Raw genomic sequence first — 70,498 nt, 5'->3', positions numbered from 1 at the left:
TCAGCACAGCCCTGAAGATCTGCACATAGGAGAAAACCATGAACACAAAACAGCCAAACCATAAACAGGCACTAACAGCAATGATCCCAATTTCCCTGAGATAGGATTTGGAGCAGGAGAGCTTGAGGATTGAGGGGATTTCACAGAAGAACTGGCCCAGGGCATTGCCATGGCACAGGGGCAGGGAAAATGTATTGACTGTGTGCAGCAGTGAATAGAGAAAGGCACTGGCCCAGGCAGCTGCTGCCATGTGGGCACAAGCTCTGCTGCCCAGGAGGGTCCCGTAGTGCAGGGGTTTGCAGATGGACACGTAGCGGTCGTAGCACATGATGGTCAGGAGGAAATACTCTGCTGAAATAAAAAAAGCGAAAGAAAATAGTTGTGCAGCACATCCTGTGTAGGAGATGTGTCTGGTGTCCCAGAGGGAATTGTGCATGGCTTTGGGGACAGTGGTGCAGATGCAGCCCAGGTCGCTGAGGGCCAGGTTGAGCAGGAAGAAGAACATGGGGGTGTGCAGGTGGTGGCCGCAGGCTACGGCGCTGATGATGAGGCCGTTGGCCAGGAGGGCAGCCAGGGAGATGGCCAGGAAGAGGCAGAAGTGCAGGAGCTGCAGCTGCCGCGTGTCTGCCAATGGCAGCAGGAGGAAGTGGCTGATGGAGCTGCTGTTGGACATTTCCTGTGTCTTGCCATGGGAATCTGTAAAATAAATAATCATAGAATAATTCAGTTTGGAGAAGACTTGAAATATCCCAGCCCAGCTTGGTGGCACTTTCCCCCCCACTGCCTGCCCAGGGCTCTGCTGCCTGGAGCTGTCCCTGCCAGCAGCTGCTTCCCTGTGCCCAGGGCTGGGCCCTGCCAGTGCTGCCAGAGCCCAGCCCAGCCCTGGGGGCTCAGCTCTGCCCTGCAGACCCCTCCCAGCACAGGGCACTGCCCAGGGCCAGCTCTGCCTCTGCAGGATCTGATGGCAACATCACAGCAACCCTGAGGAGGCTGGAAAAATGACACTGGTGTTGCCTGTGAGGAACCCTGTGCTGATTTCTGTCACTGACTGCTTTATTAAGATCCGAGATCAACATTTTTTTTTCCCAGCCTGAACTGAGAGATGAAAATCTATATGCAATTTTATCACCTACAAAACACAGAGCAGTAGATTATAAAATCACGATTTTCCTTTTTATGCAGCCCCTGCCTCACTGTGCTCCCTGTATAATCTGTTTGGAAATGTTCTAGATTTAAATGTCATGCTGGGAGCAGCAGTCCTGAACAATGCAGCATCCTCACCACACAAGGAGAACACTTCCAAGCCTTACCAGCTGTCTCCTTCCACCCAGACCTTGTCCCCCAGTGCTGGGAGCAGCTCCCAGGGCTGGCTGAGAGCTGTCCCTGGCAGGCAGCACAGTCCCTGCCCCAGCACAGCGCCCTGGGCTACAGGACCCTGCTCTGCACGACAGCCCTGGGCACCCCTGGCTGCTCTACACAAGAGATCATCAGAGAATGTACTCACACAGTCTGCAGGCATTGGGATGTTGCAGCTTTAGGAGATCAGTGCAGGAGCTGCAGCTGCATTGTCCTGCAGCCAGAGGCTTCCTGTGTCAAGGGCTGGGAGTGATTCTGCCCCAGTCACTTGTGACCATCTTCCCAGCCCTGACTGATTGAAGCTCTCTGTGCCTCTGTGCTGTGCCCGGGGTGGCTGCAGGCAGTGCCCCATCCCTGCTGAGCTGGGAGAAGAGCTGCTCATGAAGAGAAATGTGTTTTTGAAGCTCTTCTGGGTTGCCAGGTTGCCTTCTGTGCCAGGAGCCCGGCCCAGCTCATCAGCACAGACACAGCACAAGGACTTTAATGACCCTCTCGAGGCTTGTGCTGAGGCCCTGAACATCAGTCCCTGAGAGAGAGCTGAAGAAACCTCTCAAGAACTCCAAGTCAGAATGAAACTCCAAAATTTCCTGAAGTTTTAATGGGTCCCACTGAGGGACACAACTGAGAAAGTGTCCCCAGGTTCCAGTTAGAGCAGGAAATTGGAGGCAGTGATGACAAGTGGGGACAAAGAGAAGCCAATTCCTGGTGTTCTGGGGCACAGCAGTGTCTCTGCCACCAAGGGCTGGGAGGAGACACCTTGTCCTGAGCCACTGGGGCCTCCTGGCACAGCCCCAGCAAGGCTGGCCACTGGCACCCCTTGTCCTGCCCTCAGCATCCCCCCACATCCCAGTGGCCTCAGGGATCTGCTGGGACGAATCCCTGGGGAGCCTTGGTCAGGAATGGCCCTGGGGGGCTCCTTCATGCTCCCAGGGACTGCAGGTTTTTCCAAGGACTTTGGGTTTTGCTTTTGCCTTGGAGTCTCTGAGAGCTTTGTGTAATCATGGCCTCCAATTATCTGCTTTAATTAGTCTCTTGAGAGGCTTTGTCAGTTCAAACACTGAGTGGGGATCATTAATGCTTCAGGGTAGTTCAGTTTTTTTTAAGTATTTTCCTTTTTCCTTTCTTCTCTGACCCTCTGAAAGGTTTTTGGCAATCATGGCCTCCCATTCTCTCCTCTAAGCAGTCCATGAGGAGCCTGTGTTGGGGATGGGCCCATTAATACCTCAAGACACTTTGGGCTTCCCTTTTGACTTTGATTCTTGGAAGGGTTTGTGCAATCTCCTCTCAGGCCCTGAGGTTCAAGGGCTCAGCTTCAAATGCACCATGGGCATGACTGGGATCAATCAAGCCCTGACAAACCATGGCTCTGCCTTGATTTCCCTCTGGTCTGGTGCAGTTCAGGAGAAGGTTTTCAACTCCAGTCATGGAGATTTATGTCAAAGAGCTTCTTAGAAATATCCGTTCCTATTTCAATGGATGTATTTTATTACTGTTCTCTTTAGAGCAGAGGTGATTGCAGCATTCTGTGGTTGATACTGATGCAGGGTCTCTCCTCAGGAGATCTGGCCTGCTCACAGAAGCTGTGCCTTGAGGTCTGACCCCGTGTGGACAGCCTTGCTCCACATTGCCCAACCCCATCCTGTCTCTCCTCACTCACCTGGGACCTGCTTAGCTTGGAGAACTGGCTGCACTCAGGAAAATAGATGTTTTTCCTTTTTTTTTCAATATAAAACTCCTGAATTTCCTCATTGAAAACAGACACCTTTGATTACTGTGTGCCAGCCCAAGCTTCCACCATTGAAGTTCCCCTTCCCCGAGGCAGAACCATGCAAGAACTGCTTTAGACCTTTGGATTCATTGGTTCTACGAGGCCTTGCTGTGCCACCATGCAGTCTTGGTTCTGTGAGGTTCTGTACTGTCGCATGGACTTCTGATTCCTCGAGGTTTCATAGTCTCAACAATGGTCTCTGTAGTTCCAAAGTTTCACAATGGACCCTTGGTCCCATGAGTTTCCTCAGTGTGCCAATGGTTCCTTGGCTCCACGTGGCCCAGGTGTCTCACAATGGACTCTTGGTTCCATGGGGCCCCACAGTGTCACAGGGGTCTCCTTTTTCCTGTAGCACCCAGCAGCAAACCCCACTGGCAGGACCAAATGCCCGGGAAGAAGGAGGAGAAGGGGACATTTGGAGTGATGGTTTTTGTCTTCCCAGGGCACAGTGACGTGGGCTGGGGCCCTGCTGTCCTGGAGATGGCTGAACACCGGCCTGCCCATGGAAGGGCTGAGAGACAACAACCTCTGTGCATGGAACTGCAACAGCAGAGAGCTCAGGCTGAAGGCTGGGTTTAAAAGACTGTCACCAGCACAGGAACCATCAATGTGAGAGGAAAGATGTGTGCTCGTGTCTTTCCAAATCATTTGGTGGGTGCAGGGATGGGTGTTAAGGTCTTTGAAATGGGTTGTAACATTTCTACTGACTTTGGGCAGCAGGTTTGTTACTGGGCCCAGCCAGCTTGGCTCCTGACACAGACAAGGCTCTGCACAAGGCTGAACTCCTGAACTTTGGGGGGAAATTCCAGGTTCAAGGGGGGATATGGGGCAGGATGTTCAGCAAGGCTTTACCTTCCTAGTGCCTCGACCAGTGGGGAAAGGAAGAGGGCAACGTGCAGCCGGGGAGTTCAGGATAAAAGGAGGCTGCACCCTCTGAAACCTGGAGAGACAAAACCCCAGGGGATTGTGCCCTGGTGAACTCTCTCCCTTTATTCAAATAAAGTTGAAGGACTGCTCTGTCTCCTTTTTGGACATAAACCTCTGGTGTTTGTGGATTCTCCTGGCAGTGACAACAGGGAATCTCATGGAACCAAGTGTCCATGGTTTCAGGGCTCAGCCTCACAGAGCGCTGGAGACCATTGTGTCACAATGGGAACACATGGAACAAAGGCTCCCCAGTGACACTGCAGGGCCTCATGGAATGCAGGAGATCATCCTGATGGAATGGAAACTCATGGAACCAGCCCTGCACCGGCAGCGGGAGGAGAAACTGAGGCAGTACTGGGAGGCCACGGACGCCTTACTGGGGGTACTGGTTTGTACTGGAAGGGGACTGGGGGGGATTGGGAGGAACTGGGATGGGATTCAAGGGTTAAGAAGAGGGAGAACTCTGGCTTGAAGGGTGATTTTTGTAGTGGCTTATACTGGTTTGTACTGGTTTATACTGGTTTTTTAGCTGTTTTGGGACTAGTGTGTACTGGGAGAGATTGAGATGGACTGGGACAAACTGGGAGGGGATTGGGGGGACTGGGAGGTCACTGATTTATACAGGTTTATACTGGGAGGACCCTGGGAGGTCACTGGGCTTTACTGGTTTATACTGGAGAGTCACTGGTTTGAACTTGGGGGTTAATGGGAGGGAACTGGTTTGAACTGGGAGTTACTGGTTTGAACTGGGAGGGTGACTGGGCCATACTGGGAGGTCAGTGGGAGTTACTGGGATGAACTGAGAAGTCCATGGGAGGGTTATTGGGATATACTGGGATGGATTGGGAAGGGGTTGGGAGGGCACTGGGATTTACTGGGTCTATACTGGTTCATATTGGTTTATACTGGTTTGAATTGGGAGTTACCTGACCAGCAGGGAGCACCTCACGCCCAGGTGTTATCTCTTATTGGAACTGGAAGTTACTGGGAAGAAACTGGGATTTACTGATTTATACTGGTTCATACTGGTCTATACTGGTTCATACTGGTTTATACTGGGATTCACTTGGCTAGCAGGGGGTGCTGCCCTCCCAGGTGCTGTCCCTCACAGGGTCAGTCCTGGCGGCCAATCCCGACGTGGTCACCTGCTTGAGCCTGCAGAGACGAGCACTGGGAGCACTGGGAGGGGACTGGTGTGTACTGGTTTATACTGGTTTGTACTGGTTTATACTGGTTTTGACTGGGAGGGGCCGGAAGGGCACTGGTTGGGACTGGAGGGCACTGGGAGAGGTCTAGAGGGGGTAAAAAAGGTTAAAAGGGAGTCTGTGGTTACTGGTTTATACTGGTTTATAACTGTTTCTACTGGTTTATACTGGGAGGGCACTGGGAAGGGTTAAAGAGGGACTGGGAGGGAGTGGGAGAGCCCTGACTGGTCTGTTCTGGTCCATACTGGTCTGTACTGGTTTTTACTGCTTTATGCGGGGCTATCCTGGTCTATACTGGTTTGCCTTATACTGATTTTTATTGATTTATACTGGTTTTTACTGGTTGTTCCTGGTTTTAATGGTTTTGCTGGTTTGTACTGGTTCATACTGGTTTATGTTGGCTACACTGGCCTATACTGGTTTGCCTTATTTTTCACTGTTTTATGCTGGTTTTCACTGCTTTGTACTGGTTTTTACCACTTATACTGGTTTGCAGTGGTCCATACTGCTTTTTACTGGTCCATACTGCTTTTTACTGGTCTCTACCGGTTTGCCTTACACTGGATTTTACTGTTTATTACTGGTTTTTATAACTTATACTGGTCCATACTGGTTTATACTGGTTGATGCAGGTTTCAGGGTGCCATTGGGGCTTTTGTTCATGGAGCAGTGCCTGGCGGTGAATCCCAAATCCTATGGGGAGTGGCACCACCAGGGCTGGGTGCTGGGCTGCACCATGGCGCCCCCTGCTGGCCGGGAGGACTTGGTGGCCAACTGTTACTTATACTGGGTTATACTGGTTTATATTGTGATGGGGTGCGGGGGGTGCTGGGAGTTACTGGGGTTACTGGGCTGAACTGTTTTATACTGGGATGGGGTGCTCGAGGTCACTGGTTTATACTGGGTTATACTAGTTTATACTGGGATGTGGTCCTGGGGGTGACTGGGTTATACTGGTTTGTACTGAGTTATACTGGGGTATTTTGGATTTTACTGGGTTATACTGGGAGGGGTCTTGGGGACACTTAGTAACCACTGGTAGCAACTTCTGAGGGTGCTGGCCTTACTGGTTTATAATGGGAGTGGTATTTAGGGATGCTGGCCTTAGTGGTTTATACTGGAATGGAGCTTGGGACCTACTGGGAGTGACTAAAGGTTGTGCTGGCCTTACTGGTTTATACTGGGAACTGCCACCATGGACCTCAGGGGCTCGGGGGTGACTTCAAGTGCTTATTGGTTTCCACTGGTGCTCCCCCAGTATAAACCTGGGAACCCTGAGACTGCACTGGGGGCCTCTAGTCTGCACTGGAAGTGGGTTTGTATGCATGAGGCATTACAGGTTTATACTGGTGCCCTCCCAGTATAAACCTGGGAGCCCCCAGACCACACTGAGAGCCTCTAGATCACACTGAGAGCAGGTGCATTTACCCTTACTGGTTTATTCTGGGAGCTGCTGCCACAGGCCTCAGGAGCTCGAGGGTGGCTCCCAGTGCTTACTGGTTTATACTGGCGCCCTCCCAGTCCAGGCCTGGGAACACCAGTGGGAGCTGGCAGTCAGGCAGGACCCCGAGGCCAAGCTGACCTTTGCCAGAGCCCTGCTGAGCTGTGCCATCTCCAACTTCTCCATCTGGCACCACCGTCTGCTGGTGCCCACCAGGAGCTCTGGGAAGGGCGAGGCTGGGATGCTGCCCCCTGAAAGGCTGAAGGAAGGTGAGGGATTCACAGGAAAAATTCCCACAATTTCACGGCATTCCCAAAATTTTCCAGTCCCTCCTTGCCTAAAGTGGAAGGTGCTGGGCTCTGCTGGGTTGAATGGGTAGACCTGGTGGCCCTAAATCCACATTGATTTCAGTGTGTAAACCCGATGTCTCAAAATTCTTGGTGCTAAAAATCCCACTTTTAGACTCAGAATTCCCACACTTTGGGCTGAAAACTGAGATTTTTCGGCTTATCTGGAGGCAAGAGCTCCCCCCCAGGCCACAGATATTGGATCAAGGATTCCGGATTGGTTTCCAGGAATTCATCCAAGACTTCCAGAGCGTCAGCACTGCAATCCTTAAGCAGAAATTCCCAGAATTCAGCCCAATATTTCCCTCAAATTTACCCAAATTTCCCCATTTTAGCCCCAAATTTCTGCAAAATGCCCATTGACTTGGTGTTCCAAAACCCTTTTTCACTTCAATAGGGTAGACCTGGTGTCCCTAAATCCCTGTTGCATTTATTTGGCTAGACCTGGTCTTCCTAAAAATCTCCATTGATTTTAAAGACTTCCAAGAAAACCTCAATTCATTGTAATGTGTAGACCTGATGTCCAAAACGTTTAGGGTTAAAAGTGCCAATGTCAGGGCTGAAAATTCCCAATTTTTGGTGGGAAAAAGCCCAAAATTTTGTTTCATTTCCCCCTGTCCTGGTTTAGGACAAATCTGGGAGGAAACCTCTGAATGAGGTCCCTCTAGGAAAAACGAAAAAAATTGGAGAGAAGTGGAAAAAAAGAAAACTGTTTATTCAACAGGCAACACACCTCCCAGCACAACAATGAACAATATCAAACAGCAAAACCTCTCGCCGTTCCGAGGAGATGGCAGATTTAGAAGAGTTCTTTCCGTGGCTGCCCGGCTCACTCAGTCTGTTCTCAGTCCCTCCTGTGCTGGGGAATGCCCAGGCCAGGCCTGGTGGGCCACAGGTGTGAGCTCCCAGTGCTCTTCTGGGTTTTCAGTCCAGAGCCAGTTCAAACAGTTCCAGGAAAAAATAAAAAGGAAAAAAAAACCCAAAACCCAAAAAACCAATCCAGGGAGTTTCTCTGCCTCAGCTAGCCAAAAAACTAACCAAGAGCAAAGGAGAGCTCTCTCTCTCTCTGTCCACTGCAGACAACACAGTCTGTGAGCAGGAATGTGGGGGAGCCAGTGCAGTCTCTGATAACAAACTCTGCACTTCTTCTTTCCCCCCCTTCACTCCTGGAACCAGGCTTAAAGTTCCAGAATTTAATATTCAACACCAACAGAACAGACGATTTGGGGATACAGGCATCATACAGTCACCCCAAGACAGATGGATGATGATGATGGGTGGTGGAAGATGGATGAACAATGGATGATGGATGGACAATGGAATGGCAGTGGATGGAGAGTGGATGGAGGAAGGATGGATGGATGGATGGATGGATGGATGGATGGATGGATGGATGGATGGATGGATGGATGGATGATGGATGGATGATGGATGGATGATGGATGGATGGATGGATGGATGATGGATGGACAGATGAATGAATGATGGATGAATGCATGATGGAGGAATGCATGAAGGGATGATGGATGATGGATGGATGATGGATGGATGGATGGATGGATGATGGAAGGATGGATGGATGGATGGATGGATGGATGGATGATGGATGATGGATGGATGGATGATGGATGGATGGATGGATGGATGGATGGATGGATGATAGATGGACAGATGAATGAATGATGGATGAATGCATGGGTGGATGATGGATGATGGTGGATATTGGAGAAATCAGGATGATGGATAATGTTGATTATGATGATGATGAAGGTGGTGGATGATGGCAGATGCTGGTCAGTAAGTCCATGGAAGAGTCAGTGGTTGATTGGATGGGCTGGGGTCATTGGGTGCTCAGTGATGGGTGAGGAGGGAATGGTGAGAAGGGACTGGGAGGAGATGGTGCATGATGGATAATGGATAGTTGGGTGGATGATGGATGGACAAATGGATGGACATACCAATGCCCACACCCGTCAGTGTCCCCTCTCTGTTGTTGCTGCAGCTGACCCCGAGGATCTGCCCTCACCCTCAATGGACACCTCCACTGAGGCCCCCAGAGCTGACGTTCTCCAAACTGCACATCCCCAAACTGAGGCCCCTCCATCTGAGGCCCCCTTGACACAGGCAGTGCTGGGAGAGCTGAAGGTCTCCAGTGCCAGCCCCAACTCTGTGCAGCTGCAGTGGAACATCCCTGAGGGCTCCTTTGACTCCTTTGTGCTGCAGTACCGGGATGCCCAGGGCCAGCCCCAGGCCCTGCCCATCGATGGCGAGTCCCGCTCGGTGACGGTGCCGGGGCTGTCCCCGTCCCGCCGGTACCGCTTCCACCTCTATGGGCTGAGGGGAGGCAAAAGGAGCGACCACGTCTCCAGTGAGGCCACCACTGGTGAGGGGCTGCGGGGATTCCCCCAGGACCCCTCTGGGAATGGAGCTGGAGTGGGGACAGGGCTGGGAGTGGGGCCCAGGGGCAGCTCGGAGGGCACTGAGGACTTGGGGATTCAGGGGAAAGTGAGAGCAGGGATTGGAGGGGAGTGGAGATTTGGGGGAGTGTAACTCCTGGAGGGACTCTGATCACCTGGGGACTGGGAGGAACTGGGAAAAGCTAAGGGGGACAGGTTGGAAATGGGGTCTGGGGTCATGTGGGGCCTGGCTGAAACTGCGTGGAACCGGGGCAAACTGGGCAAACTGGGGTGGAGCTGAGGACTGGCAAAGACTGGGGGAAACTGGGCACTGGGGAGGATTTGGGGGGTACTGGGGGTGAACTGAGAGGGACTTGTGGAAACTGGAGGAATATGAGGGAGTCGTTATTGGGGTGACTGGGAACAGTTTTGGGGGGATTGGGACAGCTCAGGGACCAGGGAGAACAGTGGGATTAGAGGGGGACTGGGAGCAACTGGGGCTGAGGGTACTTGGGAGAACTGGGCAAAAGTGGGAGCTGGGGGTAGCCAGAGGACTGGGGGGAACTGGAGATTAGGGGCAATGTAGCACTGGGAGCAACTGGCAGGAGAACTGGGGGAACTGGAGGAATTGGGGACAACTGGGGGGTTTGGGAAACTGGGGGAACTGGGCCTGTGAGGAACTGGAGGGAACTGGGGACTGGGGGAACTGGAGGAACTGGGGATAACTGGGAGGTTTGGAGAACTGGGAGAAACAGGAGACTGGGGTGAACCGATGGCAACTGAGGGCTCTGAGACCTGGGGGTAACTGGGAGGAACTGGAGGGAACTGGGGACTGAAGGGACTGGTGGAGATCGAGGCGAACTGGGAATGGGGAGGGGGAAATTGGAGAATGAGGGGAAACTGAGTCAGGGGGGAATTGGGGTGGAGTTGGGGACTGGAGAGGACTGGGGGAAACTGGGAAGAACTCAGGGGACTGGGAGGTCCTGGGGGAAACAGGTCTGGCAGGCATTGGGGGAAACTGGGGGCTGAGGGTGACTGGGGGGGGTCTTTGGGGGAAAATTTGGGGGAGTTGGGCCATGTCCATCGGGCACGGTGTGAGGGCAGGGCTGGGGGGCCCATGGGAGGGTTTGGGGTGTGGGGGTGGGGGGTTTGGGGTGACCACAGTGATTTTTGGGGTATCAGAAGGGGATTTGGGGCTGCTGTAGATGTCAGCAGTGTGTCCTTCCCCAGGTGGCCCAGGGACCCTGTGGGTGGGCTCACTGTGACCCCACAGTGCCCGGCTGCACTGGGACCCCCCCCGCGCCCCCCCGATGGCTACGAGCTGGAGTACGGCCCCCCCGGGGGGTCCCAGCAGGTAACGACCCCCCAAAAGGAACCTAAAAACCCCCGGGTGTCCCCCAATATCTGCTTGGGACCCCAGTAACACCTCGGGGTATCCCATTACCCTCCTTTGGTAATGGCACCCCAATATCTCCTTGAGGAACCCCAGTGACCCTCTGAGAACCCCAATACAGCTCTGGGGGACCCCAATACCCCCCTGGGAACCCCAATAACACCTCGGGGTATCCCATTACCCTCCTTTGGTAATGGCACCCCAATATCTCCTTGAGGGACCCCAGTGACCCTCTGGGAACCCCAATACAGCTCTGGGGGACCCCAATACCCCCCTGGGAACCCCAATAACACCTCGGGGTATCCCATTACCCTCCTTTGGTAATGGCACCCCAATATCTCCTTGAGGGACCCCAGTGACCCTCTGGGAACCCCAATACAGCTCTGGGGGACCCCAATACCCCCCTGGGAACCCCAATAACACCTCGGGGTATCCCATTACCCTCCTTTGGTAATGGCACCCCAATACAGCTTTGGGGGACCCCAATTATTCCTTTGAGACCCCAATACCATTCCTGGGGACCCCGCTGTCCCCATTGGGGTACCCCAAAACCCCCCGTGCCCCCCCAGACCCTGTGGCTGCCCCCCGAGGCGACATCGCAGCAGCTCTGGGGGCTGGAGCCCGCGGGGCGCTATGGGGTGCGGCTGTGGGGCCGAGGGGGACACCCCAAAAGTGCCCCCTGGAGGCCTCCTTTGACACTCGTGAGTGGGGGGAGCTATGGGGGAGGGAGGGGCACCTGGACCCCCCAAAATGGGGGTAGGGTTACTGGGGGAAGTGGGGGGTATTTGGGGATTATTTAGGGGGTTTTGGGGGTTAATTGGGGATTATTTGGGGTTATTTGGGGGTTATTTGGGGTTTATGGAGTCATTTGGGGGTTATTTGGGGCGCTTTTTTGGGGGGGGTCTGTGTCCTTTGAGGGGGGACAGCTGTACCCCTGCGTGCTTTTTTGGGAGATCTGTGTCTTTTGGGGGGACAGCTCCAGCCCTGGATCATCTGAGGGGGGTCTCAGATCCTGGGGGTGTCACCCAGACCCCCAAATTTCGAATGGAGGCATTGGGGGGTGCCTGTGTCATTTTGGGGAGGGGTCACCCCTGAATTCCCAGAAACTTTTTGGGGTGTCTGAGGTGACCCCAATGCTCCCCCCAGCCCCACTCCCGCACCCCCATCCCCGGGACTGCGCCGAGGAGCAGCGGAACGGGCCGGGACCCTCCCGGGACACCCTCATCTTCCTCGGGGGGGACCCGGCCCGGCCCCTCCGCCTCTTCTGTGACATGGACACGGACGGCGGCGGCTGCCTGGTGCGACTGGGAGCACTGGGAGCACTGGGAGCAATGCTGGGGGGTCCTACAGGGGTTTAGAGGAGGATTTATGGCGTTTTTTGGGGGGGAAATTAGGGGGTTTGGGGGCAACTGGGGCGTCCTGAGGGGGTTTGGGGGCAATTGGGGGTCCTGCAGGGGGTGTTGGGGAGGTTGAGGGGTGCTGGGGGGCACTGAGAGGGAACTTTGGGATACTGGGAGGGAGTGGGGGGCTCTACAGGGTTTATGGGGGGGAAATGAGGGGGTTTGGGGTAATTGGGGGGGTCCCGCAGGGGGTGTTGGAGGGCATTGGAGAGGTTGAGGGGTGCTGGAAAGGCACTGGGAGGGGACTGGGGGGCACTGGGAGGGACTGGAGGGCTTCTCTAGGGTTTATGGGATGGAAATTGGGGTTTGGGGGATCAGAGGGTGTTATGAATGATGTTCTATTTTTCCCAATTTATCAAGCAACAAGATTAAATTTAATAGTAAGTTTTTAATAGTAACAAAATGAATACAATCAAAGTATTGGAGATGACAATTAAAGTATTGGAGATGAAACAATCAAAGTGCATATATTTAAGAATATACAAAATTTGGCAGTAAGTAATTTAGTATAATTGAGGTTCATATAAAGCATAAGCAAAACCGACCGGGGAGGGGCCCCCTCCGACCGGGGGTACGGGGAGTGGCTCCCATTCCTCACGTACCAAAGCATCCAGGCTAACAATCCCACTTATTGACTGTAGGCTACAGAAGTTTCTAGAAAGCTCCTCCTAGTTTCTATTCCTAAAATCTACGTAACTATACTGCACGGTGCATGCTCTACTAATGGGTTAGGGGGTCTCTCATCCTTTTGAGGGTCTTATTTCCGATGAAGGCTCATCATCTTCATCAGTGACCGAGGTGTGACCTGCAGGTAGCGCAGGCGCCCTGTGTGACTGAGCAGATGTTTTCCATAACATGACTTTAATTAAGTCCCATGCTTGGAATCATTCCATTTTTGACAGCTTCAAGGTTGAAGCTGTATTTCTAGATGCCGCTTATCAGACCTTCGTCCTTCGACTATTCTTATCTGACTTTCTTCCAACCTCCTTCTTTGACTCCCAACCTCTGTAAGATGTCTTTTATCCTGGCTCACCCATCTCCCCCTTCTCACTCTGTAACAATTGTCTTCTATTGATCTAAATACAATTTTGTTAATATAGTTACAACTTAATTAGCACGAATCGCATTTATCACAGGGGTTTTGGGGTTTTTGGAGGGGGTTGGACTCGTACGCCCGCGGCTTTGGCAACGTCGGCGGCGAATTCTGGCTCGGCCGGGGGAGCCCTGGGGATTTTGGGGGCCCTGGGGATTTTGGTGGGCCCTGGGGATTTTTGGGGGGACCTATAAAAATATCTGGGGGGACTGGGAGGCACTGCCAGGGTTTGGGGGAACTTTGAGGAGAGCCTGGGGCGGCAGCAGGGGGTACTCGGTGGGACCCCAAAATTTGGGGGATCCCCAGGGGCCCGAGAGGGGAACTTGTAGGATCCGGGGGGGGTCCTCCAAACATTCAGATCTGGTTTGGGGTCCGGGAAGGATTTGAGGGAGGTATCACTTTTGGGGTCTCCGAGAGTTTGGAGGTCTCCCCCAAATATTCAAATCCGGTTTTGGGTTCCGGGAAGGATTTGGGGGGTCTCCAGGAGATCAGGGGACACTTCTGGGGTCCCCCAATATTCAGATCCGGTTTTGGGGTCCGGGAAGGATTTGGGGGGTCTCCAGGAGTTAATGGGGCACTTTTGGGGTCCCCAGCAGTTTGGGGGTCCCCAATATTTCAGGGAGAGCACTGGGGGGGACGGGGGATCTCGAGGGGACCCCGCAGGAGTCCTGGGGGTACCGGAGGATTTTTGGGGTGCAGGGAACGAGGCGCTGCACGAGCCGACGGCCGCGACCCCCACGGAGCTGCGCGTGGAGCTGCGGGCCGGTCGCGACTCGGCCTTGGCGATCTATCGCGACTTGGCCGTGGGCAGCGCCCAGGAGCGGTACCGGCTCCGCGTGGGAGCGTTCAGCGGCACCGCCGGGGCCGGGGGGGCTCCGGGGGAGGTTGGGGTGGAATTTTTGGGAGTCCTGATGGGATTTGGGATCCCTGGGGGTTTGGGGTTCACTGGATGGCAGATGACTGTGGGGTCGCTGGTGGGTTTTGGGGTCCCTGGGGTATTTGGGGAATTCTGTGGAGTCCTGATGGGATTTGGGATCCATGGGGGGTTTGGGGGTTCACTGGATGGCAGAGGACTGTGGGGTCGCTGGTGGGTTTTGGGGTCCCTGGGGGTCCCTGGTGGTTTTGGGGTTTCTGGTGGATTTGGGGGTGCCTGATAAGTTTTGGGGTCCTTGGGGTATTTGGGGAATTCTGTGGGGTCCTGATGGGATTTGGGATCCCTGGGGGTTTGGGGTTCATTGGTTGGCAGGGGGCTGTGGGGTCCCTGGTGGGTTTTGGGGTCCCTGGGGGTATTGGGGTTTCGGGTGGGTTTTGGTGGCTCCTGCTGAGTCTGGGGGTCCCTGACATGTCCCCCCACAGGAGATGCCCTCTCCTACCACTCGGGCAGCCCCTTCTCCACACGGGACCGGGACTCCCGGGACCCTCGGGACCCCTCGGGCCGCCCCCACCACCCCCCCCCCCACCCCGCGGCCTCCGGGCGAGCCTGGTGGTACCGAAACTGCCACTGTGCCAACCTGAACGGGCTCTACGGGACCCCCGGGACCACCAGGTACCCACCTGGGCCGGGGGGGGGCACGGGGTGGGGGATTGGGGGGTCTGGGGGGGAATTCGGGGGGGTCTTGAGGGGATTTAAGGGGGTATGGGGAAATATGGGGGGTATTTATGAGGTCTGGAGGGGATTTCGGGGGAGTCTGGAGGGGATTTTGGGGGATATGGAGGGGCTCTGGGGGTCTTTGCAAGGGGCTTTGGGTATTTTAAGGGGGCTAGGGGAGGTCTAGGGTGGGCTATAGGACTATGGAGGGGTCTGGGGGTGTATGAGGGAATCTTTGGGAGGGTCCATGGGGCTCTCTGAGGGTCCATTGGGGTCTGTGGGAGTCCATAGGGTTCCATAGGGCCCTGTGGAAAAAGGGTCTGTGGGATCTATAGGGCCTGTGTGGTCCTGTAGGGCCTGTGGGGATCTCTGTGGTCTCTGGGGTGTCTATGGGGATCCCTAAGGGTCCATGAGTGCCTATAGGAATCTGGGGAGCGACTGTGGGGTCTCTATGGGGATTTATGGGGGTCTCTGGAACTCTCCAAGGGTTCTGACCCCCCAGCTCCCCACAGGGCATCACTGGTTCCCCTGGAAAGGCTTCAACGTCTCCATCCCCTTCACTGAGATGAAGCTGCGGCCACAGCGTGGCTGAGGGGGCTGGAGGGGGATCCCAGAGTTTGGGGGGGTCCCGTGGGGGGGTCCCAGATGGGATTTGGGGAGGTTCAGAGGTGAAGCTTTTATGGGTGGGTAATAAAAGCTGATGGTGGCTCTCCTGTCCTGGGGTGAAGCAGCGTCAGGCTGAGGTCAAGGTCATCCCCAGGGTCAAGTGTGGCTCCAAATGGTCCTTGTGGTTCTGGTCCCAGCGTCACTTGGAGTGCTGGACCCCATCCCTCACCGGCCCTGGACATGCTGAGATGTTCCCAGCCTGGCCAACACGAACATTTCCCTGGCAAATGGGAACATTTTGCATCTCGAGGCTCAGCATGGCCTCGTTTGCCTCCCTGGAGATGCACACAGCGATCACAAGAGACAGAAAACCACGAGGCCACCCAGTGGCACAGAGCCCACGCTGAAAGGCTCCTGCCCTGGGATAAGAACGGGGAGAAACCTCGCCCTGATCACTGGCCAAACACACTCCATGGAGGAGAATGACCTGAAGTTACTGCCCAAAAAATCAGAGGACATTGAGAAGTAAAATTACAAGCACCTTTCCCCCATCCTTTCTCCTTCCTGAGCTCTCCCTCCTCCCCACACGATGGCCATTGTGTCTCCAGGGACACGAAAACGACACCAGAAATAGTTTTATTAAAAACAGAATGTTTAAATTGCAGTAGAAAATACAGCACCAGAAGCCAAATCTGGACTTTAGATACAAAAGGACCCAGATGAACACGAGGCCCTGGCTCCTTTCCTTTCCCTGCCCACAAACCCATGCCTGGGGAGCTGACAGGAGCCCAGCACAGGCACAGGGAGCCTTCCCAGGGGCTGCACATCCAAAGCCTTGGGAGCGCCTGGGTCACCCCAAACCTCACCTGTGCCACTGGCACCTGCAGCTCTGGGCACTCTCCAAAACGCTGCATCAGACACCGGGCCTGGAATGTCCCGGCTTTAAGCACACACCTGCGGGAAGCACAAAACATTGCGGCTTTAGGGCCGGCCTGAGCAGAGCTCCGGGCTCAGAGCCCGGCCCGGGGACTCGATGGCACCGCGGGCAAAAGCTGCGCTGCCGGAGGGAGGGAGGGAGGGATGGCCGGGCCTCAGAGTAATTCTAGAGCTAAAGCGGTGAGAGACATCAGCTCGCCTCAGATAATACATGCCAGCGCTCATCCCGGGCCGGCCAGCGCCTCCTCCTCCTCCTCCTCCTCCTCCTCCCCTTCCTTCCACAGCCCCGGCACCGGCATCCACACAGAGGATCCCCCCCAATCCCCGCTATCCCCCCAATCCCCGCTATCCCCCCCGTTCCCCGCTATCCCCCCGTTCCCCGCTATCCCCCCCGTTCCCCGCTATCCCCCCATTCCCCGCTATCCCCCCAATCCCCGCTATCCCCCCATTCCCCGCTATCCCCCCAATCCCCGCTATCCCCCCAATCCCCGCTATCCCCCCGTTCCCCGCTATCCCCCTCGTTCCCCGTTATCCCCCCAATCCCCGCTATCCCCCCGTTCCCCGCTATCCCCCCCGTTCCCCGCTATCCCCCCCAATCCCCGCTATCCCCCCAATCCCCGCTATTCCCCCGTTCCCCGCTATCCCCCCAATCCCCGCTATCCCCCCGTTCCCCGCTATCCCCCCAATCCCCGCTATCCCCCCCAATCCCCGCTATCCCCCCGTTCCCCGCTATCCCCCCAATCCCCGCTATCCCCCCGTTCTCCCGGTCCCGTCCCGCACCCCGCGGCCGCTCCCCAGGATCATCCGCCCGCGCTGCCCCGGGAGGAGGAGCCGCCGCCAGGATCCGCTCCCGGGCCGTGCCCGCCTTGCCCTGGATCCACCCTCATCTCCCCCGCCTCCATCCCCATCCCCCTCCACTCTCGGGGCATCCTTCTCCACCCCAGCCGGCTCCATCCCCTCTGCCTCCATCCTGGGACCATCGATAAAAGATCCGTGTTAATCACAAAAGCATTGGGGCTTGTATAAACCAGAATACTAAGCTCTGAACTGAAGCATGAAGACTAGATAAAAGAAATGATATGATTAAATAGTTCTGTTTAAAATCACCTTGTTATATTATGCTATGTTATGTTTTCCAAGTAAGCTGCATGGATACCAGCTTGCAATATCAGTCTTCCCGATAGCCCTTCCTGCCTTTGTTTGATCAGTGCTGCCAATCTCAAGGAGCAGACTTCCAGATTTCCCTGGTGGTTATCTACAAGGACCAGACAGTTATCTGTGAGACTGACTGTCTCCGGAGAGTTTGTGAATTGGGATAAGGACGTTTATTCGACCACCACTGCTTACCTGGTGTTATGAATGATGTTCTATTTTTCCAATTTATCAAGCAACAAGATTAAATTTAATAGTAGATTTTTAAACAGTAACAAAAACGCCCATCTTGCTGTCCCCCCCAGCATTTCTCAGCCCAGCATTGCTGTGCCCTCCCTGGGCTCCCTGCACCCAGCGCTGCCGGCTCCTGGCACACAGAGCCATGGCCTGGCCCAGCCTCACGCTGGGACACCTCGGGCACCAACATTCTGCCCTGGGAGGGACTTTTCTGTTTCCTCACCTCCAGGCTGAACCTTCCAGGCTGCACTTTGGGGAGGTTTCCTTCTCTTCCCACTGCCCAGGAAAGCTCTGTCTCCTGCTGTTCACAAAGAGAGAAGGGCTGGTGGGAGATGTGGTGGTCAGAGGCTGTTTGGGCTACAGTGGCCATAAAATTATTGAGTTTTTAAATATTCTGTGAAAGGAGGAGGGGCCTCAACAAAACTTCTACACTTGAGTCACACAGATTTCAGTTTATTCAGGATGCAAATTTTGACAGTACTAAATCAGGTACTGATTTTCTTATGGGAAAGCACATTTTCAAACAAAGGATTCCAGAAAGAATGGACACACTACAAGAAAGAAATCTTGAAGGCGCAGCCTGTCCATCTGTGCCAAAAAGTGATCAGTGACATAGCAAGAAAACTGACTGGCTTGGCTGAGCATGGAGCTTTTTCCAAGCACTCAGGGAAAAAAAGAGGCTTTGCACAGAGAGGCAGACAACTCAGGAAGGGTTTAAAGATTTTTTTTTAATCATGCCAATGAGAGAATTAGAGAAGTGAAAAAAAATTAAGAGAAGTGAAACCTCAATTAGGACATAACCTGGCCACTTCTGCAGAAGATATCAGAAATTATTTTATTAAAACATTACAGGCAAAATGAGGAACAAGTAGAAAATCCATTCTTTTTTTGGTGGGATATTGTTGCCAAAGATGAGGAAAAGACTGGGATACTTAACCCTTTCTTTGCCTCAGTTTTCAACAAAAAGTCAGTCAGGTTGTCCTCAGGACAAGTGTTCACCTGAGCTGGGAGATGGGGACAGGGAGCAGAACAGACCCCCTGTAATCCAGGAGGAAGCAGCTGGGGACCTGCTGAGCCACTCAGATGCTCACAGGTGTCTCTGGACCAGATGGGATCCATCCTAGGGGGATGAGGGAGCTGCTGGATGAGCTCCCCAAGCTGCTCTCCATCATTTCTCATCAGTGCTGGCTCAGCAGGGAGGTGCCAGAGGACTGGAGGTGCCAATGTGAGCCCATGCCCAAGAAGGGCTGGAAGGAGGATGTGGGGAAGTGCAGGCCTGTCAGCCTGACCTGGGTGCCTGGTGAGGTGATGGAACAGATCACCTTGAGTGCCATCACAGGGCACCTCCAGGATGGCTGAGGGATCAGAGGCAGCCAGCGTGGATTTCAATATCTGCATTGATGATCTGGATGAGGGCATTGAGTGCAGCATCAGCAAATGTGCAGATGGCACCAAGCTGGGTGTGAGTGCGGATCTTCTGGAGGGTAGGAGGGCTCTGTACACAGACTTAGACAGGCTGGATCCAGGGCCCAAATCCAAGGAGAGGTTTAACAAGACCAAGTGCCGGGTTCTGAACTTTGGCCACATTAACCCCTTCAGTGTTACATGGTGGGGACAGAGTGGCTGGACAGTGGCCAGGAGAAAAGGGACCTGGGGGCACAGATGGACAGCAGGCTGGACATGAGCCAGCAGTGTGCCCAGGTGGCCAAGAAGGCCAATGGTTTGTGGCCTGGATCAGGAATGGTGTGGCCAGCAGGAGAAGGGCAGTGATTCTTCCCCTGTGCTCAGCACTGGTTGGGCAGCACCTCGAGTGCTGTGTCCAGTTCTGGGCACCCAATTTAGGAAGGACATGGAGGGGCTGGAGTGTGTCCAGAGAAGGGCAACAAGGCTGGTGAGGGGTCTGGAACAGAAGTCCTGTGAGGAGCAACAGAGGGAGCTGGGGATGTTTATCCTGGAGGAGGCGCAAAGTAGAGAAGGTGGTGTAAGTTCACAGGATGGACTTGATGATCTCCAAGGTCTTTTCCAGCCTGGCTGATTCTGTGAGTCTCTCAAACCACCCCTGGAGCAGTTGCAGGATGAGCCCTGGGCCTCCTCTTCACAAGGTCCAGCAGCCCAGGTCCCTCAGCTTCTCCACACAGCCCCAAAGCCCATCCTGTCAGTCCTGCAGAGCCTCTCCAGCCCCTCCTCATTGCCCACAACAGGGAGCCCCACACCCAGACACAGCAGAACAAATGTGCCCCCTTGGCCTGTGGTGTCTCTGGCAAGGGAGCAGCACGAGGCACTGCAGGACCCTGCAGATAATTCCTGAAGCACGTGGAGGATGCTTCTGCTCCCCAAGGGATGTTCCCATGGTGGCAGCTCAGGACCTGAAATGAGGAGTGGGGCCAGAGAGGAAAAGGCAAACAGGGATGGGCTGTTTTCAGGGGAGGGACAGGGATGGGAAAGAGGAAGAAATCTAGAACCATTTCTAGGAAGAGTAAAGGAAAGAAAGCTGAAGCCAAGGAAATACTCAGGACAGTTTGGGGGTGGCTGCCAGGCAGCCCTGGCTCTGAACAATAACATCTGCAGAGGGACAGGAAACTCACAGCTCAGGGGAACAAACTTTCTGGCTGACTTCAGAGGCCACCACAAAGCTGAGTGGTTTCCCTGCCGTCCCCCAGCCCTTGCTGGCCCCAGGGCTGATGGCATTTGTGCTCACTCAGCTCCATGTCCCCACAGCAGCACCATGGGGGTGCTGAGCCTGCTGTGTGCAATGCAAACAGGGGCTCCTGAGCCAGTGCTGCCGTGTGTGTGCCTGCAAGGATGCGGCTCCTGTGTGAGCTGGGGGAGAGGCCAGGGCTGCAGAGGGGGGATGTTGTTGGCAGGTGCATGAGGACACTCTAGGACGCTGCCCTGGGGTGTCCAGCGCAGTGGGGATGGATCAGCCCCTGCTCTGCTGCTCCTTGCCAGGGTGTCCCCCTTGCAGGGAGCTTGCAGAGCACCAGCCATGCTGTTTGCCCCCAGCCTGCCCACGGCCAGCCTGGGGCTGCTCCCGGGGCTCTTTTGTGCTCAGCATTGGGCTGGCCAAGTGTTGTGGACAGAGCCTGGCCAAGGAGCCTGGAGCCCCCAGGCCCTGGCCTGAGGCGTCAGCGCTGCCCCAGCAGTGCCCATGGCCTGTCCCTGCTGCAGCCCCAGCACTGCCACCCCCAGGGCTGTGCCCGGCCCCGAGACCACTCAGGCCCTGCAGCAACACGAGGGCCAGGAGGGCAGCGGGGCAGTGGCACGGGAGCAGCACTGGCAACACCAAGTGCTGCTGCTGCTGCTGGGCACAGCTGCTGTGCCAGCACTGATCTGCCCCCAGATCTACACACAGACATTGCTGCTGAAGCTCCAGAGATGGGAACAAAAGGGGCATCTCTGGAGAAAACTTTGCAGGGACAAAGATCCTTTAGTTCGTTTTAAGGCACCAAGAGCACAGATGCTCATTTACACAGTCAGTGACCACAGCAAATGTGGAGAGAAACAAAATGAGTCATGGTACAAACAGTGATATTTATTTGTGTAGAATATTAAAAATTAAAACAAAGCAAAAAATCGGCAAAATTAAATCAACAAGAAGTATCAAAGCCGATTTTTATTACAAGTGATTTGCAGAAATTGGCCAGCAGTTTAATGTTTCTGAAACTATCTAGTTATTATTGTCCACACTGCAGCCTTGAGCTCCTGGTTCCTCAGGCTGTAGATGAGGGGATTCAGGGCTGGAGGCACCACAGAGTACAGAACTGACACCACCAGATCCAGAGATGGGGAGGAGATGGAGGGGGGCTTCAGGTAGGCAAACGCTGCAGTGCTGAGAAACAGGGAGACCACAGCCAGGTGAGGGAGGCAGGTGGAAAAGGCTTTGTGCCTTCCCTGCTCAGAGGGGATCCTCAGCACAGCCCTGAAGATCTGCACATAGGAGAAAACAATGAACACAAAACAACCAAAATATAGAACAGCACTTATCACAATGAGCCCAAGTTCCCTGAGGTAGGATTTGGAGCAGGAGAGCTTGAGGATCTGGGGGATTTCACAGAAGAACTGGCCAAGGGCATTGTCCTGACACAGGGGCAGGGAAAATGTATTGGCTGTGTGCAGCAGAGCATTGAGAAAGGCACTGGCCCAGGCAGCTGCTGCCATGTGGGCACAAGCTCTGCTGCCCAGGAGGGTCCCGTAGTGCAGGGGTTTGCAGATGGACACGTAGCGGTCGTAGCACATGATGGTCAGGAGGGAAAACTCTGCTGTCATGAAAAAGGCAAAGAAAAAGAGCTGAGCAGCACATCCTGTGTAGGAGATGTTTCTGGTGTCCCAGAGGGAATTGTGCATGGCTTTGGGGACAGTGGTGCAGATGCAGCCCAGGTCGCTGAGGGCCAGGTTGAGCAGGAAGAAGAACATGGGGGTGTGCAGGTGGTGGCCGCAGGCTACGGCGCTGATGATGAGGCCGTTGGCCAGGAGGGCAGCCAGGGAGATGGCCAGGAAGAGGCAGAAGTGCAGGAGCTGCAGCTGCCGCGTGTCTGCCAATGGCAGCAGGAGGAAGTGGCTGATGGAGCTGCTGTTGGACATTTCCTGTGTCTTGGCATGGGGATCTGTAAGAAAAGTAATAATGAAATAGTTCAGTTTGGAGAGGACTTGAAATATCCCAGCCCAGCTTGGTGGCACTTTCTCCCTACTGTCTGCCTAGGGCTCTGCTGCCTGGAGATTCCCTGTACCCAGGGCTGGGCCCTGCCAGTGCTGCCAGAGCCCAGCCCAGCCCTGGGGGCTCAGCTCTGCCCTGCAGACCCCTCCCGGCACACGGCACTGCCCAGGGTCAGCTCTGCCTGTGCAGGCTCTGATGGCAACATCACAGCAACCCTGAGGAGACTGGAAAAGCAACATTGATGCAGCCTGTGAGGGACCCTGTACTGATTTCTGTCACTGACTGCAATTTCCCATCTAAGGAACTCAGAGCAGTAGATTTAAAAAGCAGAATTTTCCCTTTTGTGTAGAACTTGCCTAACTGTGCTCCCTGTGTAATCTACCTAGAAATATTCTGCAGTTAAATGTTATGCTGGGAGCAGTCCTGAACACTGCAGCATCCTCATCACACAAGGAGAACACTTCCAAGCCTTACCAGCTGTCTCCTTCCACCCAGACCTTGTCCCCCAGTGCTGGGAGCAGCTCCCAGGGCTGGCTGAGAGCTGTCCCTGGCAGGCAGCAGAGTCCCTGCCCCAGCACAGCACCCTGGGCTGCAGGACCCTGCTCTGCACCACAGCCCTGGGCACCCCTGGCTGCTCTACACAAGAGATCATCAGAGAATGTACTCACACAGTCTGCAGGCACTGGGATGTTGCGGCTTTAGGAGATCAGTGCAGGAGCTGCAGCTGCATTGTCCTGCAGCCAGAGGCTTCCTGTGTCAAGGGCTGGGAGTGATTCTGCCCCAGTCACTTCTGAGCATCTTCCCAGCCCTGACTGATTGAAGCTCTCTGTGCCTCTGTGCTGTGCCCGGGGTGGCTGCAGGCAGTGCCCCATCCCTGCTGAGCTGGGAGAAGAGCTGCTCATGAAGAGAAACGTGTTTTTGAAGCTCTTCTTGGTTGCCAGGATCGCCTTCTGTGTAGGGAGCCCAGCCCAGCTCAGCAGCACAGACACAGCAGAAGGACTTTAATGACCCTCTTGGGGTTTGTGCTGAGGCCCTGAACATCAGTCCCGGAGAGGGAGATAAAGAAACCTCTCAAGAACTCCAAGTCAGAATCAAACTCCAAAATTTCCTGAAGTTTTAATGGGTCCCACTGAGGGACACAACTGAGAAAGTGTTCCCAGGTTCTCATCAGAGCAGGAAATTGGAGGCAGAGATGACAGGTGGGGACAAAGAGAAGCCAAGTCTTGGTGCCCTGGGGCATAGCAGGGTCTGTGCCACCAAGGGCTGGGAGGAGACACCTTGTCCTGAGCCACTGGGACCTCCTGGCACAGCCCCAGCAAGGCTGGCCACTGGCACCCCTTTGTCCTGCCCTCAGCATCCCCCCACATCCCAGTGGCCTCAGGGATCTGCTGGGATGAGTCCCTGGGGAGCCTTGGTCAGGAATGGCCCTGGGGGCTCCTTCATGCTCCCAGGGACTGCAGGTTTTTCAGAGGACTTTGGGTTTTGCTTTTGCCTTGGAGTCTCTGAGAGCTTTCTGTAATCAGGGCCTTCAATTATCTGCTTTAATTAGTCCCTTGAGAGTCTTTCTAAGTAACAACACTCAGTGGAGCTCATAATGGTTCAAGGTAGGTCGGCTTTTTAAGGTATTTTCCTTTTCCTTTCTTCTCTGAGTCTCTGAGGGATTTTTGGGTAATCCTGGCCTCCAGTTCTCTCCTCCAATGTGTCCATGAGGAGCCTGTGTTGGGGATGGACCTCAGTGGGACCCATTAATGCTGTGAGACACTTTGGGTTCTTCTGATTGAAGTCCTGGAAAGGTTTGTGCAATCTCCTCTCAGGCCCTGAGGTTCAAGGGCTCAGCACCAAATGCAACACGGGGCTGATTGGGATCAAGGAAGTCCTGGCAAACCATGGCTCTGCCTTGATTTCCCTCTGGTCTGGTGCAGTTCATTAGGAAGATTTTCAAATCCAGTTATGGAGAAATATTTCCAAGAGATTCTAAGAAATATCCATTCCTATTTTGAAGAGTGTATTTTATTACTGTTCTCTTTTGAACAGAGGTGATTGCAGCATTCTGTGGTTGATACTGATGCAGGGTCTCTCCTCAGGAGGTCTGGCCTGCTCACAGAAGCTGTGCCTTGAGGTCTGAGCCAGTGTGGACAACCTTGCTCCACATTGCCCAACCCCAGCCTGTCTGTCCTCACTCACCTGGGACCTGCTTTGCTTGGAGAGTTGGCTGCACTCAGGCCAAAACGAATTTACCCTCCCCCATTTTTTTTTAATTTTGAAGCAATCTAAAACTCCTTAATTTCCTCAATGAAAACAGACACCTTCTCTTAGTGTGTGCCAGCCAGGGTGCAACCAAGGAGGTTCCCCTTTCCCAACTCTGAACCCTGGATGGAATGTTTGAGACCTTTGGATTCCTGGGTTCCCTGAGACTCTGCAGTGTCACAAAGGCCCCTTGGTTCTGTGTGGTTCAGTTCTCTCACAATGGAGATTTGGGTCCATGGGGTCCCACGGTGTCACAAGGCTCTTTTGGGTTCCATGAGGCCTTGATCTGTCACAATGGACTTTTGTTCCTCGAAGTTCCATACTCTCAGCAATGGTGTCTGTAGTTCCAGAGTGTCACAATGGACTCTTGATTCCATGTGGCCCCCACAGTGTCACCGTGGTCTCCTTGGTTCCACAAGGCCATGCAGTGTCACAATGGCTCACAGGTTCCATGAGGCCCCACAATGTCACAGTGGACTCTTGGTGCCATGAGTTTCCCCAGTGTCACAATGGTTCCTTGGCTCCACGTGGCCCAGGTGTCTCACAATGGACTCTTGGTTCCGTGGGGCCCCGCAGTGTCACAGGGGTTTCCTTGGTTCTGTAGGGTCACACTGGACACTGCAGCGCCCCCTGCTGGCCGGGAGGACCTGGCACTGTGTGAGCACCTCCTGGTGGATGACCCCTGCAACTGTGAGTGGCTTGTACTGGCTTGTACTGGTTTGTACTGGTTTGTGCTGGGATGGGGTCCAGCGGGTGCTGGGAAAAGGCTGAGGTCACTGGGTTCTACTGGGTTATACTGAGAGAAAGTGTGTGAGTGTCTGGGAGGACCTAGCACTGTGTGTACTGGTTGTACTGGTTTATACTGGTTTGTACTGGGATTGGCTGCTGGGGGGTTACTGATTTGTACAGGGTAATTCTGGGATGTGGTACTGGGGGTGACTGGTTTATGCTGGGTTATACTTGGTTATACTGGGTCATACTGGGTTACACTGGTTTATATTGGGTTTGTGTGCTGGGAGTCACTGGGTTATACTGGGTTATACTGCTTTATATTGGGATGTGGTCCTGGGGGTGACTGGATTGTAGTGGTTTATACTGGGTTATAGAGGGATATTCTGGATTTTACTGGGTCAGACTGGGGTGTACTGGGTTATACTGGGAGGGAGCTTGGGGATGCTTGGCACTCCACTGGGAACAACTTCTGGGGATGCTGGCCTTACTGGTTTATACTGGGATGGGGCTTAGGACATACTGGGAGTGACTTCAGGTAGTGCTGGCCTTACTGGTTTATACTGGTGCCTTCCCAGTATAAAACTGGGATCCCCAAGACCACACTAGGAGCCCCTAGACTACACTGGGAATGGTTTTGGGTGCATGAGACCTTACTGGTTTATACTGGGAGCTGCTGCCACAGGCCTCAGGAGCTCGGGAGTGGCTCCACATGCTTACTGGTTTATACTGGTGCCTTCCCAGTCCACACCTGGGAACACTGCTAGGCACTTACAGCCAGGCAGGTCCTCAAAGCCGAGCTGGCCTTCACCAGGGCCTTGCTGAGCCGCAGCTTCTCCAACTTCTTGGCCTGGCAACACTGCCTGGGGCTGCTGATGCCCACCAGGAACTACAGCAAGGGCACTGCCCCCTGGAAGGCTGAAGGAAGGTGAGGGATTCCTCAAAAAATCTCCCACAATTTTACGAGATCCCCAAAATTTTCCAGCCCCTCCCTCACCTAAAGTGCCACTTGGTGTGTTCTGTTGTGTTGAATGGGTAGACCTGGTGTTCCTAAATCCCCATTGACTTCAATGGGCAGACCTGAACTCCTGTATAACTGGGTGTCCCCACTGAGATATTGGGGTTTCCCCTGCTGCCCCCCTGAGATTTTGGGGTGCCTCCTTTGCCCACCCCAGAGCTGGAGCTGCTGCAGAATACCATCTTCACCATCCCCATGCACCAAAGCACCTGGCTGTACCTGCACTGCATCTTCTCCCGTTGTAATTCAGAACTCCCTCCCACCCCTGATGTCCTCACCTGGAGTTTTGGGGTACCCCTGAATGTTGGGGTGCCCCCTGATAGCCCCACAACTGCCAAGAGTCATCTGTGTCCATGTCAACTGGGAGGACGGTGGCCATCATCTTCTCCTGGCCTGTCAGGTTGAGTCAGGGCACTTGGGTGCCCCAAAAATAACCTGAATATCCCTGAAAATTATCGGGGTACACCTGGATACTGCCCAAAATCACCTGGATCCCCCCAAGCAATCACCTGGGTACACCTGGCTATCCCCAAAAATCACCTGGATACCCCCAGAAATCACCTGGATACACCTGGGTACTCCTTGGATACCTGGATCACCAAAAACCCCTTGGGACCCCCGAAAACGAGTGTCTCAAACATCCTCATTGCTTTGATTGGGTAGGCCTGGTGCCCCTAAACCCCATTGTCTTTAAAGGGTAGACCTGCTGTCCCTAAATTCCTATTAATTTTAACGGGTTAGACCTGGAGTCCTGTTTATCTCCATTTATCGCTACAAATCCCTCCCAGTGGTCCCACTTTTTTCAGTGCTCTTAGTAACCCCAATGTCCCCCCTCAGCCCTTCCCAGTGCTCCCAGTTTAAAGAGTAACACTTCCCAATCAAGTCCTATCAATGGGTAGACCTGGTGTCCTTCAATTCCCTTTGACTTCAGTGGGCAGAGCTAACGTCCCAAAACTTTTGGTGCTAAAAATCACAATTTTGGGCTTGGAATTCCCAGCTTTTGGGATGAAAATGGACATTTTTGGGCTTACCTGGGAACACAGCTCCAGCATGGACAGCAGGTGAAGGATCAGGGATTTGGGATTGGCCTCCAGGAATTCATCCGGGACATCCAGAGCATTGGCACTGCAATCCTGGAGTGGAAATTCCCAGAATTCAGCCCAAGATTTCCTCCAAATTTACTTAAATTTCCCTATATTAGGGCCAAATTTCCTAAAAAATCTCATTGACTTTAATGGAAAGACCAGGTGTCCCTAAATCCCTATTGACTTTAATGGGATAGACCTGGTGTCCATAAGTCCCTATTGATTTCATTAGTCATGTCTGATGTCAAGAAAATGTGCATTGGGAGATTGATATTACAAGAGATGGGGCAACTGAGAGACGTTGTCAAAGATGGTTTATGGCCTCATGGTGTCAGTCTCATAGAAGGGTCAGACATTAAAGCTGTTACATCCAACACCAAACTATCAGAAGCCTCCTCATTCTTAGTTACAATGTCTTATGTTAGTTTTTTAGCCAATCAAATAATTCTGTGAAGTTTGCCAGCATCCTTTTACACCAATCATTAATTGCTTTCCTTCTCATGGCTTTACAGTAATGTGTCATTTTTCAACCAATCCTATAACACTTCACAAACCTACATTGATATATCTTAAACTTCTAATTAACATTATAACAAGTTCTATTGCAAAGCTTTACAATCTTTTACTATTTTACTTAACATACTGCTTTGCTTACATAATGCATATTTCTGTTTGCTTAAAATATAGATCTAGTTATACTAAAAACTTATATTCCTGTTTTATCTCTATTGTACTTTGAATGCTCTGATTGTCTAAGATTTCTCCAAGGTCTTGGGTCAAACCTTGGATCCATCTCAATCTCTGAGCCTGTATGCACAAGGCCCTGAGAGCTCTCCGTGCCTGCATTTCCCACACCACCTGTCATCTCTGCCTCCAATTTCCTGCTCTCACTGGAACCTGGGGACACTTTCTCAGTCGTGTCCCTCAGTGAGACCCATGAGCAATATCAGAAATTTTGGAGTTCGAATAATACTTAATTCTTCAGAGGTTTCCTTGAAAGCAACAGTTCTGACTTGCTTTCCATCTGGTCTGATCCAATTCTTTCAGAAGATTTTCAACTCCAGTTATGGAGAAATATGACAATGACCTCCTTAGAAATATCCATTCCAATTGTGAAGCATGTATTTTATTACTGTTGTCTTTAGAGCAGAGGTGATTGCAGCATTCTGTGATTGATATTTGTGAGAAATGGATTTGTAAAGGATTCTCAAAGCCTGACTGAAAGCTCACACAGTCTTGTACATCTGGATGCAAACTCTGAGATAAGGTGTGCTGACTCAGAATGGCCCTGGAATAGAGAAGACATTGCTGAGAGACAGATTGAACTAGAAACAAGTTTCAAACAACGGCCTTGCAAAAAGCTCAGATCTTTTGGAGAATTAGAACTGTGAAATATGCATTTTGGCAAGATCATGTGTTGTAAAATAATAGATGATTGGCATTAGAATTCTTAGCACCATTGTGTGGCAAAAGATAATAGGCTGAGAAATATTTCTAAGGTTTTATAACGAGGAAATAAGTTGGCTTCAGATAGAATGGCATGGAGTTTTACACCTCTTATGTTTCAACCTTCAAGGAGACTGATAATTGAAGAAAATATTTTAAAAGCCTCTCAGTTGCCCTGTCTCTGTAGAGCTGGGATTTTTCAACAGTGCTGAGTCCCTGGACATCAGTCCCTGAGAGGGAGCTGAAGGAAAACTTCTCAGAAGTCAAAATCATATTCAAACTCCACAGTTTCCTGAAGTTTTAATGGATTCCACTGAGGGACACGACTCAGAAAGTGTCCCCTGGTTCCAGTTAGAGCATACACTGGAGGCACTGATAACAGGTGGGGACAAACAAGGGAAAGTTGTCTGTGATGCTGAGCAAACCTGGATGTGTGTCAGGAATGCAAAGGGCCAAGGGCTGAGCCCCAGCCCCTGGCAAGGCAGATCCTGTCCCTCCCTCATTGCTCAGGGCTCTTCCCGGCCCACTGGGCTCTGGGCATGTGCAATGCCAAGGGCAGCACCATGGGGCGGCCCCTGCCAGGCTGCTGAGCAGGGACAAGGAGGCAATGAGGCCCCAGCACAGCAAGGCTCACTTGTCCCCTGCTGGCCTCAGGCCCAGGGCCAGCCTGCATGGCCCAAGTGCTGCAGGAGTTGGCTGTGTCAGGGCCTTTCAGCTGCTGCCCATCCCTGTGCCCTCTGCAGCCCAGGCTGTCCTACGGTGTCCATGCCCTGCGCCTCTGTCCCTGCAGGCTGTCGTCATCCCCCGGCTGCCCCACCTCGCTGGCCCCTTCCTTTGCTGACAGCTCTGCCTCCTGCCTGCCTCTGCCTGCACACACAGAGCCTTGGGCTTCTCCAGATTCCTTCTGGGGGATGTGTTGCACCACAGCCCTGCCCTGGGAGAGAAATTCCTTTATCCTTGTGTCAACTCTGGACCACCCCAGCTGCATTTGGCCTTAATTCTTTCTTTCTGTGGCTGTTTTCATCTATGTCAAAAGGATCCACCATCTCTGAAACTGATCTTCAATCCCTCCCTGGGCTCTCCTCTGCTGTCCTCAGTCTCCACTCCACTGAGCACAGAGCTCCTTTGCCCATATACAGTGGTCAAGTGCTTGAGTCCATGGGCACCTGGACAAGAGGTACAGTTCTTTTCTGTGGGAAGGAAACCACAGAACCCCAGAAGTGAAAGATGAAAGGCGTTCACCAGATGCCAAGGTCAGCCAGACCTGTTTGTCTTGGCTGTGTTTTTCTGGGAGCAATCCTTTGATACATGGAATTTTTGAGGCCAAATTCTAATTTTTGCCATGGACACCTGGAAGAGAAGGTTAGTTCTTTTCCATAGGAAGGAAAGCACAGCCCCTGTGTTTCAATGCAGCTGAGAGTGGCCCTCAGGAAGCCAAGGGAAGTTAAACTTGTCAGTCCAGGCAGATTTTGTCTCGGAGCTATAGTTAGATAGATAGAATTTTGGAGATGAATTCCCAATTTTGCCCTTGGATGTCTGGACTTGAAAGATTTTTTTCCATGAGAAGAAAAGCACAGCCCCAAAGTGTTTCAAAGGCAGATGAGAGGTGGCCCCCAAGAGGCCAAGGCCAGCCAAAGCTGTCTGTCCTGGCAACTTTCATATGGGAACAATCCTTGGATATACAGAATGTTGGAGGACGGATCCCAGTTTTGGCCATTTGTGCCTGGAAGTGAAGGACAGTTTTGTTCCATGGGAAGGAAAGCACAGAGCCCCATTGCTCCAGGTCCATTGGAGAAGAAGCTCTCACCATGCCCAGGTCATCTGAACCTCTCAGGCAGCCCCCAGGAGCCCATGCCAGCCAGAGCTGTTCCATGTTCCCTTGGTTCCATGGGGCCGTGCTGTGTCACAAAGGCCTCGTGGTTCCTTGGGGCTCAGCAGTGCCACAGTGTCCCCTTGGTTCCATGGATCACCACAGCATCCCTGTGGTCCCTGTGGTTCCACAAGCCCTGCAGTGTCACAATGGCCCCTGGCTTCCATGAGCCCACGCAGAGTCACAATGGTCTCCATGGGAAGGGAAGCACTGAGTCCCAGTGGTTCAGAGTCAGATGAGACACAAGCATCAGAGACCAAGGCCAGCCACATCTCTCTGTCCTGGCAGGTTTGTCTGGGAGTAGCACTTGGATATAGAGAATTTTGAATGTGGAATGCCAATTTTGGCCATTTGTGTCTGGACAAGCAGGACGAGTCTTTTCCATAAAAAGGAAAGCATGGAGCCCCAGTGTTTGGAAGGCAGGTTAGAGCTGGCCCTCAGGAGGTAGAGCCAGCCAGTCTTGACAGGAATGGCAGCTTTTGTCTGGGAGCAATCCTTGGATATATGGAATTTGGGAGGAGGAATCCAAATTTTGGCCATGGACACCATGTCAAGATAGATGGGCTTTTCCATATGAAAGAAAAGCAGAAAGTCCAAGTGTTTTGGAAGAAGATGAGAGGCAGCCACTGTAAGCGAGGGCAGCCAGACGTCTTTCATGGCAGCTTGGGTATTTTATATCAGAACACTTTCCCATGGATCCAGTGTACTGAATGAAAGCTTGGGACCAAGGCCATTCAGCATTATTCTGGCTAGAGGTGCTTTCCAATTCTTGGATTACACTTATGACTACAAGCAAAACAAACAAAACTCTTCTATTGACTAGATTTCTGTGAGCTAAATTATTGAATATTCCCAACCACAATGTACTCATTTTGCTCAAGTAAATTTTAATTTCATTTCATTGTCACCCCGTGTTACTTTCCAAGGGGCTTCTGGAGCCTTTTTCACTCAAAAATGGTCAATCCAGGCACTCTGTTCCTTGATCATAACTTCAGTGAAGATGGTGAGAAGCACCTGAATGGTCCTTCCCATAGTGGCTACAAAGTTTTTCTGTAAGAGACTTAACATATACATAATCTCCGGGCTGTATGTCATGCACTGGTCCATCCAGCCCTCTGCCCCGAGTTCCAGCCACCTGTTTCTCAATTTCTCTGAGTTGCTTACTTAAGGCTATCGTATAGGCAGGCAGCCTCTCTTCCCCACTTGGGTAGACAATCCCTTTTGCACTCCATATGGTCTCCCATAAGGCATTTCAAAGGAACTTAGATTTTCTTTGGCTCTAGTCTTGGTTTGGATCCACAGTAATGCCAGTGGGAGAAATTGAGGCCAGGGTAAATGAGCTTCTTGTCCTAGCTTAATTAAATGATCTATTTTTTCAACTTGGCCACTTGACTGGGGATGATATGGAGTATGGAGCTCCCAGTCTATGCCCAAATGACGACTGATTTGTTGTACTATTTTTGAAATAAAATGTGGGCCTCCATCTGAAGATATTGTGGCTGGAACTCTGAAGCGTGGGATTATCTCTTGTAACAATACCCTGCTTACCTCTCAGGCTTTGGCAGTTCTGGTGGGAAAAGCCTCTGTCCACCTTTAAAAGTGTCTGTTAACACCAGCAAATATCAATACCCCCCTTTTCTTGGGAGTTCTGAAAAGTCAATTTGCCGCTGTTGCCCAAGACCATTGCATTTTCCAATTTGACCAAGTTTTGGTTTGGGGATATTCTTGGGTTTGGTCTGGAGCCAAATGTCAGACTGCTGGGCTACCTGAACGATAATAGAGTATAAATTTCTGGCAGTAATCTTTTCAATTAGATAGCTATACAGGACATCTGTTCCCTGGTGTGTTTTCTGGTGCTCTTCCCTTACTAATGACCATAACAGGTGGGAAGGGATGACCATTGTCCCTTCTGCAGTAACAGCCCATCCCTCTTGGTTATACGTTCCTCCTTGATCCTTAATTAGTTTTCTATCCCTTCTGGTATATACTGGCTTACCTTCAAGGGAGAACAGTCCATCTGGAATTAAAGCTCCCTCAATCGTCATCTCACCTTTTGCTGCTTCTTTTGCCTCTCTGTCTGCCAGCTCATTTCCTTCCTCCAGTTCTGAGCTCACATTCTGCTGTTCCTTAATGTCCATAATTGCTACCTGCTCAGGTAGCTGAACTGCTTTCAGTAGCTGCAATATTTCCTGTGCATGTTTGATGTTTTTCCCTTGTGAGTTTAACAGTCCCCTTTCTTTCCAGATGGCTCCATGTGTTTGTACAACCCCAAATGCATATCTTGAGTCTCTATAAATATTTATTTTCTTTCCTTTCATGATCTCTAAGGTGTGGGTAAGAGCAATTATCTCAGCTTTTTGTGAAGAGGTATCTATTGGCAAGGCTCCAGATTCTGTTCCCTCTTTGCAGGTGGTAACTGCATACCCACCATGTCATTTTCCACTGACGACGTAGCTGCTTCCATCAGTGGAACAGGTTTGGGTGTCATCCAAAGGGGTGTCCTTCAGATATGGGTGGCTGGAGTAGGAGGCTTTGATAATCTCCAGACAGTCATGGTGTAAAAAAATCACTTTTCTTGATTTCCACTAAGAAAAGAAGCTTTGTTGATAATGTTAGTCACAATTATCTCTACATTGTCTTGTTCTACCATGATGGCTTGGTATTTTAGGAACCTCTGTGGGGAGAGCCAGTGCCCACCCTTTACTTCCAGGACTGCAGACACTGTGTGAGACACCAATACAGTCATTGTCTGGCCCAGGGTGAATTTGTGTGCCTTTTGAATATTCAGCAGCACTGCTGCAAGGGCTCTGAGGCATCCCGGCCATCCCTTGGCTGTTGTGTCCAGTTGTTTGGAGAAGCAAGCAACTGCTCTCTGGTATGGACCCAGGCCCTGGGCCAGTATCCCCAGGGCAATTCCCTGCTTCTCATGGGAAAACAGAAAGAATGGTTTACTCACATCTGGGAGTCTGAGAGCCAGAGCTGACATTAGAGCATTCTTCAGCTGGTGAAAGGCCCGAGTGGCCTCTTTTGTCCCCTGGAGTTCTCTGTTCCCATTTGTAATCAGCACGTACAGGGGTTTCATAAGTACACCATAATTATAAATCCATAATTGGCACCACCCTGTCATTCCTAAGAATCTTCACAGTTCCTTCACTGTTTGAGGCTTTGGGGTTTTGCAGATCTCTTCCTTGTGATCTTGCCCTACAGTCTGATGTCCCACGCTAATTTCATAACCCAGATAAATTGCCTTTCACTTCACTGCCTGGGCCTTTTTCTTTGATACCCTGTATCCCTCAATTCCTAGAAAGTTTAGGAGGGTTACTGTGCAGGCTGCACATGCCTCTTTTATCCGGGTGGCTATGAGGAGATCATTCCATGTACTGCAGTAGCTTTCCTTCTTCTGGGGGAGCCTCCCAGAATTCCAGATCTTTGGCAAGTTGTTCTCCAAACAGGGTAGGAGAGTTTTAAATCCCTGAGGCAACACCATCCATGTGAGCTGGTTTTCCCATTCAAATGCAAATATTTTCTGGCTGTCTTCATGGAGAGGGAGGCAAGAGGAGGCATCTTTCAAGTCTAAAATGGTAAACCAAGTTAGTTCTGGTGTTAGGCACGTTCGCAAAGTGTATGGGTTTGTTACCGCAGGATAGAGATCTTCAGTTATTTTGTTAACAACCCTTAGATCCTGTAGTATCTGATATGACCCATCAGGTTTTTGGACCAGTAAAAAAGGAGTGTTAAACTCAGATGGACACTCTTTTAATAACCCTGTTTGCGAAAGGTTTTCAACTATTGGAATAATTCCCTCCCTGTTTTCCCTTTTCAAAGAGTAGTGTTTAATTCTAACTGGTTGTTTTCCTTCCTTCAGTTTAATTACTATAAGAGATGCATTTTTCGCCCGTCCTGGTACAATAGAAGCCCACACTCCAGGAAACACTTGACTCATTATTTCTTCACTAACTTCTCCCTCCATTTGAATGGCTGTTAACATTAAACTTAATGCCTCTATGTGCTGTTCATCATTTACTTCCAGAATAAATTCCCCATTTTTAAATTTAATGATTATTTGTAATTGTTCTAACAAGTTTCTCCCCAAAAGATGTCTCGGGGAACTAGGCAGGTATAGAGATTTATGAATACCCCATTGCTTTCCAAGCCTATACTTTTGTTTGTAAAAATATGCTTTTTCAGGTTGGCCAGTTGCTCCTATTACTGTAACATAGTCCTTCCCCACAGGTGCCAGTGTTTTATTCAGAGCTGAATATGTTTCCCCAGAGTCAACCAGGAATTCCACCTCTTTCTCTTTTTCCCCCCAGCTTCAATTTTATCACCAGTGGATCTTCTGGGGTGAGGTCTACTGGTCCTCCTCAGTCTTCTGTCACATGTCCAATCACTTTTCCCTTTTCCTGGTCTCCCTTTTCCTGAAGGCCAACCCATCTTTGTTCTGGGCATTAATTTTTCCAGTGACCACAATTCTTACAGATTGCACACTGGTCTCTGCCCAACCAGGATGGGCCTTGTCTAGGTGGTCCCTGTCCGTGTCTTCCTCTCTCCCCCTCGCTTATGACAGCTACAAACTTCCTTCTTCCTTCTTCCCAGTTACTAAAGATGTTCCACACCTCATTCACCAGAGTCTCTAAGTTCCTCCAATCCACCCCCCATATCTTTTGAAGTTTCCATCTTATGTCACCCGTAGGTTGCCCCAGGAATAAACTGACTGGCTGCTGTGTCCCTGTGTCAGACCCAGGCTCCAGTGGTGTGTGGCAGCACATTGCATCCCTTCATCGATCGAGGAATTCAGATGGTGACTCAGAGGGCCCCTGCTTAATTTCATACAATGCTGACCATTTTGTAGTTCTGGGAATGGCTTTTTCCATTCCCTTTGCAATCCACTGCTGATAGCTTTCCAACTTTCTCAATTCTGCTGATCTGTTTGAGTCCCACTGTGGATTTTGGAGTGGGAAATAATCTTTCACATCCAATTGTTGCTTTTCATAATAATCTTCTGCCAGATCCCCTGCCATTTTTACAATTAATTGTTTCTCTGTCTCAGTCAGTGCATCCAATAATAATTGCATATTGTTTCAATCTGGATTATGTTGTTTTATTATAAATCTCAGACATTTAGCCGTGTTAACTGGATCACTGTGGTAATTTCTAGCAACCTTTTCCCATGCCTCCAAGTCGATTGTGGAGAAGGGAACTTTAACCAATACCATTCCTCCCTCTGCCTCTCACAGAGGTGCCTGTAATATGTGTGCCTGTTAGCTGAGTTGTGATTGTTTTCTTTAAAGAGCTGAGCAGCTAATAGTTGCTATAAAGTTGTTTATAACAAAGGCACATCAGTCTCAAAAGGCAAAGAGTCACAAGCGTTCAAGTCCATGCTAAAGTTTTGGTATAAAGTCCTAAATAGGTAAAGTCCCAATCAGAAGCAGAAGCTGCTCCCAAAGGTCCTGAAGGGCCGATGTTGCTGGGGCAGCTCCTGTCTTTTTTGGGTGATAATGATGGCAGTGAGGAGAGAAGTGAGAGAGCAGGAACAAAATCAAAAGGCAAGAAGCAAAATGTGAGTCTCTCCCCAGTGCATAGATTCTTATATCCAAACTTCCCAACAAGAAAGACATGAACTCGAACCTAATTCTAGTTTCTTAGCACACCAGCTATGTATAAACTACACATATGTTCTATCTTGTTCTAGCTAAAAAAATGTAAGCAATATTCTTAGTATAGTTTTATTGTGTCTAAAGCTATGTTCCTGGAGCCTCCACAGAAACACTAGTATCTAAGGCTGTATTTTTCAACCCTCACTAGAACTCATGCTTCTACACTGGTCTCTGAGATCTTTACTACCTAAAAGCACATAAAACTTATTCTTACTTTCTTCCTTATTCTAAAACTTAAACTTACACCTCTACTTTATGTGTGAGTGGCTTAATATATTTGAATCAATCCAAAGGTTTTAATTCAATCCCTGCACTCTGATTTCTCTCTGAAGAATTCAGAGAGACTCTTGACTTACAGACTCCAACATCTGTTGTCTAGTCTGGTGTGTGATCAGAGGGGGGTCAGCATCCTCTGAGTCTGCATCCTCATCCCTTTCCTGTCTTATCTGGGGAGACCTGAGCAAATCGTCTGCCAGATCTTGTTCCTGGGCCACAGTCTGGTAAACCTTATCAGATTTTGTGCATCTTTGCCCTATACTACACACTGAACAACACCACTTGAGCTTTCCTCTCCTAGTGTTATTCTCCTTCTCTAAAGCCAATACCAGAGGGTCAGATGGAGCCCTGAGCCCACAATCCCTCTGCCATTCGAGGTGATTTTGAAGGGAGAAAAACATTTCTGCATATGATACCTCTGTCCACTTCCCTTCCCTCCCGAGAAATAGCATGAGCTGTAATAGGGTGCTAAATTCCAAAGTTCCACCGGGTGGTCATTTCGCTCCATTGTCCAATTTATATAAAGGCCACCAGTCCTTGCAGAATCTAATAAGGTCTCTCTTGGTTTCTGTGCCTCCTTGTGCAGCAACGTTTTTCCAATGTGCAATAACACAGCCTAATGGACTGGCTTTAGGGATCTTTTCACTTTGTCCAGTTCTCATTCTCTTCTTCTTGTCTTGTCTTGTTTCCACCCAAACTTTTCCTCACACAATTTCACTGTTCTTTCCCAGTTTTCTTCCCACACACAACCCAAATTTGCAGGCACCCAATGTGACTTTCTACACACTAGCTTCAGAATTTTAGGTTCAACACTGACTTGGTTAGGATAGTTTTGCAATTCACACTTGGGGCATACACCCTGCTGGTTATTAGAGCAACAATACCAATGTCTTTCACAATCTCTACACTGTAATAAACTCCATGCGAGATGCCTTGATCCTCTGACAGCTCTAAATCTCCCACAAAGACAAATTATCCTGTTCACCCCCTCTGGAATACTCAGAATCCCTACTTCAGGTTGTTTCCAGTCCAAGGTTACCAATCTCCCTGCAGAGGTTTCTTATCTCCCTCCTAGACAAATTCATTCCCTCTTTCTATCCAATGATTTACTGGACCAATAAATTCCCAGGGATCAAGTCCAAACCACTGCTGTGGGGATACTCCTTCAATTTGTCGATCTACTATTAAAACAAACACTAACCACTCTGTGTTCAAGCACAACACTCCTCCCTTCTCACTTGCACTTGCCCCACACTGACCCCGCTCCTTTGCTTTTCTCCGGCCGCCTCAGTCGCCCGAGGCTGGAAAGGCACATAGAGCTCCACACTCGCTCATTCACTCACTGACACACTCAACGACTCAACATGTCCCGAGTTAACAGTCACACAAAACAGCAGCAAAATCAAGGGTTCATTCAACCCACCCCATCATCGCTAGCGGGCTGCTCTATCAGCTCAGTGAGACCCCTCTGTCAGTGGCGTTATCAGCCGGGGATCGACCCCTCTCCCTCTGTCTCTGGGCCCCTTGGCCAGCAGCTTGCAAGCCCACTGAGACTGTGCTGAGTGTCAGACGTCTCTGTACGAGTCACCAGCAGTCCTGTTATAGATATTTATTATATACTGCTTCATCCACACTGCCAGCAGGTCGTTCGATGTCCCCAAGGCAAGCGAGCCAAGGTTCAGGATCCCTCCAGGAAAAAATCCCGGGGCACCCTTCAGGGTGTCTGCCCTGGTGCTGCTCCCCCAGCCAGACAGATCTCCTGGCTGGCTCGCCAATAATGAAGCGCAGAACAACTCCACAACTCGTAAAAGTTGCAAAGTAGGTATGAATAATTTATTCAGCGCTGAGGTGCATGGGGGATAGCTCCTCCAAAAACATGCACAACTTTGGTGACCTGTGCTTCTCTTTCTATTCTCTACAAGTTAGAATTGTACAATGCACCTAATACATATTCATTTCCTAACCATGCTTGTCCCCTCTTGGTATTAAAATTAATTCCATACCTCTTTGTGACTGTGCACTGCTCCATGTTGGTCGCTCTGGTGGTCATGTGGGGGTCCTTGGGATGAAGTAAAGAGTCTTCTTCTCAGTTGAACTTTCCACCTCGCCTTCTTTGCACATGTGTATTAGCTTTTCCTCACCTTCCAGACCTTGATACCAGTTTTCACTTGCTCAGGGGTCTGAGGAAACCCCCTTATATGGAAGAGGCCTCGTTCTTCCACCCTGTTTATGCATTCTTGTTCCATCTTATCTTGTAGCCTTGCTCTGTTCTCCTATTCTTGCAAAGACAATGAACATTAAGCATTCATAGAATCATGTCACCCCCCCTTCTAGTTAAAGCATCCTCCTGTATTTTTACTCTTAATACTTTAATTTTAATTTTAATTTCCTCCAGTTTCATCATGAGGTCCCCACAGTGTTCCAGTGATCTCCATAGAAGGAAAGAATCAAGCCCCAGTGGTGCAGGGGCAGTCACCAGAGCACAAGGCCAGCCAGACTTGACAGTACTGGCAGATTTTGCCTGGGAGCAACCCTTGGATCTACAGTATTTTAGAGGTGGAATCCTAATTTCAGACATGGACACATGGAGGAGATGGATGGTTCTTTTCGATAGGAAGGAAGGCACAGAACACCGGTGTTTCAGGGGCAGATGAAAGGCAGACATCAGAGGCCAAGGCCAGCCAGACCTCTCTGTCCTGGCAGATTTTGTCTGAAAGCAACTCTTGGATATAGGGAATTTCAGAGGTGGAATCCCAATTTTGGCCATTTCTGTGTAGATTAGAAGGATGGTTCTTTTCCATTGGAAGGAAAGCACAGAGCCCCAGTGTTTCAAAGGCAGATGAGAGGTGGCTCCTGGGAGGCAAAGCCAGCCAGACCTGTTTGTCCTGGCAGCTTTTGTCATGGACCAATCCTTGAATATATGGAATTTGGGAGGAGGAACCTCAATTTTGACCACAGACACCTTAAGAAGGACAGTTCTTTTCCCCTGGAAGAAAAGCCTGGAGCCCCAGTGTTTGCAAAGCAGGGGAGAGGCAGCCCCCAAGAGGCCAAGGGCAGCCTGACCTGCCTGTGCTGGCACCTTCCAGTTAACATGCCTTGGTTCCATGAGGCCCTGCAGGGTCACAATGTTCCCCTTGCTTCTGTAGTGGCACAATGGCCCAATGACACCATGAGGTCCTGCAATGTCACAATGGCTTCATGCTTCCACAATGCCCTGATGTGTCACAATGGCCCCTCGGCTCCACGTGCTCTCACTGTGTCGCAATGGCTCCTCCATGACACTATGAGCTTCACAAGGTCACCATGAACCCTTGGTCCTTGGGGCCCTTGAGTTTCATAAGGCTCTTCTTGACTCTATGAGGCACAAAAGTGTCAGAATGAATGCATGAGGTTCCAAAGTGTCTCCATGGTGTCCTTGGATCTGCATTGTCACAACTGATCCATGGTTCCATGAGGTTCTGCAGTGTCACCATGGTCACTGTCAGAGGCTGGATGAGATCAATGTCCCAGACACCTGGGGATGAGCTGTCAATCAGTCACACAGTGGGGTGGTGCTGACCCAGGCTCTGATTGCCCCAGCAATCACAAGTCCCACCTGGGGGAGGCCCACGAAGGCCCAGGGGCTTAAAACACAGAGCAGGCGCTCAGCCCATGGTCCATACCCTGCCTTCTCCTGGGGTCTGTGTCTCACCCACACTGGAACCCTAGGAGCTGGGAACCATGTGTGTGTCTGTCTATAGAGCTTCTGTCTTTCTGTCTCTCTTTCCTTCTAATGCTCTTTATATTGAACACCATTATTTTTGGGCACCGCAACAACCTAAATGTTTAAAGGTTTTGAGGTTAAGTGGGAAAAGTTAATGAAGTTCCTGCTATGGTAAGGGTTTTATGTTGAGTTGGATGTTGTATTAAATCCTTTTCCAAAGTTCCTTGGTTTTCTATACCAGTAAAATTTTTTGTCATTTTGACCTCTTGAGAATATCTGTCTGGGGTTTCTCCTGTGCACTAAACTTGACTAAAGGAACCTTTGGTCACCCCCAGCATTTCAGTGTTCTGCGGTGTTACAGGCGGGCAGGCTCAGCATGGCCTCTTGTTTCCATCAGGCCCTGCTGTGTCACACTGGCCCTTGGTTCCATGAGCATCTGGAGTGTCACACAGCTTGATGACATTTGTCCTTGCTGCCCCTGCCATCCCACTGCCCCAGCAACAGCCCCGAGCCACCCGTGAGGGACAGGCCCTGCTGGGCCAGGCCTGGGCTCAGGCCTTGGCCTTTCTGCTTCCTCCACCCAGCCCAGGCCTTGCTCAGCATTGCAGTTCCCTGCTCACAGCCTCGGGCTCCTGCAATCCTGGCCTCAAGGATCTGCTCTCACCAGTCCCTGGGGAGCCTTTGGCAGTCCCTGCCCTCAGTGGGGCCAGTGATGCTCCAAGGGACTTGGAGTTTTGCTTCTGACTCCTTGAGCGGCTTCTTCAACCTTCTCTCAGTGCCTGAGGGTCCTGGACTCAGCCCCAAATCCACTGTGAGGCTGATGAAAATACAGAAAGCCTTCTGGAACTCTTTGTCTTACTCCAGGACTTGTGCAGCTGATTGGAGTCAGTTTGGAGTTCTGTTAAGGAGGAAGATTTCAAAGTGAGCCATATCACTTTTTTTCTTGAATCAAGTGAGTTGTTTGTTTTAAATTACAGTTCAGAGAATAGCTGATAGAAGTATTTCCCAAGTGATCTTGATGCTGAAGGTCTCCTTAGGAGGTGTGGGCACACAGAAGAATGAACCCCTTGCAGGCTGACCCTGTTTGGAGAACCTGCTCCTCACCCCCAGCCTCACCGTGTCTGACATCGCCCACCTGGGACTGACATCCCTGTGCCCTGCACCAGAACCTTGTCCCCTGAGCTCTGCAGCTGGGTGTCCCAACCCATTTCACCATGTCCCACCTGCTCTCCTCAGGGCTCTGCCTGCACACAGGCCCAGGAGAAGTTTTCCTGTTTGTGAGGAAAGAATGGAAAATTCTGAGCAGGTTTCCTGAACAACAAACCCCACTGAGGAACCACATGATCAGTCCAGGCTGCCTGGAATGATGTCTCCTTTCTACAAGGGACAGTGTGACCAGAAATGATCTTTGTAAGCAGAATTCTCTGAATCTTCCACCTGAATTCTCTGTCCCTGTCCTTTCTCTGGATCTCTGTCTCAGATGGAAGCTGCTGGTGCCATTCTCACCTTTAACCTTTCTTTTGAATGCAGACAGATGTTCCCAGATTTGCGAGGGAGGTATTGCTCAGTGTTTATTCAAACTTTTGTATCGTCATGGAACCAAGGAGCCCATTGTGACACAGTGGGGACTCATGGAACCAAGGAGACAATTGTGACAGTTCAGAGCCTCAGAGAAACAAGGCTCCATTGTGACACTGAGGGGAATTAGGGAATCAAGGAGACCATTGTGACACAGCCAGGCCACATGGAACCAATGGTCCCTTATGACAATGCAGATCCAAGGAGACCATGGTGACACTATGTGACCTCACAGATCCAAGGGGCCACTGTGACACTGAAGAACTTCATGGAACCCAGGGTCCAGTGTGACACTGCAGCCCCCATTGGAACAAAGGAACCATTGTTGACAGCACAGAAACTCCTGGAACCAAGGGGCTGTGGTGACACAGCAGGGTCACATGGAACCAAGGACACCAGTGACATTTAGGAACCTAATGGAACCAAGGGTCCCCTATGACACTGCAGAAACAAGGAGAGCATTGTGACACTATGGAAGCTCATGTAACCAAGCACATATTGTGATATTCCAAATCCATGTTGAACCAGGGAGACCATTGTGGCACTCCAGAATCTCATGGCACTAAGGGTTAATGTGATACAGCAGGTTATCATGGAACCAATTGTCCATTGTGACAATCTGGATCCCAGGAGACCATGGTGACACTATGGAAGCTTATGGAACCAAGGCTCCATTGTGACACTCCAAGGCCTTGTGGAACCAAGGGTCTGTCATTAAACTGTGTCACGTCATGGAGCCAAGGGGCCATTGTGACACTGTGGATCCAAGGAGACCATTGTGACTGAGAAACCTCATGGAACCACGAGTCCATTGTTACACTGTGGGGCCCTGTAGAACCAAGGGGACCACAGTGACATTGAAGGGCTTCATGGAACAATGGAGACCATTCTGACACTTTGGGACCCACTGGAACCAAGGGGCCATTACAGCATGGCAGGGCCTCATGGAATCAAGGGCACTACAGTGACACTGTGGGTCTGCATGGGATGAAGGGTCCATTCTGAGATTATGGAACCAAGGATACCATTGTGACACTATGGGGCACATATGGGACCAAAGGTCCATTTTGACACAGCAGGGCTGAAACCATGGAGTCCATTTTGACACTTTGAGGCCTTGTGAAACTAAAGGGCCATTGTGGCACTTCAGAACCTTGTGGAGCCAAGGGGACCATAGTGACACTGTGGAGCCCCATGGAAACAAGAGGTCAATGTGACACAGCTGGGCCTCAAGGAACCAAGGATTCAATACGACACAACCATTGTCACACTGCAGGGCCCCATGGATCCAAGGGAACAGGTAACAGGTCTGCTTGGCTTGGCCTGACTGGTCCAGCTGCCCTCGGCATGTCGAGGGTCTCTTCTTATGTGCCCCTGAAACACTGGGGTTCTTGGCTTTCCTTCAAATGAAGAAGAAATGTCCATCTCATTCAAGCATCCATGGCCAAAATGGGATTCCTCCCCCAGAATTCTCAATATCCAGGGATTGCTCCCAGACAAAAGCTGACAGGACAGATTGCTTTGGTTGGCCTTCAGCTATGGTAGTTGCCTCTAATCTGCCCTGAAACACTGAGGCTCAGTGCTTTCCTTCCTATGGAAAAGAACCATCCTTCTTCTCTAGGTACCCATGGCCAAAATTGGGATCCCCCTTCAAAAGTCCTAGATCCAAAAATTGCTCCTACACAAAAGGTGCTATTACAGACAGGTCTGGCTGGCCCTGGCCTCCTGAGGGCTGACTCTCACCTGCCTTCCAAAAACTGGGGCTGCATGCTTTCCTTTTGTATGGAAGTGGCCATCTCCTCCAGACAAAAAGGGCTGAACTTGGGATTCTACAGTCAAAATTCCGTATATCCAAGGGTTGCTCCCAGAAAAACCTTCCAGGACAGACAGGTGTGTCTGGCATTGGCCTCTGGTAACAGCAGTTCATCAGTTTCAGTGTCCTGAAACACTGGGGCTCTGTGGTTTCCTCCCTGGGGAGAATACTGTGACGCTGTGAGGACCTCATGGAAGCAAGGAGCCATTATGAATCTGCAGGACACCATGGATCCAAGGGACCATTGTGACACTGTGGGGACCCCGTGGAACCAAGAACATCACTGTGTCACTGCTGGGCTGCATGGTGCCAAGGGGCCGCTGTGAAGCAGCAGGGCTTTGTGGAACCAAGAGGCCATTGTTGCATTACAGGGCCTGGTGCAGCCAAAGGGCCGCTGTGATCCTGCAGGGCACCATGGATCCATGGAAACCATTGTGGCATTGCAAGGCCCCATGGAATCATGGAGACCATTGTGACACTGTGGGGAACCAAAGGGCCATTGTGACCCTGCAGGGCCTCATGGAAGCAAGGGGCCATTGTGACACTGCAGAAGCAAGGAGAACATTGTGACACCGTGGGGCCCCATGGAACCAAGGGACCATGGAACAGATCTGGTGGGTTTGGCTTCCTGGGGGCTGCCTGAAAGATCTGGCTGATCCTGGCATGTCAAGGGCTGCCTCTCACCTGCCTCTGGAGCATTGGGGCTCTGTGCTTTCCTTCCTGTGGAACAGAACTTTCCCTTCTTCCTGGTGCCCAAGGCTGAAATTGGTACTCCCCCTAAAAATAAAAAATATTAAAGAATCACTATATAGAGCCAAAATCCCAGCCAAAATCTGCCAGCACAGACAGCTGGCTGGCCTTGGCCTCTTGCAGGCTGTCTCTCATCTGCCACCAAACACCAGGACTTTGTGCTTTCCTTCCAGTGGAAAAGAAATGCCCTTCTCACCTAGGTGTCATTGGCAAAACTGGGATTCTACTTCTAAAATTGTATCTATTCAGGTATTGGGCCCAGAGAAAAGTAGCCAGCAAAGACAGGTCTGGCTGCCTTGCTCTCTGGTGATTTCTAAGACCGTATGGAGAATGTTTTCCTTTGCCAACACCTTGGAGAGGGCCCAAAAATCTCCCAAGGTGGGGTTTGTAGGCGGCAAGAACATGACCACTATAGAAGGACAAAGGAGCTCTGTGCTCAGAGCAGTGGAGACTGAGGACAGCAGAGAAGAGCCCTGGGAGGGTTTGAAAGGTGGTTTCAGAGATGGTGGATCCTTTTGACACAGTACAAAACAGCCAAAGAAAGAAAGAATTAATGCCAGGAGAAGCTGGGGACATCCAGACTGGACACAAGAAGAGAAAGGAATTTCTCTCTCATGGCAGGGCTGTGGTGCAACACATCCCCCAGAAGGAGTCTGGAGCAGCCCAAGGCTCTGTGTGTGCAGGCAGAGGCAGGCAGGAGGCAGAGCTGTCAGCAAAGGAAGGGGCCAGCGAGGTGGGGCAGCCGGGGGATGACGACAGCCTGCAGGGACAGAGGCGCAGGGCATGGACACCGTAGGACAGCCTGGGCTGCAGAGGGCACAGGGATGGGCAGCAGCTGAAAGGCCCTGACACAGCCAACTCCTGCAGCACTTGGGCCATGCAGGCTGGCCCTGGGCCTGAGGCCAGCAGGGGACAAGTGAGCCTTGCTGTGCTGGGGCCTCATTGCCTCCTTGTCCCTGCTCAGCAGCCTGGCAGGGGCCGCCCCATGGTGCTGCCCTTGGCATTGCACATGCCCAGAGCCCAGTGGCCCGGGAAGAGCCCTGAGCAATGAGGGAGGGACAGGATCTGCCTTGCCAGGGGCAGGGGCTCAGCTCTTGGCCCTTTGCATTCCTGAAACACATCCAGGTGTGCTCAGCATCAGAGACAGCTTTCCTTTGTTTGTCCCCACCTGTCATCACTGCCTCCAGTGCTCTGCTCTAACTGGAACCTGGGTGTTGAAATTCAAAATGCAAGGAATTCTCAGAACATTGGCCCTGTAAGCCAAAGCTTACAACTATGCATAGTTAAGTAGAGATAGGTTTAGCTTTAGAATTTAAGATATAGAAAAAAGAAAGGTAGTTACAAAGGGAACAAGAAGTTGTAGAGTGCAGCAATCTAAGTTTGTGTGTCGGGATATAATTGGCTAAGAAATTTCACACTGTAGTATGAGTCTGTAAGACAAAATAACTTAGTATTGAATTAGAAATTTAAATATCTCTATTGACAGGGTTTTATTGCTTAATAAATTCTTTAAAGGCCTTGTAACCATAAGTCCTGCGACTTCTAAGCCATGATGTGACCATCTGTAAGACAAATTTACCCTTTCTGACTGGATAGAAAATAAAAAAATTAAACCAAACTTTCTAAAACAGCTCAGAAGTCCTGTCTCTCTGCGTCTTTCAGAAAAAGAAAAAATCCAGACAAAAAAAGGCAATATAAAAAAAATAAGCCCACTTAAAAATTACATCATAAGAAGAAAAAACTGAGAGTTTAGAAATGTAACATAAAAACAATAAATCTGCACCTGGGGACACTTTCTTTGTCATGTCCCTCAGTGGGACCCATTAAAACTTCAAGAAACTTTGGACTTTGAATCTGACTTTGAATTCTTCAGAGGTTTCTTTTCCTCCTTTACCCTATTTTTTCCTACCTGACATCATTGTCATCAATTTTCTGCTCGAATTCAACCCTTGGGAAACTTTCTCTTTCATGATTATCAGTGAGAGTCACTAAAAGTAAGAGAAACTTTGGAGTTTGAATCTGACTTGGAATTCTTGAGAGGTTTCTTCAACTCCCTCTCAGGGACTGATGTTCAGGGACTCAGCCCCAACCCCGAGAGGGTCATTAAAGTCCTTGTGCTGTGCCTGTGCTGCTGAGCTGGGCCGGGCTGCTGGCAAGGACAGAGCTGAAGAGAATGAGCCAATATTTCCAAAATATTATTTGGAGCTCCTTGGCAGCACCAAATGCACCACGGGGCTCATTTGGATTAAGCAAGTCCTGACAAACCGTGGCTCTGCCTTGATTTCCATCTGGTCTGGTGCAGTTCATTAGGAAGGTTTTCAACTCCAGATATGGAGAAATATTTCAAAGAGCTTCTTAGAAACACACATTCCTGTTTTCAAGGGTGTATTTTATTACTGTTCTCTTCAGAGCAGAGGTGATTGCAGCATTCTGTGATTGATGTTGATCCAGGGTCTCTCCTCAGGAGGTCTGGCAAGGACGAGTTTCCTTTCTTTGTCAGAACCACTTCCGGGACTACAGCTCCCATGATGCTTCGCAGTTCCCATAGAGTGCTATTGCAACCGTGCCTTCATCTCCCATCATGCACCGCGCCCCACCGAGAGCCATTCTGTGCCCAGAACTCCCATGATGCTCCATGGCTCTATCAAACCTTATTATACCCACGCCTACAATTCCCATCATCCCCTGCACCCCGGAGAGCCCCATTAGAGCCCCACAAGTGCCCGCTTGAACCCTGAATGGCCCCAGATTCCCCTCCCTGGGCTCCAAGTGCTCTCCTGGATCCCCAAGAGCTCCCCCAGGCCCTGAAGTGTCCATCACAATTCCTCAGTGCCCCTCCTAGTGCCCACTCAGGTCGCCAAAGTTTCCTCCAGACTCTCAAGTTCTATCTAAATTCCCTCTCCAGACCCAAAACTGCCTCAAATGTACCGCAGAAATGTCTCCTTGAACCCTAAATGTGTCCTTTTTCATACGGTCTGAGAAAATTATTAAAAAGGTAACAATGGTACTAAAACTAGAACTAATAATCATAAAGCTGGAGAAATCCATAGCCAATAGTGGTCACTTTTTAATGAATGGAATTGCGTTACTTAGAACCAATGACCAAAAAAATTTTTGGTTGCCAAAAATGTATGGATTTTTTTACACAAAGAGAAAATTAAGGTAATAAAAATATAGAATAGTATTATTATGAAAAATATATTATTTAAATTTTGTAAATTAATAATCTTTTTTTTGGCATGTCAGTCCCAGGTGGGTGATGTGAGACACGCTGATGTTGAGGGTGAGGAGCAGGTTGTCCAAACAAGGTCATTCCTCAAGGATCTCGTACTTCTGGGTGCCCAGACCTCCTAAGGAGACATTCAGCATCAAGATCATCTGGGAAATAGTTGTATCAGCTCTCCTCTAAAATGAAAAATAAAAAATACTCATGTGATTAAAAACACAAAAGTCATGAGGTGCACATTGAAATCCTTCCTCATTAACAAAACTCCAAATTGACTCCAAGCAGCTGCACAAGCCCTGGAGACTTGAAGATAACTGGAAGAAGACAAGGTGCTCCTGAGGACTTTCTGTATTTCAGTGATCCCCAGGGTGGATTTGGGTCTGAGTCCAGGAGCCTCAGGCACTGAGAGAAGGTTGAAGAAGCTGCTCAAAGAGTCAGAAGCAAAACTCCAAGTCCCTTGGAGCATCACTGGCCCCACTGAGGGCAGGGAGTGCCAAAGGCTCCCCAGGGAGTGGTGAGAGCAGATCCTTGAGGGCAGGATTGCAGGAGCCCGAGGCTGTGAGCAGGGAACTGCAATGCTGAGCAAGGCCTGGGCTGGGTGGAGGAAGCAGAAAGGCCAAGGCCTGAGCCCAGGCCTGGGCCAGCAGGGCCTGTCCCTCACAGGTGGCTCGGGGCTGTTGCTGGGGCAGTGGGATGGCAGGGGCAGCAAGGACAAATGTCATCAAGCTGCAAGCCCTGCCAGCCTCCTGAGGGAGGGCCGAGGCAGAAGCAAAGTGCAGCCCCTGCCAGGAAAGTTCCTTCTGTGGGGCTGCAGAGGCCCTGCCCGAGCCCAGGGCACAAAGGCCTGGGTGCCTCTGGCCCTGCCAGCCCTGCCCAGCCCTTGGCCATCTCTCCTGCAGGCTGTGCCCCCTGTGCGTGCTGCTCCTGTGCCCTGGCCGGCTGCACACGCCCATCTCGCTGTCCCCCCCAGCATTTCTCAGCCCAGCATTGCTGTGCCCTCCCTGGGCTCCCTGCACCCAGCGCTGCCGGCTCCTGGCACACAGAGCCATGGCCTGGCCCAGCCTCACGCTGGGACACCTCGGGCACCAACATTCTGCCCTGGGAGGGACTTTTCTGTTTCCTCACCTCCAGGCTGAACCTTCCAGGCTGCACTTTGGGGAGGTTTCCTTCTCTTCCCATTCCACAGGAAAGCTCTGACTCCTGCTGTTCACAAATAGAGGAGGGCTGGTGGGAGATGTTCTGGTCAGAAGCTCTTTGGGGTACAGTGACAGTGAAATTATTGAGTTTTTAAATATTCTGTGAGAGAAGGAGGGGCAACAAAACTTCTACACTGGCCTTACAGAGAGTAGAATTCAGACTATCTAGGATGCAGATTTGGAGATAACTGAATCACTTCTGACTTTTTTAAGGGAAACAGTCTTTAAAAAGAAAGCATTCCAGGAAGAGTGGAGAAACTTAAAGAAAGATATCTTGAATGAGCAGGAACGGCTTCTCTCTGTGTGCCAAAAGTGAGCCAGTGAGGAAAAGTCTGCCCTGGCTGGGCATGGGTGTTTTTCCAGAAACTCAGGAAAAAAAGAGGGTGCATCACATTTGGACAGAGGGACAGGCAGCTCAGGAAATGTTTAAGGATATTATTAGGTCATGCAGAAAGAAAATGAGACAGGCAAAAGCTCAATTAGGACTTAACCTGGCCACTTCAGTGAAAAATAATAGAAAATATATCTATAAATTATTAACAAACATGGACAAGGAGAACCTCAGCTCTTTATTGGATGCTGTGGGGAATATAGTAACGAAAGATGAGGAAAAGGCTGAAATACTTAACCCATTCGTGTCCTCAGTTTTCAAAAATAAAACAGGTTGAGCTCAGGACAAGTGTTCTCCTGAGCTGGTAGATGGGGACAGGGAGCAGAACAGAGCCCTGTAATCCAGGAGGAAGCAGCTGGGGACCTGCTGAGCCACTCAGATGCTCACAGGTGTCTCTGGGACCAGATGGGATCCATCCTAGGGGGATGAGGGAGCTGCTGGATGAGCTCCCCAAGCTGCTCTCCATCATTTCTCATCAGTGCTGGCTCAGCAGGGAGGTGCCAGAGGACTGGAAGTGCCAATGTGAGCCCATCCCCAAGAAGGGCTGGAAGGAGGATGTGGGGAAGTGCAGGCCTGTCAGCCTGACCTGGGTGCCTGGTGAGGTGATGGAACAGATCACCCTGAGTGCCATCACAGGGCACCTCCAGGATGGCTGAGGGATCAGAGGCAGCCAGCGTGGATTTCAATATCTGCATTGATGATCTGGATGAGGGCATTGAGTGCAGCATCAGCAAATGTGCAGATGGCACCAAGCTGGGTGTGAGTGTGGATGTGCTGGAGGGTAGGAGGGCTCTGCACAGGGACCTGGACAGGCTGGATCCAGGACCCAAATCCAACAAGGTGAGGTTTAAAAGGACCAAGTGCTATGTCCTGCACTTTGGCCACAACAACCCCTGCAGTGCTCCAGGCTGGGGACAGAGTGGCTGGACAGCAGCCAGGCAGAAAGGGACCTGGGGGCACAGATGGACAGCAGGCTGGACATGAGCCAGCAGTGTGCCCAGGTGGCCAAGAAGGCCAGTGGTTTGTGGCCTGGATCAGGAATGGTGTGGCCAGCAGGAGCAGAGCTGCTGTGCTCAGCACTGATCTGTCCAGATCTTCACATAGACATTGCTGCTGCAGCTCCAGAAAAAGGAAAAAAAAGGGGCATCACCAGGGAAAATTTTGCTGGGAGATCTTTTGTTCATTAATTCCCCCGAGAGCAAAAATCCCCATAAAAAGAGTCTAGGGCCACAGCAGAGGTGGAGAGAACCAAAATGAGAAATAGCACATTGTGGACAATAACACATTATTGTGGACAATATTAAAAAACTAAAACACAGGAAAAAAAAAGAAAAAGCCAAAACCAAACCAAGAAGAAAAATCAAACATTATTTTTCTTACAAGTGATTTCAGTATTTTGCCTGTAATTTAATGTTTCTGAAATCTTCCAGTCATCAGTGTCCACACTGAAGCCTTGAGCTCCTGGTTCCTCAGGCTGTAGATGAGGGGATTCAGGGCTGGAGGCACCACTGAGTACAGAACTGACAGGGCCAGATCCAGAGATGGGGAGGACATGGAGGGGGGCTTCAGGTGAACAAATGTCCCAGTGCTGATAAACAGAGAGACCACAGCCAGGTGAGGGAGGCAGGTGGAAAAGGCTTTGTGCCTTCCCTGCTCAGAGGGGATCCTCAGCACAGCCCTGAAGATCTGCACATAGGAGAAAACAATGAACACAAAACAAACAAGTCCTGAAGTGGCACTAACAGTAAGAAGCCCAACTTCCCTAATATAGGGTTTGGAGCAGGAGAGTTTGAGGACCTGTGGGATTTCACAGAAGAACTGGCCCAGGGCATTGCCATGGCACAGGGGCAGGGAAAATGTATTGGCCGTGTGCAGCAGAGCATTGAGAAAGCCACTGGCCCAGGCTGCTGCTGCCATGTGGGCACAAGCTCTGCTGCCCAGGAGGGTCCCGTAGTGCAGGGGTTTGCAGATGGACACGTAGCGGTCGTAGCACATGATGGTCAGGAGATAATACTCTGCTGACATGAAGAACATATAAAAAAAGAGCTGAGCAGCACATCCAGCAAAGGAGATGTTCTTGGTGTCCCAGAGGGAATTGTGCATGGCTTTGGGGACAGTGGTGCAGATGCAGCCCAGGTCGCTGAGGGCCAGGTTGAGCAGGAAGAAGAACATGGGGGTGTGCAGGTGGTGGCCGCAGGCTACGGCGCTGATGATGAGGCCGTTGGCCAGGAGGGCAGCCAGGGAGATGGCCAGGAAGAGGCAGAAGTGCAGGAGCTGCAGCTGCCGCGTGTCTGCCAATGGCAGCAGGAGGAAGTGGCTGATGGAGCTGCTGTTGGACATTTCTTCAGTCTGGATATGGTGGACTGTTGAAAGAAGACATTGTAAAGCCGTGACCAACTCCTTTGACTCAATCCTATGCTATTTTCTTAGGAATCCCCTCAAAATACTGATCTTCTTGTTGGGGTAACTTTGCTAAACCTTTTTCAGTTTGGGTATCTGTTGATGCTGATTTACTGCGTCATCCTCAGAATTGCTCTCAGCCAGAACACTGAGAAGCCCAGAAGGAAAACAGGGCTATATTTGACACTGTGCAGTCAGCCCTGCTGGTCCCACACTCTTGCACTTTGCTCATTTCCCCTCTCTCTATTTCATTGTGATTGCCTTTAAAACATTCTTGAAAAACTAAGTGGACTTTGAAGGCTCCAATTTCAAAATTCTTTTCCACAAAGTCTTTTTAATTTTTTTGCAGATAGACAGAGAGATACCAAGGGTTGTTCTTGGTCTCTGCTGCCTGGAGTTGTGCCTACTTGGAGAGGCTTCTCTCTATCCAAGCCTTGTCCCTGCCAGTGCTGCCAGAGCCCAGCCCAGCTCTGGGGGCTCAGCTCTGCCCTGCACACCCCTCCCAGCACAGGGCACTGCCCAGGGCCATCTCCCTGCCAGCAGGGCCTTAAGGGCAGCTCACACAAACTGAGATGCTGCAAGCCAAGGTGCTGCTGCTGCTGTCTGTAGGCACAGGAGGCTGAGGAGGCACTTTGTGAGGGAGATGTGAGGCACATCTGCCGAAGCCCAGTGGGACAGTGCAGGAGTGTCAGTGACACAGACACACCTACCAGCCCCTTTGCCTTGCCTTGAGGAGAAAGCTGAGAGCAGCCCTGGCCATGCAGCACCATCTCCACAGCAGGAGGAATCTGCCCTGATGGCGGTGGCTCCTTGCACCTCCAACTTCTCCCCACAGTCGATGGGGAGCTGCCAGGCAGGCTGAGAGCTGTCCCTGGCAGGTGGCACATGGCCTGGGCTGGCCAAGAGCCCTGAGGGCTGCAGGAGCTGCTCTGCAGGACAGCCCTGGGCAGCCCTGGCTGCAGCCCCAGCTTCAGCCCCTGCAGCCGTCCCTGGCAGCAGGAGCCGTCCTGCCCTGTCCCTCTGACCGTGCCCAGGGCAGCCCCCTCTGCAGAACATCCTCCTCCTCCTCCTCCTCCTCCTCTTCCTCCTCCTCCTCCTCCTCCTCCTCCTCCTCCTCCTCCTCCTCCTCCTCCTCCTCCTGCTGTGCCTCAGAGAAACTGGGAGAGTCCTCCTGACACATCCCCCAGGCTGTGGGCTGTGCTGGCTCCAGGAGATGCCTCCAGGAGCACAGGGGACATTGCCCTGCACCCACACACTCACCATGTCCAGGGCTGTGAAGATGTTTCCCCAAGTGCAGTCTCAGCTCAATGTCTTCCCAGTCCTGATTGCCTTGAGCCTGTCTGTGCCTGGCTCCTGTGCCCTCAGTGCCTGCAGGCAGTGCCCTCAGCCCTGCTGGGCTGGGAGAGGAGCTGCTCCTCAGCAGAAATGTCTTTTTGAAGCTTCTCTTGGTTCACCTTGGGAGCTGCCTCTGTGCCAGGAGCCCGGCCCAGCTCAGCAGCACAGACACAGCACAAGGAATTTAATGAATCTCTTGGTTCATTAAATATTTACATTATAATCATTCCCTGTGAGAGTGTTCCAAAACTTCTCAAGAACTCAAATTAAAATACTGTAGTTTCTTGAAGTTTTAATGGGTCCCAATGAGGGACACAACTGAGAAAATGTCCCCAGGTTCCAGTTAGAGCAGGAAATTCGAGGCAGAGATGACAGGTGGGGACATAGAAATGTCAAGTCTTTCCCTTTTGACACCAACTCTTTTAGTAGTTTATAGAATCATGCCCCCAATTATCTACTTTAATTAGTCCCTTGAGAGCTTTGTATTGCCATTCAGTGGGGCTCATTAATACTTTGAGATACTCAAGGTTTGGGTTTTGCTTTTGCATTGGAGTCTCTGAGAGCTTTGTGCAATCATGGCCTCCAATTATCTGCTTTAATTAGTCCCTTGAGAGCCTTTGTCAGTAACAACACTCAGTGGAGCTCATTAATACTTCAAGGCACTCGGGGTTAATTTAAGTTCTACTTTTTGACATTGAGTCTCTGAGAGGTTTGTGTCGTGATGGCCTCCAATTATCTGCTTTAATTAGTCCCTTGAGAGCCTTTGTCAGTAATGATACTCAGTGGGGCTCATTAATAATTCACGGTACTCAGTTTTTTTAAGGTACTGGGAGTTTCCCTTTTGACACCAACTCTTTTAGTAGTTTATGCAGTGATGTCCCCAATTTCTGCTTTAACAAGTCCCTTGAGAGCTTTGTACTGACACTCACTGGGGCTCATTAATACTTCAAGGAACTTGAGTTTTTTAAGGTACTTTCCTTTTTCCTTTCTTTTCTCAGTTCCTCCAAAGAGAGTCCATGAGGCGCCTGTGTAGGGGATGGACCTCAGTGGGACCCATTAATGCTTTGAGACACTTTGGGTTTTTCTTCTGCCTTGGACTCCTGGAAAGGTTTGTGCAATCTCCTCTCAGGCCCTGAGGTTCAAGGGCTCAGCACCAAATGCACCCCGGGGCTGATTGGGATCAAGCAAGTCCTGACAAACCATGGCTCTGCCTTGATTTCCCTCTGGTCAAGAACATATCCAGCAATTAGTTACACTGAGTATTTCGGCTACTTTGATCTTTACATGTTCATCACAATTTTCATGACTAATCCTTGATAAAACTCCAGAGGTGTTTCTGGCAAACAAAGATTCTGGCTGCCTGTCAAGATACAATTTACAGACTTCAGTAGCACTTTAGTGACACGGTTCTTCATTCTTTTTCCTCAGTCTCATTTGGGTTAGGAACAATAATTCTGTTGCCCATGGAGCTGATGCCTTTTTAATTCCAGAATAATGTCCCCAAGGTCCTTTGCTGTTCAGCTCTACTGCGCTGTCTGTGGCTGACAAGGCTTGGTGGGGTCCTTTCCCCTCTGGCTGGAGAGGTGCCAGGTCCCAGTCCCTGAGGGCACCCAGGCTCCTGGCTGGAATTTGTGTGGAATTCCACATCCTCAGTGTCACATCAGCCTTCACATGGAGCCCCGTGGATCATTTTCCAAAGAGCTGTTGGGGCAAACAGGGAGATTTGGTCTGGCAGGATCTGTAAAACAATATCCCATAACATCCACTTGTTCTGGCACAGAACACTTGGCTGCAGGGACACATTCCCATTGTTCTCAGCCAGGTTTCAGGAGTCAAACAGTGTTGTCTTTGCCCAGAGCTGTTCCTTCAGCTGGCCTGGGAGGGCCATTGGGCCTCTGCACCCACACTCTGGCTCCATTATTAGGACTGGTGCATCCAAACCCTTTATCTCCATCAACAGCAGTGATTTGAGGTGGATGTCCTTTTTTCACAGTTGTTTTAAAAACTGCAATATCAATAATTGTGCTACCCTTCCACAATTGAATATGGGGTTGAATAATCCAATTGTTCACTACTGTTTAACAGAACTACTTCAATTTCTCTTTGATAATCTGCACCAATTCCTCCTCCCATGACATGAACAATTTCAAGGCCAAGCTTGACTGAGCAATCATCAAAGCAAAGTGCCCTGGAGGAATCTGAATCACTATTCCAGTACTGATAACTCTCATTTGCTCCTGATTTATCCTGATTAATTTCTATGCATGAAGGCCCAGCCCTGCAGCCTCTGGGCTGGCCCTGTCAGGGGCCATCACACCCAGAATAATTTCCCAGGCAGTCACAGTGTCACTGTCCTTGGCTGTATTTGCAAACTGGGTGCAGCCATGCACATCCAGGGGGTTCCCATTTCCCAGTGGGGCCATTGTTAAGGGTATGGGGCACATCTGGGAGATGGGATTTTCATTGTGACACGTTCCCATCTCCTATTTTTTTTTTAACTGCTCTTGTAAAAATCCCTTTCACTCAATTCTGTAGCCTGTAGGTATTCTGGTATATGAGAAACCCAACAGTCTTCTTTACTGTATTTTTCAAAGGAACAGACGAAGCATTCCACATCCTAGTGTCAGCAAACCCTGTAAAAACTGCCAATTTCATCCTTTCCTCTTTCATTCATTGTACACAATCTCACAGAGTTCACCAGGGATATTTGGGTCCTGGCCAATAATTTTCAGTAGGGTATTTAGTGTTACATCCCTGAGCAGCCAAAGCTAACAAATTAGTATTTAAAGCATTATTTTACAATGTCATTATATATATGTTAAAGTATATACAATAAATTTTTGTTATATTTTATATATGTATGTAATGATTTATTATATTATTACTCTTTTTCCTTTGCACAAATTAATCCAAATTCAAGATTAAAAACCTTTTCTATCACTCCATGTAGGAGCATTTTGACAGCAATCACTCCCTCTGTTGGTGCTTTTTCTGGGATGCTGTTAACAAAATTCATCCTCATCTTTCCAAACTCATGAGTTCTTTTCATTTTTCCATATTTTAATACATCCAGTGGTTCAGCTTCTTTCAGCTGCCTTCCCCATTGCTCACACAGTGCTCCAACCTCAGCCCACTGCAGAGCCAGCAAACTCTAGGGAAGGTTTTCCCTATACCTGGGAATTCCAGACAAGACTGATTCCTTACATTTACATTTAAAAGCAACATTTTGTGGTGATCTGGCCAGACTACACCAACTTTGTTTTAGCAGTGGGCAGGGGCAGCAGCAGAGACACAGACACAAGTTCAGCAATCAGTGTCATTTACTGTAGTTCAAAGCAGCAAAGAATCACAAAAGGAGAAGCTCAGCAATGCAGCCAACCATCAGCACCAAAGATTGCCTGCAGGGATTAAGAGACAGCACCAGTCACCCTCAGACTTTGCCATCAGCCAGGTGCACACATCAGCTGGGGAAGCTGTCACAGCCAAGGACTGCAGAGCCACTCCTGGACACTGGGAATTCCTGCAGGTGCCTCCAGCCACAGGGGAGGCTTCCAACCCCACTGTGAGAGGGCCCAGCTCTGACAGTGCTGAATAAACAAACTGACAGCACTTCTAGTGCAGGAACAGCTGCTTTCATTCTCCTCTTGGGCTCCTCCCAAAGCCTGGCCAGGCCTCAAGGAGGAACCAAGGGAGCTGACTTTGACCATACAGCCCCAAACAAGGCCAGATGTCAGATTTCATGGCCTTGTCTGGTTTCTAAATGCACAAAGGTCAATCCATGTTTCATTAATGAGTGGATACATCTATCACAGCACTAATGACCATGTATATTTGCTAATACAAGGATAACCTTTGGTTGGAAGGTTCATCCAGAGGTCACCTTTGGCTCAGGGCCTGTTGTCCAGGCCTTGGCACTTCAGGGACTGGGTTTAGTGCTGGGCTTGACAGTGCTGGCTGAACAGCTGGACTCCATGTGCTCAGAGGTCTTTCCCAACAGAAAGGATTCTGTAATTCCAGGATTCCATCTGCTGCATTCAGCTAGGCCCCTGTTGGCAGCATTACTTTGGTCAAAAGTTCCCTCTTGGTCAGCTCTTGTGGCCTAAGGCTTCAGCTCCTTTAGCTCCTGGTACTGAGCTGCTCATGCTGAACGAGATGGCTCAGGGAGAAGAATACAGTTCATCCAATTCCTCCTGGGACACTGAGAGGGGAGGCTGTGGAAACAGGAGCATTGTTTGCTGTGCTCTCCTCTCTGCCCTTCACACCTTTCAGCACTTTGAAGCAGCCAAGAGCTTTCTCCAAGGGTGCAGTGAAGCAGCTGCTCCTGCTCCCAGCTCTGGCTCTTCCCACTCTCTGACCTTGACTGGTTTTGTCCCTCTTGCTGTGCCCTCTGTTCCCCCTGTGCTCGGTGGCTGCTGCCCAGGACTGTGGCACTGGCACAGATCAGGGGCTCCAGCCCCTCCTTTCTGTGCCCTTGGAGCTGCCTGCTCACAGCAGCCTTTTCCATCTGGAAGCTCCACACGGACAGGGAGTCCCCACCTCTGTTCCCTGCACAACCTCCAGGAGCCCAGGGCTGCCATCTCCAGTCCCTGCTGGCCCTGTGGGCTCCCAGGTGGCCCAGGCTGCTGTGACACCACTGCACACGGGAGGGAAGAGTGGCAGGGGCTGTGCTGAAAGTCAGGTCCATGTGCTGCTGCTGCTGCTGCTGCTGCTGCTGCTGCTGTGGGGGTCGTTTGTCCAGCCCTGCCCCAGAGTCAGGGATCAGATCCAGGCCCTGCTGCTGCTCCCTCGGGATCAGCCACAATTTGGGGGTTGCTGTCAGTGCCAGCAGAGGCGGTGGCTGCAGCAGTGGGTGCTGACAGTGCCCCAAGCCCCGGGGCCAGAGGGGTCCCTGCGCTGGGAGCTGGGAGGGAGCTGCCCCTTGTTCTCCCTCTGCCCCACACAGAGCTGGGCTGGGCACAAGTGGGGCAGCACAGCAAACAGGAGCCTGTGAGTCTCTGCCAGCCCTGTCTGCTCAGAGTTTGGCCCTTGCAGCTCCAGGTGGACAAAGGCAGCTGCTCCTGGTCCCTCTGTGTGTCCCCGTGCTCTGCAGAGCTGCTCCATCAGTCTGTGCCCAGCAATGGGGAAAAGCCTCAGCCCTGCAGGGCCAGGAGCTGCCGGGCTCTGCCTGAGCAGCTCAGCCAGCGGGAAGGAGCTGCTCCTCATGGGAACCAGGAGCAAAGGACACTCCTTTTTTATGGCATGTTTTCTGTTTTAAGAAAGAAAAAAGAACAGGAAAAAAACTCTATAAAATGTGAAAGATAAAAACACCCAAGTGTGCAAGGAAAAATTTTCTGTAACTTGGAATTAAGAGGTTACAGATCTTCTGAAACAGAAAACTCATTTATTGATTTGGTAAATGAGCTGCTGGCATTGATGCATCTTACTGGCCTCAGTAACATTTTAAAAAAGATTTTGGGGTTTGTTTCCAATATTATTATTTTAAATTGTGGTGAAACTGGTGGGAAGCAAGAAGAAATTCCTTTGTGCCCTGTCAGCTCCAAGCAGGACTGGGAATCTAAATTCTGTCACAACCCAAATCCTTTAGAAGATGCCCTTCTTTCTCACTGTGAATGAGCTGCACATTACCTTTGAAATTATCAGGGTTTTTTTAAAGAAAGTCTCACTTATGGCTTTTTGCTTGGTTTGGAAGTGCAGAAGGGCAATTCTCCATCCCTCAGCTCCAGACTGCACTGCCTTAGGAGCACGGCCCACTCGCCAGGTTTTGTCCACTCAGGGCACTTCTAGAGGAAGAAGAAAGTGCAATTGCACAATTGCAGCCAAGAAGGAATGAAGAGTGGGACCAACAAAACCTCCCGTGGAGATCCAGGTGTTCAGCTGGGACTGTGGAGAGTTTGGGCTCTTGCCAACTGGATGTGTGTCCCTAACTGCAATGTCTTGGCCTGCAGGAGAGTCTCCCTCACCTGCAGAAGCACAAAGCTCAGGTGCTGTGCTCGGAATGGGTTTGTCTGATGCAAAGCTGTCAGAGCCATGTGAGGGCAGAGCGGGCCCAGCCGTGCCCAGGGCTGAGCCCAGCAGAGCCCTGGCAGAGCCCAGAGCAGCCTCAGCATCCACAGAGCCCGGCTGCAAGGAGAGAAACCAGAAACCGCCCGTCAGCTGAAGGCTCCTGTCCCCCTTGTCCCAGCTCCCGCCGTGCCCAGGCCATGCTGGCCGTGCCCAGAGCGGTGCCCAAAGCTGCCCATCATTGCTGCCTTGGGCACAGAGCAGGAGGGCAGGACTGTGCCCAGCCTGCAGCCAGCCATGGCACATCCAGCCCCTCAGCAGCTGCCACAGCAGGATGCTCCTGTGCTCTCTGCCATCTCCCAAAAGCTCTTATCTCACCCTGCCAAGGAGACGGGGACCCGCCTCACGCCATCGCTGCTGGAAGAAAAGCTGGTCCCAAACGATGTCCTCAGCCTTCTCCAAGGACACGGCCCATCCCCGCTGCAGCTGGGCCCAAGCACTTCCTGATCCACACTGGACACCACCTAGAACACTTCCTTTAGAGAAACAAATGACAAATGAATGAAAATAGATTACAGACAAAAAGGGGAGACACGAGAAAAGGTAATAAATCTTATCTCTGTCAGGGGCTGGAGGAAGGCCCAACCTCTACATGCCAGGGAAAAATTCACCCAGGGGTGAGGGAAGCCCATGGGTTTTCCCTTTCCCCCTGCACTGCCCCCAAAAGTAATGGTGATCTCAAAGCAAGCAAGGGCAGTGGAGCAGCCCAAGCCCTTCCTTGCCTGCAAAGCAAAGCAGCCATGCACAGTTCTGGAGTCCCACCTCTGCTGCTGCCACGGGGTTTGTTTGTGTCAGGCTGGCTGCCCCAGCTCCAGCCCCAGCCCAGGGCACGGTGGGTGCTGGGGGCTGTTGCCAGGGCCAGGAGCCAACTCCCATTTTGTACCCAGCCCAGCCCATCCCCCCAGCCCTGCCAAAAAGCAGCTCGGCAGCCGACGGAAGAATCTGTTTTATCCTCCCCAGCAAAGGGGGAACCTGTGCAATGCCCAAATCTGGGAGCATCCCCCTGGGTCTGCACTCATCTGCAAATTCGCTGTGGAGCCTGGCTTTGAAGAAGGTGCCAGAATCCAAGTCCATCATCTTCAGCTTTTCTGTGGCCAGGTGGAGGAAGAGGCTGTCATCCTTGATGTCTTCCTTGCTGTCCCCAGCAGCAGCAGCCCCACCTGGTACAGCTTCTCCAGGGGCTCCTTCTCCTTCCCTGGGGGCCAGACCAGGCTGTCAGTGTTCTGCCCAGGGCCCCAGCCATCAATCAACCAGACAAGCAAACCCAGGGTGGATGGTGGCCACCAGTGCTTGCCACACCAGGTCTCCAGCTCAGCTCCAGCCCAAGAGCTGCGTGTTCCCTTCTGATGATCCCTGCCCAGAGCTACAGCAGGACAAAACCAGTCTGGTTTGCTTTGCCACTGATTGCCAAGAGATGTGTGCAGCTGTTGCCTGCCAGGCTCCTGGATCCAACTTTGCCCGTGGATCTGTCCCATCTTCTAGGGCAGATGAACACCCTGCAGCCAAGAATCACTGAAAAGGTCTTCTAAGGACAGCCTGTCCAAGGGCTGCATGGACAAACACCTCTTAATAACATCTTGGCACTCTGAAGACAGAAACCAGAAAGCACCAGTCAGTTGGAGAAGCTGTCCCCCCATTCCTGTTCCCAGGCCATGCTGGGTGGCCCAGGGTTGTACCTAAACTTCCCCATGAATTCTCTGTTTGGAGGAGAGCAGGAGAGCAGGACATGTGCCACCTCCTCAGCAGCTGCCAGAGCAGGATGCTCACGAGCCTGCTGCTGTCTCCCAGCACTGGTATTCCCCCCGTGCCCAGAGATGAGGATCCACCTTGAGAGAGCCCTCGTGGGAACAGGATCCATCCCCAGATGATCTCCTGGCCCCTCCTGAACGGCTGCTTCCCCATGACCAGGTGGTACAGCAGGAGGCCCAGGGACCAGATCGTTGCTGCCTCGCCATGGTAGCGTTGGTGGTGGATCCACTCTGGTGGGCTGTAGGACAGGGCTCCTATGGAATACAGATCGAGTCCATCAGGGGGATGCTGCTGCTCCCAGAGCCTGGTCCCAACATCCCTGGGCATGTGGGGAATGCCCCAGTGGCACACGGGGTGACTCGCTGCCCTCTCGCCAGCACCTGGGACTTGTGTACAAACTCGGGGTTGGAAAAGAATCCACTGGTGCTGGAAGAGGGCAGCAGAAGCCCTAGGGAGGCCCAAGCATGACATGCAAAAGAAAACCCCACCCAGAGGTGGAGAAAACTCTTCTCCCTGCCTGCATGGCCTCCAAAAAATGTTAATAAGCCAAGGCAGACAAGGGGAGAGTAGCAGTTCAAGCTCTTCCTTGCCTGCACACCAAACTGAGCAGTGCATGGGTCTGACCCCCCTCTCTGCTACCCCCATGGGGTTTTTGTCAGCCTGGCTGCCTCAGCTCCAGCCCAGCCCAGGGCAGAGTGGGTGATGAAGGCTGTCAGCAGGGCTGGGAGCTGGCACCCCTCACACCCCCACCCAAATCAACTTGGCTCAAGCATTGATCCCACCCCGGCTGCAATAGGGGGAAGCCCCGGTGCTACAACCAGGCTGGGCCATGAGATGCCCAGGAGCATCCCCTGGGAGGGCTCATCTGCAAACTGCGTGTAGGCTGTGTCCTGGAGGAAGGTACCAGAGCCAAAGTCGATCAGTTTCAGCTCCCCAGTGGCCAGGTCGAGCAGGATGTTCTCTGCTTTGATGTTCCTGAGCAGGACCCCGCAGCTGGTGCAGTGCACAGCCTCCAGCACCTGCTGGAACAGCTCCTGCACCTCCTGCTCCCACACCAATCTCCGCTCTGCCTGCAAACCCGAGAGGTCTTGGCACCGCTCCGGACGCTCCAGCACCAACAAGAAGCTGTTGGGCAGCTCAACCCAACCCACTCCAGGAGCTGAATGACCCCAGCACACCCAGAGGACACCTTGGCCAGCAGCACGATCTCCAGGGGCACGATCTCAGTGGGGCTGGGGACGTGCCAGGGCTCTGGGACCCCTCAGCCAGCCCGGGATGCTCTGCATCAGGGATGCAGCGCTCACCCCACGCCCGCTCTCCCAGCAGCGAACCCAGCCGGTCCCGCTCCTTCAGGCCCTGCTGCGCCTTCCCTGCCGGCGAGACGCGGCTGTCAGCGCTCGGCCCGGGGCCAGGAACGGCCCCCGAGCGCCCCTCAGCCGCCCCGGGCCGGGCAGCCCCAGGCGTTCGCTCTGTGGAACGGGACAGCGGCGGCTCGGGGCCGGCGGCCGCGCTGCCGAGCGGCGGAGCTCGGGCCGGGGGAGCCGCAGCGCAGGCGGCGGGAGCGGCCGCGCCGCGTGTGTCCTCCACGGGCCCCGGGAGGAGCCGGGGCCGGGGCCGGGGACGGGACAGGCGGAGCCAAAGGGAGGCGATGCCGCCCCAGCCCCAGGCACTGATGCCCGCTCAGCAGCGGCACCGGCAGCACGGGCAGAGCCGGGCGGAGGCGAGACCGGGCGGGGACGGGGACGGGGCCGGGGCTGGGGACGGAGACGGGGAGGGGGAAAGGGAGGGGGACGGGACGGGGCAGCCCCTCCCAAGGCCGGGAGCATGGCCCGGCCCGGAATAAGGAGATGGACGCCGGGGAGGTGGCAGGTGGCAGGGGTAGAGCACCAAACGAAGAGCGCGAGAGGCTGTGGGACAGCGGGAGAAGGAGATGAGGACCAAGAGAAGAGACACAGCGGGTCTGTGGAATCGCTGCTCTTCTGCCGCTGCCGAAGTGCCGGAAGCGTTTGTCCGCGTGTCTGTGTGTCCCTTCCTCGTGTGTCCGTTCCCCGGGTATCCATTCCCAGTTCCGCCCCTTGTGCCCCACAGGTAAGCCCCTCTCCCCTCGGGGCAGCACGGGTCGCTCTGCTCCGGGGCCGAAGCAGAGTCACGGAACATCTCTTCCTCCTGCACCCACGCCAAACCCACCGTCCTGTTTAGCTTCTTCTTCACTAGATTCGAACTTCTATTTCTGGCAATCTTGCAACTTGCCCCTCGTGCTCGCATGCCCCGGGCCCCATCCCGCCCGCCCACCCCGCTCTGCGGTCTGTTCCTCACAAGCAAGCAAAGCGCTGTCCGGACTCTCCCCTGGAGCAGAGGAAAGTGCTGAATGAGGAGCCTGGCAGCGCCAGGCAGAGCCAGCCCCGTGGGAGGGCAGAGCAGCACATGAGGAGTGAGAAATGCAGCCCCTGCAGGGCAGCGCTGCTCCCCGGCCGCTCCGGGTGGGCAGCGGCAGCAGAGGGGCCACACCCGGCTCGGTGCCCTCGTCCCCAGGGCTGTTCCTGTTTTCTTGTCCAGTTCCAGGAGAAAATCGGAGACTGCCGAAAGGAGGATTAAAATAAAAGAGTGAAACTGCTATTTTTGCCCAGTTTGATGCCAATCCGATATAGCAGCTCAGCTCTCAGCTGCCTGCCTCCTCCCTGCCAATCCAGCACTTTCAGCCTGGAGCAAAGGCCCTCTCTGCAAAGAAACTGCTGGCTGCTTTATTTCTCCTGCTGTTCATCGGCACAGCTAGAAAAGCAAACTAGTTTGGATACTGAGTCTGTCAAAACAGGTGAACTTTGCCATGTTAAGCCAAGACACAGAGCCTTGACCCCTGCACAATGTCCTAGGAATCACCTTTGTTGTTGCTGTGTATTGTCCCTGCTGAGGGTGAAATACTGTGGGAGCACATGCCCTGTCTCTAGAACCCATAGCCGACCAAATCACTGTGCTCTAAAATCTGGAATTTGCAGGTTTCTGGTGTGTCCAGCATTGCTTTCAATGCCAAACAGGAAGAAGGCAAAATGTGTGTAGCTAATGATACTGGAGAGTGCATAAAACTTGCTAAGTCCTAGGTGTTTGAGGTAAGATCAGTTTGGAATGACTGTGATGTAGAAACAGTGCAACACAGAAAAAGGGAGTATATAAGGAAAGGAATTAATAGTATATGTGAATATCCTGAGTTGTCTCTTTCCATTTTCATTTCACTTCTGGAAAGTTCTGCTTCTCGAGAATTTTCTTCACAGTGATGTTTGCTCTTTCCAAGAACCTTTCCTGGAGAACGAGGTCGAGCTCCTGTCACAAGATGTGCCACCAACTGCAGCTTCTCTTGGCTTTCCACACTGTGAGGGCAGCACAATTTCCACAACAAAGCAGGATAAATGTCTTGAGAACTTGACAACGTGTTCTTTCTTTTCCTTTTGGGCTGGGGAGTTGTGCCATGGGTAAGGTTTTCATTGTTACTGTTCTAACCTAAGAAAACAGGAGGTGCTACCAGGAATTGTTAGGGAATGCAACCCTGACTGAATGCAGAGAAAGAATCTCCAGAGCCTGCAGCCAGAAGTGGAGAGTTGTGTCATAATCATTCCAACACCTCCATGCACATCTTGAAAGTGATCTAGAAGATGAAAATGGGCTGACAGAGGGAGTTGGTTTCTGTGTTCAGTTTAGCTGATTCTACATCTCTTGCACTGGTATAAATCAAGAGTACCATCAGTTCATGACAAGCACCAGAACAAGCTGGACCTCTGTGAGGAGATGACTGAAAGAATCTGAAAAGGAGAAATGTGAGGAATGAACTTTGTCTGTAAGAAGGGTAATTTTTTCGTCATAATTTCCAATTCATTCCCTCTGCTTTTGTCCTTTATAGCAAGGCTATTTGCATCCCAGATTCCCCATGAAATGAGAACCCTGAGCTTGTGGAAGTGCCTGAGAGATGCCGTGTTCCTCTGCAGGGACACTCAGGCTGAAAGAGGAGCCTGAGGCCTGTGTGGGGAAGCCTCCTCGGAGCTGGAATTTGTGCCGTGCTGGGAGAGGAGGAGCAGGGGGAGAAGGCTGGGCGCTGTGTGGCAGGAGCAGGAGGTTTGGGCTCAGGACATTCCGCCTGCGCCGCTGCCCCGCAATGGGCGGCCGTGCCCGGGGCTCTGGGCCTGGCCCCGCGTGCGCTGAGCTCCCGACACTGCGGGAGCTGCCCGGGCTGGGCTCAGGATCCCGCTGGGGCTGGGCAGCAGGCTGGGCTCCCACTGGCATCAGCAGCAGCTGGAAATACCTCTGGGCATCTCCATTTTCTGCTGCTGCTGGAAGGAACAATGAAGTGAGTGGAGAAGTTCTGGTTTCTCTTTGTCCTGGTGGATTTTTTCATTTTATTTGACACTCCAGAGGCAATTTCTGTGATAGCCTCTGTCAGCTGATTCTATTTCAGCAGCACCAGCAACAGGGCACTGTTTGAGCACTGCCAAAGTGGCCTGTGTGGCTTTAATTCTCCTTGACTTTGTGCTCATGGACTTGTGAGCAATACAAGATGTGCTACTCATGATGGCTGCAACGAACAGCCCGAGTTCCCCATCACAAAAGCACTCTGGATAGCCCTGATCAAAAAAAGCAATTGCAGTATTAAGGATAAAATTCAAGTGGCAAACAGAAGAGGGGCAAGAGCAGCCATGAGCTACAATTCCCAAGGCAAAGGCAACAACAGCCTCCTGCTGTCAGCTCAGGGTGAGTAAAACAGGGCTGAAAGCAGCGCTGGAACCCGATCATTTCTTTCTCTGCAGGCTGGGTCAGGGCAGCACAGGCGGGCCCTGAGGAATCAGGGCTGGGTGTGGGTGATTGTTGCTGTACTCCAGAATTGCCCTGGACAAAGGCCTTGGAAGCCGAGGCAGGAGCAGGTGGGAAGGGGCCGGCGCTGCTGCTGCTCCTGCCCGGGAGCCCCGGCTGGGCCGGGCCGGCGCCCACTGCGCTGCGGCTGCTGCTGCTGCCAGAGCCGGGCGGGACTCGGGGACAGGGAATGGACACGGGGGGACAGCAAAGGCCTTGGGGGCTGCAGGGATGTTGGTGCTGGGGCAGCGCCAGCACAGAGCTTCAGCCTGCAATGAACCCCGAGGGAAACGCTGGGGAAAGGCTCCATTTCAGCCTTTCTTTACTCATCGCTCTGAAGGGACCGAAATAAAAGGGGAACAAGAGGGCCCCACCCCTACTCCTTTGGGAGGAGCCGTGAGGGGCTGTGAGGGGCCATGAGGGGCTGTGAGGGGCTGTGGGAGGCCAGGCACCTCATGGAACAAGGGGTCCATTGTGACACTGAAGAACCAAGGAGATTGTTGTTGGCAGTACAAAAGGTCATGGAACCAAAAGTCCATTGTGACATTGCAGGGCCTCAGGGAGCCACGGTGGCCATTATGACACTTCAGGACCCACTGGAACCAAGGGGCCATTGTGGCAATGCAGGGCCTCATGGAATCAAGGGGATCGTAGTGACACTGTGTGGCACCATGGAACCAAGGGGCCATTGTGACAGTACAGGGCTCCATGGAACTAAGAACTCATGTAACAGAGAGGGGCCCAATGGAATCAAGGTGCCATTCCATACTTCAGGGCTTCATGGAACCAAGGTGCCATTGTGATACTGTGGAACCAAAAGAGACCATTGTGACACTGTGAGGCCTCATGGAATCCTGGAGACCATTCTGACACTCTGGGTCCCCACAGAACCAAGACGCCATTGTGACACTGCAGGGCCTCATGGAACCAAGGCAACCATTGTGACACTGCAGGGTCTCATGGGCACAAGGGCCCATTGTGACACTCTGGGTCTCCATGGAAGCAAGGGGCCAGTGTGACAAAGCCAGGCCTCGTGGAACCAAAGGGACATTCTGGCATTGTGCAGTCCCATGGAACCAAGGAAACCATTTTGACACTGCACGGCCTCATGGAAGCAAGGGGCCACTGTGCCACTGCAGAGCCAAGGAGACCATTGTGACACTGCTGGGCCTCATGGAAACAAAAATCTGTTGTGAAACTATGGGGCCACATGGAACCAAGGGGCAATTGTGATGCTGAAAGGCCCCAAGGACACAAAAGCATGGAACAGGTCTGGCTGGCTTGGTCTTCTGGGGACGGCCTAACTGTTCCAGCTGACCTTGCCATGTTGAGGGTTGCTTCTCATCTGCCCCTGAAACCTTGGAGTTCCATGCTTTCCTTCCTGTGGGAAAGAACTTTCCTTCTTCTCCAGGTGCCCAATGGCCAAAATTGGGATACCTCCTCCAAATGTGATTATATTCTTGGATGGCTCCCATATGAAACCTGTCAGGACAGGCAACTCTGGCTGGCCATGATCTCTTAGGGGCCACCTTGCATCTGCCTTTAAAACAGTGAGAGGCCATGCTTTTGTTTCCATGGAAAAAAACATCTTTCATGTCCAAGCATCTATGGCCTAAATTGGGAATGATCCTCCAAAACTCCTTATATCTAAGGACAGCTCCAAGAAAAAAGCTGCAAGGAATGTCTAGGTTCATTTGGCTTCCTTAGGGTCAGCTCTCATCTGCCTTTGAAACACTGGGGCTCTTCCCTTTCCTTCCCATGGAGAAGAACTGTCATTGCAATCCAGGGACTCACAGCTGAAATGGAATTCCACTTCGAAAACTCTACAAATATCCAAAAGTTGCTTTCAGACAAAAGTTGCAAGGACAGACAGGTCTGGCTTGCCTTGGCCTCTAGTGAGAACCTCTGATCTGCCTCCAAAACCCTGGAGATCTGTGGTTTCCTTCCTGTGGAAAAGAAACATCCTTGTCCAGGTGCCCATGGCCTCAGCACATGAGCACTGTATAGGGAAAAGGAGCTCTGTGTTCAGTGGAGTGGAAATTGAGGACAGGAGAGGAGAGCCCTAGGAGGGATTGAAGGGTGATTTCAGAGATGGTGGATCCTTTTGACATAGAGAACAGCCAGAGAAAGAAAGAAATAATGCCAAGAGCAGATGGGAAGGTCAAGACTGGGAACAAAGAGAAAGGAGTTTATGTCCCCGGGTAGGCCTGTGTTGCAACACATCCCCCAGAAGGAGTCTGGAGCAGCCCAAGGCTCTGTGTGTGCAGGCAGAGGCAGGCAGGAGGCAGAGCTGTCAGCAAAGGAAGGGGCCAGCGAGGTGGGGCAGCCGGGGGATGACGACAGCCTGCAGGGACAGAGGCGCAGGGCATGGACACCGTAGGACAGCCTGGGCTGCAGAGGGCACAGGGATGGGCAGCAGCTGAAAGGCCCTGACACAGCCAACTCCTGCAGCACTTGGGCCATGCAGGCTGGCCCTGGGCCTGAGGCCAGCAGGGGACAAGTGAGCCTTGCTGTGCTGGGGCCTCATTGCCTCCTTGTCCCTGCTCAGCAGCCTGGCAGGGGCCGCCCCATGGTGCTGCCCTTGGCATTGCACATGCCCAGAGCCCAGTGGCCCGGGAAGAGCCCTGAGCAATGAGGGAGGGACAGGATCTGCCTTGCCAGGGGCTGGGGCTCAGCCCTTGGCCCTTTGCATTCCTGAAACACATCCAGGTTTGCTCAGCATCAGAGACACCTTTCCCTTGTCTGTCCCCACCTGTCATCAGTGCCTCCATTGTTCTGCTCTCATTGGAACTTGGGGACACTTTCTGAGTCGTGTCCCTCAGTGGAATCCATTAAAACTTCAGGAAACTGTGGAGTTTGAATATGATTTTGACTTCTGAGAAGTTTTCCTTCAGCTCCCTCTCAGGGAGTGATGTCAAGGGACTCAGCACTGTTGAAAAATCCCAGCTCTACAGAGATGGGGCAACTGAGAGGCTTTTAAAATATCTTTTTCAATTATCAGTCTCCTTGAAGGTTGAAACATAAGAGATGTAAATCTCAATGCCATTCTATTTGAAGCCAATTTATTTCCTGTTTACAATATTTTATAAATGGTTTTTAGCCTATTAGCTTTTGCCGCATAGTGGTGCAAGTAATTCTAACACCAATCATCTATTATTTTACAACACATGATCTTGCCAAAATGCACATTTAACAATTCTAATTCTCCAAAAGATCTGAGCTTTTTGCAAGGCCGTTGTTTGAAACTTGTTTCTAGTTCAATCTGTCTCTCAGCAATGTCTTCTCTATTCCAGGGCCATTCTGAGTCAGCACACCTTATCTCAGAGTTTGCATCCAGATGTACAAGACTGTGTGAGCTTTCAGTCAGGCTTTGAGAATCCTTTACAAATCCATTTCTCACAAATATCAACCACAGAATGCTGCAATCACCTCTGCTCTAAAGACAACAGTAATAAAAATACACCCCTGAAAATTGGAATGGATGTTTCTAAGAAGGTCGTTGTCATATTTCTCCATAACTGGAGTTGAAAAACTTCTGAATGTACTGGACCAGACCAGAGGAAAATCAAGGCAGAACCGTGATTTTCTAGGAAACCTCTGAAGAATTCAGTCAAAATCGAACTCCAAAATTTCTGATACTGTTCATGGGTCTCACTGAGGGACAAAACTGAGAAAGTGTCCCCAGGTTCCAGTGAGAGCAGGAAATTGGAGGCAGAGATGACAGGTGGTGTGGGAAATGCAGGCATGGAGAGCTCTCAGGGCCTTGTGCATACAGGCTCAGAGATTGAGATGGATCCAAGGTTTGACCTAAGACATTGGAGAAATCTTGGACAATCAGAACATTAAAGTAAAATAGATATAAAACAAGAATATAAGATTTTAGTTTATGTAGGAATATGTTTTAAGCAAACAGAAATATGCATTATGTAAGCAAAGCAGTATAAGTAAGATAGTAAAAGATTGGAAAGCTTAGCAATAGAACCTGCAATAAAGTTAATTAGAAGTTTAAGATAGATCAATGTAGGTTTGTGAAGTGTTATAGGATTGGTTGAAAAATGACACATTACTGCAAAGCCATGAGAAGGAAAGCAATCAATGATTGGTGTAAAAGGATGCTGGCAAACTTCACAGAAGCATTTGATTGGCTCAAAAACGAACATAAGGCATTGTAACTAAGAATGAGGAGGCTTCTGATAGTTTGGTGTTGGATGTAGCAGCTTTAATGTCTGACCCTTCTATGAGACTGACACCATGAGGCCATAAACCATCTTTGACAACGTCTCTCAGTTGCCCCATCTCTTGTAATATCAATCTCCCAATGCACATTTTCTTGACATCAGACATGACTAATGAAATCAATAGGGACTTATGGACACCAGGTCTATCCCATTAAAAGTCAGTAGGGATTTAGGAACACCTGGTTTATCCATTAATGTCAGTGGGGATTTTTCTGAAATTTCTTCCTAAAATGGGGAAATTTGGGTCAACTTGGGGATAATCTTGGGCTGAATTCTGGGAATTTCCACTCAAGGATTGCAGTGCTGATGCTGTGGTAGTCCTGGATGAATTCCTGGAGGCCTATCCCAAATCCCTGATCCCTCACCTGTGGTCCATGTTGGAGCTGTGCTTCCAGGTAG

The 70,498-nt window shown here is 51.4% G+C and overlaps 2 protein-coding genes and 1 non-coding gene across 3 annotated transcripts; all 3 read right to left on the bottom strand.

The window, feature by feature from the left end:
- Positions 1 to 16,605: 16,605 nt before the first annotated feature.
- Positions 16,606 to 16,689, bottom strand: LOC148220858 (small nucleolar RNA SNORD45). Its single transcript, XR_015808825.1, has one exon. It is a non-coding gene; the product is annotated as a small nucleolar RNA SNORD45 (small nucleolar RNA).
- A 4,819-nt stretch (positions 16,690 to 21,508) lies between these two features.
- On the bottom strand, positions 21,509 to 38,856 carry LOC148220857 (olfactory receptor 14J1-like). The gene is made up of 2 exons (XM_088180643.1): positions 38,831 to 38,856; positions 21,509 to 22,292 (listed from the first exon to the last, which is right to left on the bottom strand). Exons 1-2 carry the CDS (start codon positions 38,854 to 38,856, stop codon positions 21,509 to 21,511), a joined length of 810 nt encoding a protein of 269 aa, XP_088036769.1.
- A 12,035-nt stretch (positions 38,857 to 50,891) lies between these two features.
- LOC148220856 (olfactory receptor 14J1-like) lies at positions 50,892 to 51,824 on the bottom strand. Its single transcript, XM_088180694.1, has one exon. The coding sequence runs from the start codon at positions 51,822 to 51,824 to the stop codon at positions 50,892 to 50,894; it is 933 nt and encodes a 310-aa protein (XP_088036820.1).
- Positions 51,825 to 70,498: the final 18,674 nt, after the last annotated feature.

The sequence above is a fragment of the Sturnus vulgaris genome, chromosome 30 (assembly GCF_052056855.1).
Source record: "Sturnus vulgaris isolate bStuVul1 chromosome 30, bStuVul1.hap1, whole genome shotgun sequence".
Lineage (NCBI taxonomy): Eukaryota > Metazoa > Chordata > Aves > Passeriformes > Sturnidae > Sturnus > Sturnus vulgaris.
This window is presented reverse-complemented; position numbering and strand designations above follow the sequence as displayed.

Bases quoted from the DNA above. Each gene is read 5' to 3' on its own strand.
- LOC148220857 (XM_088180643.1), bottom strand. From the start codon at position 38,856: ATGGAGCAGTGCACAGTCACAAAGAG. The intron at 22,293-38,830 runs GTATGGAATTAA...CCTCATCATCAG, and splicing joins CAGTGCACAGTCACAAAGAG to CGCCGTAGCCTGCGGCCACC.
- LOC148220856 (XM_088180694.1), bottom strand. From the start codon at position 51,824: ATGTCCAACAGCAGCTCCATCAGCCACTTCCTCCTGCTGCCATTGGCA.